The sequence below is a fragment of the Euleptes europaea genome, chromosome 4 (genome assembly GCF_029931775.1).
Source record: "Euleptes europaea isolate rEulEur1 chromosome 4, rEulEur1.hap1, whole genome shotgun sequence".
Taxonomy (NCBI): domain Eukaryota; kingdom Metazoa; phylum Chordata; class Lepidosauria; order Squamata; family Sphaerodactylidae; genus Euleptes; species Euleptes europaea.
In genome coordinates, this window is record NC_079315.1 from 23,950,173 (window position 1) to 24,022,261 (window position 72,089).

The following is a 72,089-nucleotide window of genomic DNA, read 5'->3' on the forward strand; positions in this document are numbered from 1 at the left end:
GGGGGGGGGAAGAGTTAAGTTTCTTTTTAAAATGTGGCTGTGGTGACGCAGGTGGTACTGGCAGGAGAATGGAGATGGGGCTTTTAACCTGCTAAGGTTTTGACCTGCTTGCATACATGTGTGTGCGTGTCAAGTGCCGTCAAGTCACAGCCGACTTATGACGACCCCTTATGGGGTTTTCAAGACAAGAGACTAAGGCGGTTTGCCAGTGCCTTCCTCTGTATAGCAACCCTGGAGTTCCTTGGTGGTCTCCCATCTAAATACTAACCAGGGCTGACCCTGCTTAGCTTCTGAGATCTGACGCCTTTAAAAGCCCTTTTATAGTTTTATAACAGTTTTCCTCTGAGAGCGCATCCTGGGGGTGGGGGTTGTTGTTTTAGACTGTTGGTCTCTGATTTGGGAGACTCAGGTGCGAATCCCCACTCTGCCATAGAAGCTGTCTGGATGACTCTCAGCCTAACCTACCTCACTGGGTGGTAGTTGTGAGGATACAGTGGAGGAAGGGAGGGGCTGTGGCTCAGCGGTAGAGCATCTGCTTGATATGTAGAAGGTCCCAGGTTCAGTCCCTGGCATCTCCAGTTAAAGGAATCAGGCAAGTAGGTGATGTGAAAGACCTCTACCTGAGACCCTGGAGAGCTGCTGCTGGTCTGAGTAGACAATACTGACTTTGATGGACCAAATCTGATTCAGTATAAGGCAGCTTCATGTGCTCATTGTGTTCAATGTTGTAAGCTGTGATCTGGGAGACTCAGGTGCGAATCCCCACCTGCCATGGAAACTGTCTGGGCAACTTTGGGCCGGTCACACGCTTTCAGCCTAATCTACCCTACCTAGGTGGTGGTTGTGAAGATTAATGGAGATGGGGAGAACCATGTTGTAAACCACTTTGAGTTCCCATTGAGGGGAAAAATGGGGCATAAATATCTAAATAAAAATAAATGGATGGAATCGTTAGGGGTGCCCACCTCCAGGTGGTGGCTGGCGATCTCCTGCTATTACAACTGATCTCCAGGCGACAGAGATAAGTTCCCCTGGAGAAAATGGCTGCTTTTGCAATTGGACTCCATGGCATTCAAGTACCTCCCCTTTCCAAACCCCGTCCTTCTCAGGTTCCACTGCCAAAATCTCCGGGTATTTCCCAACCCAGAGCTGGCAACCCTAGGAATCAAGCTTCTTCTGTATGTGTACGAATATTGTTTCAGACCAGGAAATTCCTTTTGGTTGCTCCGCTGGTATCCATATAAATCAAGGGCAGAGGATGGAGACTTCTTTCTGAAGGCACTGCTCAAACTTTACTATAGTAATCTCTATCATTATTATCTCCTCTTGCTCTAGTTCTGCTGGTGTTTGGACAATGACCAGAAAGATCTTCACCAACAGCAGGGAACGATGGAGGCAACAGAACGTCAACAGTGCCTTTGCTAAGCTGCGGAAGCTTATCCCCACCCATCCTCCAGACAAGAAACTCAGCAAGAACGAGACCCTCCGCTTAGCCATGAGGTACATCAACTTCCTTGTCAAGGTGCTGGGAGACCAAGGCCTGCAGGAGACAGGGGTGAGTCCTCGGGGACGGATACTAGGACTGTTTCAGCAAAGTCCGAGTTTGGAAAGCATGGAAGAACTGACGTTCATTGAAGACTCTGAGGTCCCTTCTCCTAGCACAACCAGCAACGTCCCCGAGTGTTGGTCAGAAGAATCCTCACCATGAAGAACCTTCGGTCAGGAGTGCAGGCCTGCTGGTAACCTGACAGTTCCCCTTTACATAAGTTGTGGATCATTTTGCCTATGTATAGTATTTATATGTATTCCCCCCCTTCTTTTATCAAGTGTATTTTTGTGTAAGGTTTCCTGGGGGTGATGATTGGTTTTCAGTAATTAAAACAGGAATCTTCCATCTCTGGGGGGGGGGGGGAAATCAGGATTTCATCCACTCCACTAGGCAGAAAGGCTTTGATTTCAAGCCCAAGGATACACTTTACACAGGCCACAGAAAGCTGTGAGTGGATTGTTTGTCCTTTCTATGATGACACGTTGAAGAAAGCTATGGGGGCTAATGGTTTGTTGGGTGAGCAAATGCTTAACTGCTAGGTTAGGGCTGCCAACCTCCAGGTAATAGCGGGAGATCTCCTGCTATTAAAACTGATCTCCAGCCAATAGATATCAGTTCCCCTGGACAAAAAGGCCACTCTGGCAATTGGACTCTATGGCACTGAAGTCCCTCCCCTCCCCAAACCCCACCCTCCTCAGACTCCACCCCAAAAATATCCTGCCGGTGGCGAAGAAGGACCTGACAACCCTATGCTAGGTTAAAGTGATACAAACACTGGGCTGCAGAGATGGATTCTTCGACAGGGTGGCTACGTGTTTATCCCCTCCACCATACACCTTCTGTAATATGAGAACCAAATTATCTTTTCCCTGTCCCCTGCTTTAGAGGGAAGAATCACGCTAACTGGATCATCATTCACATGGCTGTATGAGTGCTTTCACATTTCACGATGCCTATGTTGGAGACATGGCTCGGAGGGCTCAGACTAGCCTGATCTCATCAGATCTTGGAAGCTAAGCAGGGTTGACCCTGGTTAGTATTTAGATGGAAGACTATCAAGGAAATACAGGGTTGTTACACAACGGCAGGCAATGGCAAACCACCTGTGAATATCTCTTGCTTTGAAAACCCTGCCATAAAAACCCTAAGGAGTCACCATAAGTCAACTGCGACTTGATGGCACTTTCCATCATCGTGGTGAAAGAAGGAGTTTGTATCCACTCCTTCGCTGCCCAGTAATTCATAAACTGGCCTTAATTCATAAAGTTGAAAAATAATTGATAGCTGTTTTTCAGAAACTGGAAAAATAAAAATTCATTTTCAATTTAAATTAAGATTTAGCAGGTTGTACTTGCTTCAGGCAACAGATTCCACAGAGGGCATGATTTTCAGTTTTGGTCTCTCTGTGTTATTAAAACACAAGCTGCCCCCTGGAGCAGAGGGAATTTTTTCTTAGTTGTCATTTAGATGTGAAAGCTTCAATGGTTATTTCTGCTAACGGCATATTACCCCCCCATATGCCCTTTGTCAGCCATGTCAGTTTTCGTAAGTAATAGAGTATTTCCATCTCATTCCCAGTTTGTATGCTTTTCTTCTGATGGCAGCTTATGTCAGAAGAAAATCCTTGATAGAATGCAGATAGAAAATATTTCATGCAGTTGCAAAGTGAAAATGCATACATCAGAGTGGATGGACCGTGCCTGTTATCCCAGGTTTAATGTTATAAAAAAAGTAGATTACATATATTAATTTTTAGCAGGGAAGGCAGCATGGTATAGCTGATCCCATCAGATCTTGGAAACTAAGCAGGGTCAGTACTTGGATGGGAGACCACCAAGGAAAGCTCTGCAGAGGAGGAAGAAGAGTTGGTTTTTGTATCCCATTTTCTCTACCATAAGGAGTCTCATAGAGGTTTACAATCGCCTTCCCTCCCCCCCCCCCACCACAACAGGCACCTTGTGAGGTAGGTGCGGCTGAGAGAATTCTAAGAGAACTGTGACTAGCCCAAGGTCACCCAGCAGGCTTCATGTGGAGGAGTGGGGAAGCAAACCTGGTTCTCCAGAGTCTGCCGCTCATGTGGAGGAGCGAGGAATCAAACCTGGTTCTCCAGATTAGAGTCTGCTGCTCTTAACCAGTACACCATGCTGGCAATGGCAAACCACTCTGCTTTTCACTTGCATTGAAAGGCCCTTGTTGGGATCACCATATGTTGGCTGTGACTTGACAGCACTTATGTATGTATATGAATTATTCAGTGATATCAGTATTCGGTTTTGATTATTTGTCAGAAGAAGCAAATATTGAAATTCGTTTATTATGTTTGGCAAAAAGACTCTTGGGTTTGGCTGTGTACAGGCATACCTGCAAAATAGAGTGGGTCCAGAGTTTCCTGCTGTGGGTGAATTCTATTTCCCCCTGCCTTTGCTCCTCAAAGGAGCGGTGGCTCAGTGGTGGAGAAAGTCCTGGGTTCAATCCCAAGCATCTCCAGTAAAAAGAATCAGTTGATATGAAACATCTCTTGAGACACTGGAGAATTGCTGCCAGTCTAAATAGACAATGTTGACCTCGACAGACCATTGGTCTGAATCATTACAAAGCTGCTTCAGGTATTCAAACATTCAGCTTTGAGATCAAACAATGATTGCTTCTTCTTCTTCTTTAACCTTCAACTTATACTGAAGTGGTAGGATTCACACCGTTATAGTTGCTTTTTTTGTGTGTGTGCTCCTTCTATGGAATTTGGATTTCTCCTGTTGACCACACAATAGAATCCCAGTAGATCTAGGTTGTCTGAAAGAACCCTCAAGACTTACAAAAGTTTGGAAAAACTTCAAGGTCTAATTTGCTGAAAACAGGATTTTCTCAGAGTCCATAGATCTTGGACCTTTTAGAAAACTTAGCACCTTGGAGAGCCAACTGTTCCATAACTGTATTATAATCAGTAACTGGATTATAATAGAAAGCAGGTGTTTGAATCGATGCTGAATATATAAAAACAGTGCATTTTCAAGCTTTGGGCATGAGGGCTGGAAACATTATGCATTTAAACAACAAATGATACTGGAGATTCTTATATTTTCAACTAAGAATTAAAACACTGAGGAATTATGAAGTGGTTCTGAATGCTAAAGCTGACTCCTGATAAATTTATTGCTGGTACAAGCTGACATGATAAAATAATCAAAATCAGATACCAGTTTCAGTATCTATGTGGTGGAGTAGCCACAGCTATTCTAAATACACCAAACAAAGACTTATTATTTCCTTGACTAGAAGATTGCTCTGAGGCAAAAGAAATAGGTTTTTAATGTTAGGGTCATGAAAAGTTATCCTTGTTAGTAATATTTCTGAATTGTCCTGCCTAGTTTTATAGATAAGGCTTTGTTCTTTAAAACAAATAGTATCTAGCTACTATTACTGTACAACTTGAGTTTTTAATAGACATCTACCAAAGATTTATTTTATCAGCACTTTTTATGTTTTGTGATTCCCCTCTGTATAGATATTGTCAAATATGGTCAATCCCTTTTCCTGTATACTATGCTATTTAATGGCTAATATATTAAAGAAATAAATTATTTACAAAATCTGTTACTTCATTTTTTGTGATCAAAATGAAACGTTTGGAATTCGAAAATGTTACACAAGGAACTAATTGTTTGATTCTCCTTATATGTGCTTATGAAGTTTGTGGGATTGGTTTCTGTGTGAGGAATGAATACTTGACGCTGAATCTTGAGAGATATATAGGTTAAGCAGATGGGAAATAAGCATGCACACAGCCATTTCAAATCATAAGGGAGAATCAATCCAACTACTTAGAAGCTACTTCTACCAGCCAGAAACTTCATATCAACCTTCCCTAATTGGCTCCATGAGTTTCCTACCTACCACGATCGGGCAAATTCAAGAGAGCTCTATTAGGCATGTGAGCTGCAAACAAAAATTCCAGTGAAGTTGGAATAACCATCAAAATCCATTAATGTGTACCCTATTGTCCACTGTTTATTCAAGCTACACAAAAATGTAGACCAGCCCATTTTGCATAATCAAAAGGAAATATTATTTGGATATTCAGCACTTAAATTGTGGTCTTCCATACTCAACTGTATTTCCCTAACAATTCAGTTTGATTCATGGTCCATAGCTAAGGAAACACTGTATTTCAGCAAATATCTCTGTGACAAGGTAAAATTATATTAATGGGGACCTAATGCAGCCTATAATGTCATTCTCCCTTCCTTCCATTTCTGTCCTCACAACAGCCCTGTGAGGTAAGTTGGGCTGAAACAGTGCGACAGGCCCAGGGCCATCCAGTGAGCTTCCATAGCAGGCCAACACCTCAACCACCTCATGTGTACAGAAATTTATAGGAAAATGCACATATTTCTAATATGCTTGAAGTCAGATGTGAACTTATACACACATCTCACAAGGCACCTGAACTTGTAGTGTCTAGAAATAATGCATTTGAAATTGCACTGGTGATATGTATGGGAGTAGATATAATAAAGCAACATATGCCTTGCATGCAGAGGTTCCTAGGATCAGTTTCTGGGGTATTCAGCTCATAACTCTCAGATAGCAGGATTGGAGCAGACAGTGCTTGGCTAGGTGGACCAATAGTGCAACTTGGTATCTTGGTATCTTTCATCTGTTCTGTCTGTCAAAAAGTCATCAAGTGATGAACGTGCATGTATGAATGTGGTTCATAGTTTATCCCCATAAATGGAAGTTCTCCATTTGAGTAGGAAGGGATATTGAGTTGGAAATGATTGCACAAACCATCTGTAGGATCTTCTGAAATGGAAATCCAGCAGCAGCTCTTTCTGAGACTAGTGCTAGTAAATTATGAATCAAGGCCATGCATGCCATTCAGTCCTCACAGTGCTGGATAAAGCTATACCATTTACCTTGCTCTTTCACTGTTCTTTTTTTTTTTTTTAAGCCATAAGGGAATTGTCTGAGATGACCAAGTGAAGACAGAAGCAAACAATTCAGATCTGACACAGTCTTTCATGCTTTGGCCATAAAAGGAAAAGTGAGATAATGGATAGCTTAACTGCTGACCTGTCAGGTCAGAGGTCGTTGAAAAGTCACATAGTTCAAACCAAAAGGGAGGAGATAAAGTGACTCTAAATTCATCCTTTCTGTAGCCATGATCGTACTTTTAAAGGAGCAGGTGTTACAAGAGAAACTAAAGGGGGGGGGGGAGATTATTAAAAAATTTTAAAAGATGTATTATTTGACTGAACTGACACTAGAAGCTAAAATGACTAAACTGAGGCTATTGTATTTTGGTCACATTATGAGAAGGCAAGAGTCACTAGAAAAGACAGTCATGCTAGGAAAAGTTGAGGGCAGCAGGAAAAGAGGAAGACCCAACAAGAGATGGATGGACTCTATAAAGGAAGCCACAGCCCTCAATTTGCAAGACCTGAGCAAGGCTGTCAGGACATTTCGGAGGACATTGATTCATAGGGTCGCTATGAGTCGGAAGCGACTTGACGGCACTTAACACACACACACACACACTATTTGATGTCTGTAACACATTGAAGATGCACATGTATTTCTGATCAAATAGCTACATGCGAAGCCAGATCCTGTATTTTTCATAGCTGTATAGAAAGCTTTGGGCAATGGATAGTTAAATGCTGATGGGCTGCATTCTTCTTGATAAGTCCAACAGTGCAGTCAACAACAACAAAGCCTTTATTGGCATAAGATAAAATGTACAAAAGCAAATACATAGAATCCATACAATACAAGGATCTCCATAGTTTTTACAGTAAAATCAATTTAAGTGCATTAAGTAATTTAACAGTTCTAGGCCAGCCTTTTTTTTGGTACACAAGCGCTCACGTTCTTGAATTGCAAACTGTAGGAATCTTGCCAAATGCTCCACAACACACAACTGATGGGCTGCATTCTTCTTGATAAGTCCAACAGTGCAGTCCTAAATAGAGTTACCCTGTTCTAAATCCACTGACTTCAAAGGACTGAGCTGAAATTCTGTTAGGACAGCACTATCAGTTGTACAACTTGTTTACAACGGTGGTGTAACTGAGTGATAAATCAATAGGTGTGTATGGATGCCTAAATCATTTTGTTTATGTAGATACTTATACCCCACTTTTCTTCCCAACAGGGATCTAAAGAAGTTTACAATAGTGTTCTCCACGCTTCCATTTTATCTACACAACAACAGCCTTTTGATGTATGTTTACAGTGAGAGTGGCTGCCTAGCTTCCATAGCAGAATGGGGATTCGAACCTGGGTCTCCCAGATCCTAGCCCAATTCTAGCCACTACACCACACAGGCTTTTCCATTACATCTTCTGTTATGCCCTTGCTAAATCAGTTTGTTTTTGGTTGCCAAGGAAAGGGCAAGACCGTCATAGTGTTTATAATAATTGCAGTGGGTTTTACTATTTATAATGGTTTTATGATGTGCAACTGCCAATCATACAGAAACACTGTCTGCCTTTGCAGCTGGTCTAATTTCTGATCCTGTCTGAGGAAATACTTTGTGCCAATTCATACAGTATATAAATTACAAAGGGGCTGCTAAGGAACACTTCTGAGCCCAATAAGTCCAAAGGGGTTGCCATTTTAGGTCATTTATGCACGGGAGGTATTGGTTTGGATTTGCCGATCTCTGGATGCACATTTTCCCCATCCAAATTCTCAAAACTCCACAATAAGACCCCATGCAGAGTTCTGAGAATGTGGATGGGGAAAATGTGCATCCAGAGAGCGGCAAATTCAAAGTAAAACCTCCCAAGCATAAATGACCTTAGCCTGTTGCAACGATAATAAACCAGAGTCTAGTGCTACTCAAAGACTAACAAGATTTTATTCTAGGCCAAGCTTTTGTGGACTATGGTCCACTTATTCAGATACACGTAGTAGGTCCTTACCAGGCAGACTTTTTTTGTACATGAGGTTTTGAAAAAAATTAACTTAGCAGGGTCAATAGACCATGAACTGAAGGAAATAGTGAATGAAGCTGTGTAAAATTAAAATGTAATCAAGAAAAGTGCAGACAGTAGCGGTCACTGGCCATTTCTCTTCTAGTACTAAGCTAGTTAACACCTTTAATGACTGAAGAGTTCCCAGATTTTACTAATGGGAGTACCAACTCTATGTGGGAACTGTAACACTGGAAGGCTATTCTTCACCATGTGAACTGGCACTATCACAAACAATTTCCACACTTGCAAAATCAGCTGTGGTGCATTTCTGCCTCCAAGTCGGATCTTAACCCCACAGCCTATATTTTACCTCTCTCATTAGTAGTGTTGCCAACAACCTGGCGAAAAAAAGTCATGTCTCTTTGTGTGTGTGTTAAGTGCCGTCAAGTCGCTTCCAACTCATGGCGACCCTATGAATCAGTGTCCTCCAAAATGCCCTATCTTTGACAGCCTTGCTCAGGTCTTGCAAATTGAGGGCTGTGGCTTCCTTTATTGAGTCCATCCATCTCTTGTTGGGTCTTCCTCTTTTCCTGCTGCCCTCAACTTTTCCTAGCATGACTGTCTTTTCTAGTGACTCTTGCCTTCTCATAATGTGACCAAAATATGATAGCCTGTCTCTTTAATAGAGGCTAAATATGTGGAAATTAGCACCTGAAGCTTTTAATGATGTGGAGATAAGTAACATTACCCAGTAAATAAAATCCCATTGTAGGCCTGAGGTAAGGGTTAATGAAAATAATGAGAGCAGCTTTCTGAAGTAGATAAAAGGAGCTGTAGATTCATGGACTTCTGATGCGGTTGTAGGAGACAAGAGATAAAAAGTGTATCCGTTCTCCCTGTGCCTTCCTCTGAGCACCGATTGTTCTGTTAGCCTGCTGATGAAGTAGTTGCTTCGGCCAAGGCCTGAGTAAGAGGTGTTACTTCATTAGCACAGTAAATTGCCCACCCTAAGGGGAGGAATCGCCTCCACTTTCTGATCATGGGTAGCATGGAAAGATATGATGTGGGCTTAACATGATCTTGTGTGTCTAAGGTGGGGAAAGAATGATGTAAAGAGGAGGAGAACATGATGTTTGTAATGACTGACATCTTGGCAAGCATATGATCTTAGGTTGGACTAAAAGTCGCTGCTTCTGCTTTGGACTGGAGCCTGCTATTCAGCTGAATAATACATTTTTCAACTCTCTCCCGTTTGGTGTGTTTTTAATTGGGCTAAAGGACACCAAGGAATGAAACCTGTTGGTTGTAAAACTGTCGCCAGTCAACAGTTTATGGTGCAGTGACTCGGATGGATTCCTTGGCCCTGCGGATCTCGACCCCGGCTGGGGAGCATGGATGGCGCGCCCTGAGCATTTTGCTCAGTCTAGGCTGCCTTGTCGGCTTGAGGTCCGTCACTACAAAAGTCTCAGTCCTTTTAACAGGGAGAAAGCCTGTATTAAAAAGTCAGGACACTATACTGACAGGTTGCATAAACAGGACCCCTTGGCCTTATAACTATCTGAGAGGGAGGCGTGTGCATATCTGGTGGGGACAATTGGTCACACAAGTTAACCAAATGCCACAGAGTCTCCTGTGCCGTCCCTTCAGACTAGAAAAGAATTTCCATCACTGACCAAGAATTCAACAACTCAAGAGAACATGCGTGACCAGAGTTTCTCCAGTCAAAACATCTCACCAGCCTGACGTGCATCTTTTGGTGGCATCCATATGACGCCACCGCCCTGACCTAGCCGGTCAATTGCTAGAAAGGTGGGCAAGGAATTTCCAGGAAGAGCTTCGCTTTTATTCATCTTCCACTCTAGAGGATAATCAGAGAGGCGGAGATTACTTAGCAAAAACCTCTGGTAGTCCTGCAAACCAGCTTTGCAGTAGGTCTAAAGCTGGTAAACCTCGGCGACAAATTAAGCAAAAGCTTGGTGTGCCCAGCTCCCGCCTGACGCTTGCTTATAACAATTTCAGTCCACTGTTTCCTCTCTGAATGTGTCTTAAGAGAAGTCAGCTAGTCCCTTCAAACCAGCAGCTACTGGTACTTTCCCTCAGAGACATCTCAAGGCATTTATGCGCCTGAGGTAGGAAATCCAGATAGCGCCTGAGAGAAACCATTTTATTTTACCGAGGGAAAAAGTAATCACAAACCAAACAGCTGACATTTTGTTGCCCACTCATAATACCGGCCCCCCAAATCTGCTGCCTGAGGCGTCCTCCCCTTCCCCTCAATTTTTTTTTTGTATTTGAAATTTACAAAAGAAAAGAAGAGAGGAAAAGCTTACATATTTGGAAACAATAATTTGAAAACAAGGAAGAATTCCTGAAGGGTTTGAAAAGACAAAGCCCCCTCCCCCCCCAACTTTAACTGCCAATGGGATTCTGGCGTTCCTTATCGCTCTCCTGCAGAGACTCTAAAAACTCTTATCTCGATACAGCAGATTACTTGGCTGATCTCCTCTCCATGCTGAGTAGAAATCAAACGGCCGTTTTACCACTGTCAGCAATTTGCACATTCTCTATCCCGATAAATCAATTAATGGGATGCAGACTGATTCATTCAGTTCCCCCCCTTTCACTCAGTCTGCTTTCCTTTATTTTAGCTTCCCTCCCTCCTCCCGTCCATGTTTTAATACCATCTAAGAGTCCTTAGTTAGATGAGGACTTGTCCTCTGTGCAGGTGCAAAGCCTTCAGCTCCGCAGCCTAACAGCAATAAACCCTTTCTGCCCTCCTCAGGGCTTCCCTTTGTCGAAATACTTTTTCTTTTTGTTATTTCCCCCCACCCTCCCCTTGCCCTTTTCAAATGTACAGCACCATGCGGCTAATCTGATTATGCTAATTTGTACTTCATGATCCCCAAACACTGTATTGGGATCCGCAGAGGGTGCCCCGGCACTGGAGCTGGCAGAATGATGGGGGACAATGCCTTTGCGAATCCGTTAACAATAAAACATCTCCTGTCTCGGAAAACAAAGCTCACTCTGAGAAGCCCACGATGCTCTTGAGAATGTAGAGTGTTCCAAACAGGCTGGTGTTAAATGGGCAAGAAAGGTGGAATTGTGAATTCACAACGCAGGGGCCAGCCCAAACCCTATTTCCTATTGCAAGTTGTTTTGTTCTGCCTTTAAATAATAACAAGCTTTGCAGCATAGTTGGTCCAGTTGTTACTGATGGGTCATACAGGATGTTCAGCTTCCCTTTCCTTAAGTGTATTTAGCCTCTTCCAGCCCATTCCCTATTACTATGTATGGGTGTGAAAGCTGGACATTGAAGAAAGCTGATAGGAAGAAAGTAGATTCCTTTGAAATGTGGTGTTGGAGGAGAGTGTTACGGATACCATGGACAGCCAAAAAAAACCAATCAGTGGGTTATAGATCAAATCAAGCCTGAATTGACCCTAGAAGCTAATATGACTAAACTGAGGCTGTCGTATTTTGGTCACATTATGAGAAGACAGGAGTCACTGGAAAAGACAGTCATGCAGGAAAAGAGGAAGACCCAACAAGAGATGGATTGACTCTATAAAGGAAGCCACAGCCCTCAATTTGCAAGACCTGAGCAAGGCTGTCAAAGATAGGGCATTTTGGAGGACACTGATTCATAGGGTCGCCATGAGTTGGAAGCGACTTGATGGCACACACACACACACAGACCATTGGTGAAGTAATTTTAGTGATACAACCAAATTGGATTAGATCCAGTGATGCACAAGAGGAGATGTAAATAGACCTAGCGCAGTTCTGATGGCGCCAATTTTCTGCATCACCTAGTGATTTCCTTCTTATAGTGACCAGAAATTGCTTGCATGTGTTGTAAAAGCAGAAGACCAGCTTGGGCTATGCTATGTTTAACTTATTGCAGGAGACCAGCACACCTTCTCTCTCTCTTACACACACTTCTTGTGCAACGATCCTACTGCATGTGGAAAACTTCCAGAGGATTCAAGCTATTGTCTCATTAAAATATGATTATAGGTCTGCAGACAATGGTTTGGCTGGCTATTTCATATTTACAGATGAACTTCACCCTCCTTTGCCTCTGCATTTCCTGGCCATGTGCTCTCTGCTCTTTCTTTCTGTTTTTCTTCCCTCCCTGTTTCTCCCTCTGGTCTTCTCCTCTTCCAAGCATTTCTCTGAACTCTAGGGTCTCCATTCCATCTATTGTGCTGCCCCTCCATTTCTACCACAAATTCTGAGAAACCTCCATTTCCCTAGTGGAATTCACTATATAAGGATGTAGTGATGGCCACAAGCATAGATGGCTTTAAAAAGGGGCTGGACAAATTCATGGAGGTTAGGTCCATCACCATCAGTGGCAACTGGGCATGGTGACTAGAGGGAACCTCCACATTCAGAGGCAGTAGATCTCTGAATACCAGTGCTAGGAGGCAACACCAGGGGAAGGCCTTGGCCTCTGTGCCCTGTTGTTGGCCCTCCAGAGTAATTAGATGGCCACCATGTGAGACAGGATGCAGGACCTGGGGGGGTGGGGGTCACTGGTCTGATCCAGCAGATATCTTCTTCAAATGAGTTTGGAAATACCTGCAGGGGCAGCATGCAAGGTCCTATCTTGGAGCAAATGACCTAGCTGTGATGCAAAGTATCTAGGAGATGCTTGATACAAAGATCTTTAAGGCTGGAATAGCTCTGCATGTTACTCAGTGGGACAGGACCCACTAGCAGTTCAGTGTGAATAAAAGGATGTGGAATTAGACTGAAAGGACAATAAATCAGAAGGGGTATAGGGATTTTTTATTAATATGCAATTAGATTATGGATTTTACTTTCCTGGAACATGTTTGAAGTCAAGGGGGAAAGTGAATGATGACCACCAAGCAAGTCAAATGATACCTCTTGTTGTGCTAAACTAATGGCTTAAAATGGCACAGATGAGCCATCAAATGACTTCATTAGGCACAATTTTTCAGGGCAAACATAAGATTATAAATAGGTATTATTATATATGCCCAGTTGATGTATGTTCACATACTACAAGACCGGTTACTTAATTAAATGAGTGATTTGTGGAAAAGGTAGGATATTTTTTCATATGAAATAGTAGCACCGGGATTTATGGCACTGGGATCTACTGGAAGAAAATCTCTGACAGCCATCAGATGAATGGATGGCCTCTAGAACCTTCCAGTCTTTCAAGATGCCGTGATGTGACAACTATGAACTAAACAAAAAAGTCTTTACCTGCTGGCAGAAGACAGACAAATCTCCTTGCAGAGAGAATTTCGAAGATTTGGTGCCATGGGGCCCTTTCTCAGGGTTGCACCTCTCTAGCCTCAGATGGCAGGGGCACCTTAGGCAGGGCCTTTGAAGATGACTGAAGTAGTTGGGTAGATGTGATGATGCTGCAGCACTAATAAGCTTGCTCATCTGAAGGGATAAATAAATACATTGTCTATACTTTACCCAACTGAAAGATGACAAACTGCAACCCTAATATCCTTCCTGGAAAGTACTTCTAGGTTATAAACTTCCTAAGGTCTTCCTAAACCAGGGATGACCAATTTCTGTCATCTTTCAGGCCACTGCATTCTCTCCAATGGTCCAGTGCCCAACCTGCACACACTGATTCCCTAAGTGATCAACAGTGCAATCCTAAGCATGGTTGCAGCCTTCTAAACCCACTGACTTCTATGGTTGTCAAAGGGTATAAATGTATTTAGGATTGCACGGCAAGCTTTGTAAGTGTAGAAGAAGAGAAGAAGAAGAGTTGGTTTTTATATGCCAACTTTTTCTGCCACTTAAGGAAGAATCAAACCGGCTTACAATCCCCTTCCATCCCCCTTCCCAGAACAGACACCCTGGGAGGTAGGTGGGGCTGAGAGAGTGTGACTAGCCCAAGGTCACCCAGTTGGCTTCATGTGGAGGAGTGGGGAAACAAATTCAGGTCACCAGATTAGCCTCCGCTGCTCATGTGGAGAAGGGGGGAATCAAACCCGGTTCTCCAGATCAGAGTCCACTGCTCCAAACCACTGCTCTTAACCACTACACCATGCTGGCTATCTAGCAGTATGGCTACAGACGTACAATCCGCATACGAACATTCACAATTATGTATTGTATATTCACTACAAAATCCAGGAATCATCATATTAAAATGCAGAACATCCCTTCCTCCCATTTTTCTTCTATCTGAATTTATGATCTATGGGGGGAATGTCTGGCTGCAATACTTCTCAGTAGCAACTATTCCCTACTGAGTGCCATCTATTGCTGTTTTAGTTTGGTTATTTATGATTGATTTTATGGTTTTAATTGCATACTTATTATTATTGTAAGGATGGTTTTAAGTGTTGATACCCACCCTGAGCCTAGCTTCGGCTGGGGAGAGCAGGATAGAAATCCAAAATAATAAATAAATAAATAAATAAATAAATAACTGGAAAATATCATTCTGAAAATGTGGACAAACTTTTAACCAGAACTAGTTCACATTGAGAGCTAGGCAGAATGGCTTTGGTGTTCAGATTTGGCAGTTCAGTGACTGCCGACTGCACTATCCTAACACCACTCCCCTTCCTATTGTTGCTAATTTGTGCCCTGCTGAGCTGGATTTATATTTCCAAGGAATGATGCTGATGCCACTCAGTGGGTAAAACACAGTACTACAAAGAACAGAGCCACTGTGTCTGCTTGCTTCCACAATCAGTGTCTGAAATCAAAGTATTCCACATCCAATCAAATAATGTTGTTTATCTTTTGATAATTGCAGGATAGCCATGCACCAGGATTTATATAATGGAAGGGGGAAAGAAACAACGCTCTTTCTCATAAAACTATTTCATAAAGGGAAAAGAGACCTGATCGTTGACACTCTGATCCTTAAAACTTTACCAGAGCACAGACCATATTCAAAGTATTAAAAATGTTTCTTTGAGCAATTATATTTTATTTCAATCATTTAAGATGTATTTTTATTTAGAAGTAGAAGTAGTTGGATACCATCAACATTCTCAGACATTAGCTGTTACATTTTTTTGCTGATATTACACATTGGTATTTTATTATTTGCATTCTATGATTTATTTATTTGTGTCAATATTTATGCCCCCCCCTTGTCTCCCCAGTGGGTACCTAAAGTGGATGACCACATCATTCTCTGTTCCTTCAGCTGTATGCAACCATACACTTTTCACAGAAATGTCTGACACATTATGGTAGGCCAATGATCTCCAGATTATCATCTGTTGTCTATGAAGTTTTGCTGAACAGATTTCTGAAACAGAAAATTAACTATGACCTGCAATTTGTAGGAATAAGGCAAAATCCACCAAGATTCCAGGTATCAACTGGTCATTTCCATGATGTATTTTGCTTTAATGACAGCTGTATATACAAGACAGTTGCAGAAGAGGGAGCAACTTCAAGGGTTGTGGGTGTGACTCACAGCCCAGTCAGTGGTTTTATAACGTAATATCAGTGAAGTGATAAAAACAGGGTTACCATCCCATTCATAATTATTTATTGATTGTTCATATTGTGGGAGTTTGGTTCATACATTTATTATGTCCAGATTTTCTGAAGCCAGAATTATGTCTCCCAACAATCTTCAAAAATATGAGCGTTAGGAAAAATTGGCTTCAAGAAACACTAGCAAGTTGCAGAGTCAGGCATAGGTGTCACCGTCAAAAGGCAAACCGTAGTCATGCAATAGGAATCTTACAGCCTAATCCTAAGAATGTTTCTTTTAAGTTTTATTGATCTTATGGATCTTACTCTCAAGTAAGTGTGCGTGGGATTGCAGCTATCCTTAAGCATGAGTAAAAATGGGCATGCAGATTTCATCATCCAGAACCTCGGCTTCAGATGAAATGGTGGATATGCAAGATTGGGAGATTTGTATCTCACTTTTTAATTCAAGAATATGGAAAACAGCTTACAAAATTTAAAAGGTAAAAGGTAAAGGTCCCCTGTGCAAGCACCAGGTCATTCCTGACCCATGGGGTGACGTCACATCCCGACGTTTCCAAGGCAGACTTTGTTTGCGGGGTGGTTTGCCAGTGCCTTCCCCAGTCATCTTCCCTTTACCCCCAGCAAGCTGGGTACTCATTTCACCGACCTCGGAAGGATGGAAGGCTGAGTCGACCTTGAGCCGGCTACCTGAAACCAACTTCCGTTGGGATCGAACTCAGGTCGTGAGCAGAGCTTTTGACTGCAGTACTGCAGCTTAACACTCTGCGCCACGGGGCTCCTAAATTTACAACTTCCTTATTGTTTAGAAATGATAGGGTAATGGTAGTCATTCTGTGGTTTATGGAGATCCACATTAACAATAACCATCAAACAAAAGAGCCATGTCCTACAGTATGCCCTCTGCACAATGCCACCGAACACCCAGAGACTATAAGATACAGTAATATGGACCTTTTAAATTTCCAGAGTTCCTCTGAGTGTGTAGGGTTGTTTTTCCCTTTCCTTTCCCCCTTTTCTGGAGACCAAGTCCTGCAAGGAAAGGCTGAGGAACTTGGGAATGTTCAATCTGGAGAAGAGGAAGTTGAGGGGGGACATGATTGCTCTCTTTTAAGTATTTGAAGGGCTCTCACTTAGAGGAGGGCAGGGAGCTGTTCCTGTTGGCAGCAGAGGATAGGACTCGCAATAATGGGAATAAATTACGGGAGGAAAGGTACCAGCTGGTCCTTAAGAAGAATTTTATTTTATTTTTTACAGTGAGAGTAGTTCAGCAGTGGAATCAGCTCCCTAGGGAGGTGGTGAGCTCCCCCTCACTGGCAGACGTCTAGCAGAGGCTGGACAAACACTTGTCAGGGATGGTTCTTGTAGGCTATCCGGGCTGCGTGACCGTGGCCTTGGTATTTTCTTTCCTGACGTTTCGCCAGCAGCTGTGGCAGGCATCTTCAGAGGAGTAACCCTGAAGGACAGTGTCTCTCAGCTCAATTCAGTTCAAACCCAACCTCTATCTGATTCAGCTCAAACCCAACCCCCTTCTGACTATATATTACTCTTCCTACACACTTGACACTGAGAGACACTGTCCTTCAGTGTTACTCCTCTGAAGATGCCGCCCACAGCTGCTGGCGAAACGTCAGGAAAGAAAATACCAAGTCACACAGCCTGGATAGCCTACAAGAACCAATGAACTCTGACCGTGAAAGCCTTCGACAATACTTGTCAGGGATGCTCTAAACCACTGGTTCCCAACTGGGGGTCCGTGGAGCCCCAGGGGTCCGCGAGAACTAAATTAAGGTCCGCGAAACAAAGTTATAAACCATTTACCATTTGGAGCCATGGTGAAGAAAAATTAATGGACTTTCTAAACCATCTTAATAATATCCATCCAAACATTCAGTTTACCATGAAAAAGGAAATTGAGGGTAAACTCCCATTTCTTGATACCCTTGTCATCCGTAAATCAAACCTTCAGTTAGGTCACAAGGTCTACCGGAAACCAACTCACACAGATCTCTACTTACACAAAAACTCCAACCACCACCCCCGACAGAAAAGAGGAATAATCAAAACACTAATGGACCGTGCAAGACGGATCTGTGAACCACAGTTTCTCAAGGAAGAAACTAACCATCTAAATCACGCACTGCTAGCAAACGGCTACTCCAAGAATGAAATCAGAAGGGCCATTGAACCAAACAAAAATCAGAAAACTCAAGAAAAACAGTCTCCCATAGGAAAGGTATTCTTGCCATTTATTAAAGGAGTCACTGATAGGATGGAGAAACTTTTGAAAAAACATAACCTACAAACAGTGTTTAAACCCACCAAGAAAATACAACAAATGCTACGATCAGCAAAAGACAAAAGAGACCCCCTCACCTCTGCAGGAGTATATCGTATACCTTGCAGCTGTGGAGAAGTTTACATCGGGACCACAAAACGCAGCATACAAACAAGGATAAAAGAACATGAAAGATACTGCAGACTTGGCCAACCTGAGAAATCAGCAGTGGCTGAACATGGACTGACACAAACAGGACACAGGGTCTTATTCCAAGACACTGAAAGACTGGACAATTCTACCAACTATTTTGTCAGATTGCACAGAGAAGCCATTGAAATTCATAAACATCAGCACAACTTTAACAGAAAAGAGGAGAGTTTAAGAATGAATAAGGCTTGGCTTCCTGCCCTGAAAAACCTCCAGACAAAGACAACATTCAACAATAGCCATACAGATTAGTTTTGGATTACACACATTAACAGATCACTTCAGGATACAATGGTTCCATATTAACATACCATACCCTCATTAGCACATTATCTTGATACTTACAGGACAATACTTTTGCAGGACAATACTCAGCTCAAACCCAACCCCTCTCTGACTATATATTACTCTTCCTACACCCTTGACACTGAGAGACACTGTCCTTCAGTGTTACTACTCTGAAGATGCCTGCCACAGTTGCTGGCGAAACGTCAGGAAAGAAAATTCCAAGACCACGGTTACACAGCCCGGATAACCTACAAGAACCAAAGTTATAAACCCATCATAAATTAATATTTTCAATTAAAAGTTCTCTATTATAAAATATATATATTCAAATATTATTCTAAGTTTATTGTTTAACTAACAGTTATGATTAAAGTTTATTTTCAAATTCTATAAATTTTTATTTTGAACCTTGGGGTCCCTGCACCGAACAAAAAAGCCCCAGTGGTCCCTGGTCAAAAAAAGGTTGGGAACCACTGCCCTAAACGGATCCTGCATTAAGCAGGGGGTTGGACTAGATGGCCTTCAGGGCCCCTTTCAACTCTTATGATTCCCCACCAGAGCAGAACCTTATCCAGCCGAGCTGATTGCTGAGGAATGTCCAATATTACTATTTTTAAAAAGATGCTGCGGTTTCCCTCCCCCCCCCCCAACACTCCCTCCTGAGCCCCCCCACCCAACCGCTCCTGAACCCACCGTAGCGCCAAACCCATTCCTCTTTAATACGGCAGGTTGCAGAGGACAAAACTGTTCACGGATTAATCCGTTCGCGCGCTGCTGGAGGCAAGCGGCGCCAAGGGAGGGGGCGGGGCACCCACTTGCAGCCCCGCCCACATCCCCGCCTACATCCCCGCCCACTCCACCTTGCGCGAACCTCCTCCTCCTCCTCCTCCCACGTTGGCTCTCCTGTTTGGCTTCCCCCCCCCCAGCTGTTCGGCGTCTGCGCATGCGCGCGGCGTGACCGGCCCTTCCGAGATGGAGCCGCTCCTGGGCGAGTGGCCGCTGCGCTTCTCCCGGCTGCCCATGTTTCCCTTCTTCGACATGGCGCACTACGCGGCCTCGGTGATGTCTCTGAAGGAGCAGCGGGGTGAGTGTCTTGCCGGAGGGGTGTTGACTTTCTGCCAGGGTTTGACGCTGGGCTTGTGCAGAGTGACTTCTCTCAGGGGGCGGGGGGGGGACCTCCTGCCTCTGGGGCAGGGCTCCCGTTTCTGCTCCTCCTATCCCAGAAAAGCATTTTAGGTATCAGGGCTGCACTTGGGGGGGGGGGCAGGGAGGGACAATAGCAACTCTGACCGTGCGCAGAGTGCGATTCTGACAATACTGAATAACCCGAATCTGTCCTTTGTACTTCGTATAAAAAAAGTGTGCAGCCATAACTTTTGTGAGTGTGCCAGGCTTTTATCTGTTGTCAGTAACAGGAATAACTTTTGAGTATGAATAACCATTGAGTATGGGAAAATATTATAGAGGGTGCTTCTGATCATGTGCAGAGTGGATTTTTGCTCAGTAATGGGTAGTCCGCCCTGACCTGGATGGCCCAAGCTAGCCTGATCTCTCAGATCTCAGAAGCTAAGCAGGGTCAGCCCTGGTTAGTATTTGGATGGGAGACCGCCAAGGAAGACCAGTGTAGCTGTGCAGAGGAAGGCACTTCACACACACACACACACACACACACACACACACACACACACACCCTCTGACCTGGATGGCCCAGGCTAGCCTGATCTCGTCAGATCTCAGAAGCTAAGCAGGGTCAGCCCTGGTTAGTATTTAGATGGGAGACCACCAAGGAAGACCAGGGTTGCTGTGCAGAGGAAGTCACTGGCAAACCACCTCTGTTAGTCTCTTGCCATGAAAACCCCCCCAAAAGGGGTTGCCATAAGTCGGCTGCGACTTGACGGCACTTTACACACACACACAATGGGTAGTCCTCCTTTTGTATAATAAAATTTCAGAATAGTCCCTATGGATCTTAAGACTGTGGATCTGGTGATTGCCAAATGAGCCCGCCAGGTTAAAGTTTCATTGAACGTTATCCCTAGATATTTGAAGGTGCTGGATTGCTCTACAGGGGTTCCGTCTATGGACCAATTAAACTTGTGAGACCATCACTTTGGTTTTGGCATAGTTGATACTTAAGGCCTCTTCTTTACAGTACTCACCTAGTCATCATTCTTCACACATTGATAGGTTAGAGGAGGGGAGGGGGCTTTTAATACCAATTATTAAGCACTCACGTGTTTGAATTCCAGAGTTACACTGTCCCTGGAAATTTAGGGGGCATCCTTGATCACTTTGGGGGTGCGCTTGCTCATTAAGAATCTTACAACGTGCCCCCTGACAACATCCTAAATCTATAATCCCTGTGGTTTTATGCTAGACTTCTCTGCAGTCTCCCATAAATAGTCCATTTTTTGATGTTGGGAGTTGCTCCAGCAGGGTTGGAATTTTCTCCTCTTCATTACTGCTTTGCCGCCTCTGCTCACCTCTTGCTTGGTGTCACTGGCACGTACGAGTCAGGCCGCAGGAAACATTTCTCCATGCCGTGCAAACTTTACTTAAAGTAGATTCCTTTGAGATGTGGTGTTGGAGGAGAGTGTTACGGATACTCTGGACTGCCAAAGTGGGTTATAGATCAAATCAAGCCTGAACTGACCCTAGAAGCTAAAATGACTAAACTGAGGCTGTTGTATTTTGGTCACATTATGAGAAGACAAGAGTCCCTCACCATTTTTGCATGGTAATTAGCAGCGCGTTCCAGGCTGAATTGCCCTGCAGATTTTTCTGAATTTTGCACGCTGAACCGTCATTCCAGAAGTGACTGCGAAGCCTGTGCATACCTGCTTCGCATTACTAAAGAGACCATTTAACGCGACCTTTGGTGTTTGCCACGAAGAATCCCCCTCAAGGAACAATGCAAAACAACAGAGGCGCGTTAGCTATGCATATGCTAATGGATATGCAAACAGGAGCAAAGGAGCAGGTGAGTGGGGGGAGTGGAACTTCTCCTTTTGCGTCGGGACCGTGAATAGGCATTTTAAAGTCACATTTTAAAAAAGAGCTTTGAGTGAGCATCAAAATTGACCATGCAAAAATGGTCCCTGGAAAAGACAGCCATGCTAGGAAAAGCTGAGAAGCTCAGGAAAAGAGGAAGACCCAACAAGAGATGGATTGACTCTATAAAGGAAGCCACAGCTCTCAATTTGCAAGATCTGAGCAAGGCTGTCAAAGATAGGACATTTTGGAGGACACTGATTAATAGGGTCGCCATGAGTCGGAAACGACTTGACGGCACTTAACACACACACAGAGAGGGTGCTCATTTGCCACTTTGGCTTCCTTCTGCAGAGTTACATATGGTGACTTTTCTCTAATGTCAAAAGTGAACTTTTCTAGGGACCATTTTTCTTAGAATGTATTGAATAACAGGAGCAATTTATCTCATATAAGAAAGTTCACACATTTGAATACCTGAAACATGTGCTGTGTATGAGAGTAGGAAAGAGTGTTGCTCAGCGTTAGTGTCAGCTGTCAGCACTTAGGCAATGACAGGGGATGCTTATCTTACTACTCCTTTCCTTTTAAAAGCACCATTGCCTCTCTTCAAACTGCGTGTCATGCTTATATTTCTGGCTGATCTCCTCTTATGCCACCCGCGCACACCTGCCAGTAAAAATCTGAACCTTTAGTGACCCTCTGTTGGCTGCCATAATGGACTGGAGCCCAAGCACGGTATCAGACGAGGCAGAGATTATTGAGGGAACTAGAAGTTCTGCCACACCCTGCTGGCACCAAAAAAGCCTGAAGACATAGATTGGAAACTGTGGCAGGGGTCTGTGGTGGAGGGGATGGAAATATGAACGCCTGGGAAAAAAATGAGAAAAAAGTCAGTTTGGACTTTCCCCCTGTTTTTCTGATGGAAAAACGAGAAATTTTGGGGATGCATTTGAAAACTATGAAATCTTTTGTTGTATAAAAGCAAAGTATAGTAGGGTAAGAAGAATTGTATTAAGTATTAGTATTGCTTTGATAGATAGTCTGGAAGGTATTAAGCATTAAGTATTAGTATTGCTTAGACAGATAGCCCAGAAAGCAGCGGAAATATTGATAAAAGATTTAAGTAGATTATTGATCAAACAAATGACCCGAGCGATTAATTCAAAATGAACTCCCTGAAAGATAGTTTACATTGTATGTATGTGAATGGTTGATGTTTGTTTGCATGTTTTTGGAAATTTCAAATAACTTATTTTTTAAAAAGAAATATGTTGTTTAAAATGAGTGCAATTGCTTTTTAAGGCAAGGCTATAGTCACGTGAAATGTGTGGTAAGATTTTTATGTAAGTTGATCAGCATTATCTATTGATATTTCTCTGTATACATACAACATATTTTTCAAGCGCATATTTATTGTTTAAATATGATTAATCCTGTCTACAATTGATATGATGCGGTATTGAAAAAGTCAGTATTTTCAATGTTATAAACTTTAATCCAGAATTCAAATATGCTGTTAACCCTATTATGATTGTGTGTTTTTGTGCAGATAATGCATTACTACAAAACTTGTTTTTCTACTCTTTTCCTACCTGTTATGTGGCAAAACGTAATATACATGTACAAGGTGCTGGCATTGGCCTTTAAAGCCTATATGGCTCAGGGTCTGCATAACTGAGGGCTGCCTTCTCCCATATGAACCAGAGGTCCTGCTTTATTTCCCCCACCCCCTTATTCCATTCTTTATGCTTGTGGACCAACAGGTCATAAGCAAAACAAATTCAATACATTCCATAATACATAAATAACCAAATATACAAAAATATAATAGCTAAACAGTACAGTTAAAAAGAGGTATAATTAAAAACAGAAATACATGTTGGCAAGTTGGACATGGAGTGTAAAAAAGAAATTAAGCAAGAATCATACTCTTCATTAACTTTGACAATATCCAAAGGTACACCAAATAATAATTAACAGAGCTATTTTAGCCTTAAATGCCTGGATAGCAACTGGTAAATAATTGCCTCCTGTGGTTCGAAAAAAATCTCAGGAAGGCTGCTGAGTGTACAGATGCTAGCTTCATGGCAGCAGTCATATGGGGCCTGTCCAGGACATATTATAGGAAAAAGGGATGCCCAGGTAGCGTAATTTATTAACCTGCTCAGTTGTGGCCATCCATATTCCATGAAGATGGGACCCCTTTACAAAATACTACAACCTTAGTCTTTTGGTAATTTATTTCTAAGGACTCTTGGGAGCAATAAGATGCAAACGCGCTTAGTAGATGTCTTAAACCCACGCGAGACCGTGAAAGCAGCACAGCATCTGCATAGAACAAATTTGAAACAGGTGTCTGGGACAAGTGAGGAGGGTGCCTTTGCCATATGAAGCTAGATGAATGGCAACCTGGGAAAGGGCCTTCCTGGTTGTGGCACCAATATCATTCAATTACCACCTCCCCGGGCAGATTTGTCTGTTCCCTTCTTTTTTTGCTGTTCTCAAATTATTTTTTGCTGTTCTCAAATTTGAGCGAAGAGGTGCCCCTTGTCTAAAAAGATATCTTTCCTATGGTTAATTGGGAGCAAGATGGCAAGCATGACATTTTTTTACCATGTTGCTTCTTGAAGGGAGCTCTTTCCAGAGAGCTTCTGGGGCAATTCAAGGTACCTTAAAGGGCCTGAGACCCAGATACTTCAGGGAATATCATCCCTCACACAGGCTTCCTAATGTGCTTGTGTTACCTTTTGGGCTCTGAGCTGAGTGCCACAGCTAGTTTTTTTCTGCAGTGGCACAAAACTGTAATCATAGGGAAGCTTACAACAGTATTTACGGTGGAAGTTCTGGAGCCGACCTGCTGATGGTGTGTGTGTGTGCGTGTGGGAGGTTGGAGACTAAGGACCCCCCTGAAGCAGGCAAGCCAGATAATTTGTTATCCTAGGATAACTGGGTTGTGTCAGATTCATTTATTAATAAAGCAAATGCCATTAAAAATATTCATATCAGTTACAGAATTAAAATTGGAGAATATACAGTAACTAAAATGATAGGATATACGATTCATAGACTAAAAGTAATAGAAATAAGAGGGATGTTCAGAACATATTCCTGTTGCTTTAAGAATCTAAAAAGACCGTGTTTGAGACGCAGCATCCACTTTCAAAGTCAAGCATCCAGTTTCCAGAAGTGCCCTGCCATTTAGAAGAAGAGGAGTTGGTTTTTATATGCTAACTTTCTCTACTACTTAAGGAAGACTTAAACTAGCATACAATCACCTTCCCCTCCCCACAACAGACACCCTATGAGGTAGGTGGGGCTGAGAGAGCTGTGACTAGCCCAAGGTCACCCAGCTGGCTTCATGTGTAGGAGTGAGGAAACAAATCCATTTCCCCAGATTAGCCTCTGCCGCTCATGTGGAAGAGTGGGGAATCAAACCTGGTTCTCTAGATCAGACACCACCGCTTCCAGGAACCTCCTAAGCAGGGCATGAAAGCAACAGTCTTCATTGCTGCTTGTCCCCCAGTATCTGTCATCTTGGAGGTTTCTTTAGCTACTGTGGCCGATAGCCATTGAACATTTTAGGAAGATGATGTCTATCTAATTCGTTTCATAAAGTCATCTAAACCAGTGTCTAACACCACATCCTAGGGCAGTGATGGCAAACCTTTTAGAGACCGAGTGCCCAAACTGCAACCCAAAACCCACTTATATATCGCAAAGTGCCAACACGGCAATTTAACCTGAATACTGAGGTTTTAGTTTAGAAAAAACAACACATACATTAACATCTTTTGCCTTAAAGGCAAAACACAATAACGGAGCTTTCAATGATACAAACAACTTTTTATTGAAAGGTAAAAGTTTGCATTTGGCATGCTTTTGAACAATTAATGTTTGTTCAAAGCCCCTAAGCTGGGCGGCGGAGAGTCCAGGGAAGGGGGGGAACTTTGAACTGCTCCGTGCTGTGTGGAGCAGTTCAAAGCCCCAGCTGGGCGGCGGGCAGTCCAGGTAAGGCAGTCGCGACGGCTGATCAACTTACTCGTGCGTGCCCACAGAGAGTACTCAGTGTGCCAAGTCCGGCACGCGTGCCGTAGGTTCGCCAACACGGTCCTAGGGGGATGAATTCTGTAATAACTGTTTTGTGAGGGCAAAGTACTTCCTTTTGTCTGTTCTAACTCTACCACTAGGTGGTTTTTGAGTTCTATCAGTAGGACTAATTTACTTCAGTTGTAATCCACCTTTCTCCATGAGGTGCAAGGCAGATTGTATAATTTAAAGAACGTTTTTAATAAAGACAGTACAGTACTCACAGTTCTTAAAACTGGATTGTAACACATACAGACAATTAAGAAAAGTCAAGGTTACAAAGCTGAAGAACAATGCAGTAAAAGAGTAATGTGTAGAAGAAACAATGCAATCAAGCCAAATTACAAAATTAGAAAGCAGTGCAAAAAATACAGTAAGAAATGCAATTGCCTAAACATTTCAAATGGTACAACTAGAACTTGCTTCCCTTTATAAAAATGCCCTCCTGAACAATTCTGTCATTCTGCAGAATGTGTGAAACAGAAGTATGGAAACTTACCTGACCTCCTCAGGCAGGCCTTTCCACCAGGTGGGAGCCACAACAGAGAATGCTTGGGATCTGGGCAGCTGTCAATCTTACCCATTTGCAGGGTGGTACCTTCAGAAGGGTTTGCTGAGATGCACTGCTTTTGTTGGAGGGAGAAAAAAGATGCCAGTCCTCGTATATAAGGTTGGTCTGATTTCTACCAATTCCCCCCTCCTTCTGCAGATCCCCGCTATACAGCTCCTGAGGGTCCACTCTCTCTTTCTTTGGCTGAGTGAGGTGGGCTGGTGCATGAGAATCAGGACTTGCGAGCGACCCCTGCAAAGGTGACGGTACTCACTACTGGTGAGTCCCATCACAAGAAAGCCCTGATCAGGTGAATGAAGCTGCCATAGCGAGATGAGACAAAGAGAATTCTCTCTCTTGACTTTCTCTAGGTCATGCCATTCATCTCCCCACTGCACCCCCTGTCATTTTTATTTATTTTATTTATTATTTCCATTTGTTACCCCGCTTTTCCCAGCCAAAGCCAGGCTCAGAGCGGCTCTAGATATCCTAGTCTTTTCACGTAGAGAAGGTGCACTAACCCCTTAATCATTTCGGTTGCATGTTTTCTATCCTCTTCTTTGGTCCCGCAATATCTGTTGTTTCAGGGTGAGGGCATCGCAAAAAGCATCCCATCTGTATGCATCCATCTTTCCCCCACTATATCCTGCTTCTGTGCTAATGTGGAGGAGCAGGAAATGATATGCAGTATCCGGTATTTTGTCACTTACTGTGATATTAAAAACATCTTTCCCAATATCTCTCTTTTTAAATCATGGAAATTAGATTTCTGAAATGTTTTGCCTGCCTTCAGGCTTTCTCATCATATGTACTTGGGGCATGCGGATTGGGCAGCACTCATGCGCTTCACACTTCTCATTAGCTAAACCTGATAGTTCATCCTGATCATTATCTCCCTTGTTAACCTTGTCAAGTACACAATTAAGCTTAATTAACTGCAACTTCAACGCTCACAAGGAACGTTGATAGGATACATGTGAACCGAACAGCAATCTTCTAGTCCTAAACAGTCATACTTGTAGTGTCACGTAATACCGATTTTACAGCATAACTTTTTAAAAAATACTTAAATATTGCTGATCTGTACACAACTGTCAGTCTGGCCTTTGCAAAAGTATTTCCGCAGAAACAAATTTTAGAGGGGTAGCTGTGTTGTTCCGTTGCAGTCAAAATAACCAGCAGAATAAGTTGGATCCAAAGAAGGTTTTCTGCCAGCACAAAGTACTTCTGCCAGTAGAAGAGAAGGGGTGATATTTGTTGATTCCTGGCTCCTGGTGCAGTCTCCAAAGCAGAGGTGTCGAACATAAGGCCCGAGGGCCGGATCCGGCCCCTAGAGAGCTCTTATCCGGCCCGCAAGCCAGCCGAGGCAGCCACCCCTCCCCACACTCAATCTGGGTTGGCAAGACAAGACCCGGCCCAACCAAGCGACCTTTATGTCCTATCTGGCCCTCGTAACAATTACGTTTGACACCCCTGCTCCAAAGCTTCCTAAAATTGCTACTCTTGGGAGAGTGGGCACAGGGGCACCAGAAACAGCAAAGGGAAGTGTTGGGGGAAATGTGGGTTCTAGTGTGGGGAGTCATTGGCAAAATCACCCTCTCTCTTCTGCTACAGAAGTACTTTATGCCATGTAGAAATAGCCTGTGAAGCCTCTCCCCCCCCCCGTGTTTACTTTCACGTTCCTCTTCGATGTGAATGAAAGGCAGTGAAGAAGAAATCAAGTCACTAATGGCTCCTTTTAACATTGAACTCAAAGCACAGTATTCAGGTTCATTGCTGCTTTCTTTTCCCTTCAGTTTTATTGCATCCGTTTTCTTGCTTGCATATTCTTGGAAGGAAAGGATACACTTTTTACTAGTCAAAATAGTATTGAGTTGGTAATAGTTTGGAGAATCTTTCTTGGAAAGAGCAACAGTTGAGCTTGTCGTGTGAATGTAAACCTACACGCATGATAGATTAATATGATGGTGACTGGAAATTAAATACATTGCTATAGCACTATGGTCAGTGGTTTAGATGCACATTGCCAAGTTAATTTGAACAGGACAAATTGTGTGTTTTCCAAAATTGACCAAATAGTGAATGTGTTTCTGAGGGTGGCCAGTTTTGAATTATGTAGGGTGCTACTGTAATTCTGAGGGTGCTATGTATTTCTCTCCCCCCCCCCCCGAAAAATTATTTTCTGTCTTAGCATAAATCTTTAATAATGGCCATGGAAACTTAAAATCACTTACTCCTAAAATTTCAAACACTGTTTAGTCATAGTATAGTGGCTGCTTCCGTGAATGGTAACTTTTATTTCTACGGTGAAAGATGTGCTTAATGTTAAATATCTCCCGCAGAGGATGAAAGAATTTATAAGTGGGTGGAGAAATTTTCAAGCTACTTTCCTCGTGGAGAACTTCGATATCCCCTGAAGAGCCACTTGAAGTTCTGTGCAAGATGACATTTTTCCTCAGTTGGCCCAGTAGGAGAAACTTGGGGGCCGTTAAAGGGCCATGCATTGACCATTTCTCCTTTTCTGAGGAGGTTAAAGTTTGACAGAAAGAACTTGTTAATCTTGACCTTGTCCGAATTCTGTATCGTTTCAGGAGCAGTGGAAATATCACGCCACAGCCCAATTGCGTGCTGGTTTAGTGCTATGCTTCACTGCTTTGGTGGGTCCATTTTGTCTTCCTTGTTGCTCTCGGAGCCTCCAGTTGCATTTCTCGCCAATACTACAAATGTCCTCCTTGCCTCATCAGTCTGGTAAGCAGCTTTAAATGTAAGTTTGTTGTCTCTACTTACAATAGTGATAAAGCATGGATTTGTAGTTTAAGCCCTTTTTTTTTTTTGCAAGACTTGAAGAGCGACTTTTAGGGCTGTCATTCAATTAAGCTGTCAATCGAATGGATTTTAAAATACGCATACAGATTAAAAAAATGACTGCTGTCTTAAATGAAGCATTGGCTTGGATCTTGCTTAGATTTCAACCTTAGTGCTACTTCCCTGACTCCTCACGCCTTCTGTGGTCCCAAATGCCCCCCCCCAAATGCTGCTGCTTGGGGACTAGGGGGTTCCCAGGAAGTGTCTGGGGGGTGGGGAGTCCATGAAAATCACCCACACCCTTATCAATGGAAATGATTGGCAGGATCCAGCCGATTATGTACAAAAGGAAGGCATTCCTCCTCCAAAATGCTATATTATTGTTATTGTTGTTATTGTTAATAAAAATCAGATTTCTAGCCCGCCCTCAATCCCAGACAAGTCAGGCTCAGGGCAGGTAACAAGAAGATACAAGACTTATAGAGTCTTGTAAGTATTTGAAGTAAAAGATAATGTACAGTTTTTTAAAAAATCTGCCTAGTCAGGACTTTCTTATGATAGCAAAAGGTCTTTAATTTAACTAAAAGTTTAAGTTAACTTTAGCGAATTTAGAAGCATTTTGATTGTTTAGGGAAGGCATTGCCCTAACCTGGATGGCCCAGGCTAGCCTGATCTCATCAGATCTTGGAAGCTAAGCAGGGTTGGTTCTGGCTATTACTTGGATGGGAGAAGAATGCAGAGCCAGACAATGACAAACCACCTCTGAATGTCTCTTGCCTTGAAAATCCTGTGGGGTTCCCATAAATCAGCTGTGACTTAATGGCACTTTACACACACACAGGGAAGACGTTCAACACAGTATACACAGATTAGGATTTTAAAGAAAGCAAAGCAGGAGTTGCTGCTTTGTCCAGGGATGTGCTTATTTCTCACCAGGATCCAGCTTGCGAGAAGGCAGTTCAGCGGGTCTTGTGCAGAATGCTGATTGACTGGCACAGTCCCGTCTCCCCCTCCTCAATCACACCGTTTTATGTTTTTAAAATCGATTGTGCTCTTTTCAATCTCTATTTTTGAATGTAAAATTGAATGCAAGGACATGAAGCTCTCAAACTTTTTTTTTTTTTAAATGGTCCCCCTGTCTGAAGTATTGGGTGTGTGGCATGGGGAGCGCAAGGCTATATGTGCTCAAATGGCTGTCACATGAACACATGAAACTGCCTTATATAGAATCAGTCCCTTGGTCCATCAAAGTCGAATCGAAATGTTTAATACAGTCCCAGACCAGCAATAAAAAACTTTTACATAATAAAAATAGTAGCTATATACATCAATACATCAATAAATATATAATCAGACATTCGTAGGGGAACTATTAAAAACATAAGCGTAACTAGAACACAGTTAAAACTCATTCGTTGGGTTCGACCCATGCTCGTCTAGCCTTCATAATTCGCCATCCAAATTTGGCCATTTTAAAAGTTAGCTCGGTGTCTTTAACTGAGAGCAAGTTAGAAAGGCGAGTCGCTCTAGTGCTCCCTGAGTGGTCAGCTATTATAAGGGAAATGTCTTCTCTTATTTTATTATAAATTTTGCAGTCATAAATGACATGTTCAAGGGTATGCTCCCATCAGAACAAGGGCATATGCGTTCACCATAGGGGATCTTCTTGTATCTACCTTCCATTATAGCTGAAGGGAGAGCATTGCAGCGTAACAAGGTAAAGACCCTCCTATAATCAGGATTTTCCAGATGAACAAGATATGGCATCGGGATCACATTAGTAAGGGTATTTCGATTGTAACAGACATTTTTAAGTCTATTCAGATCATGCTGTCTTTCTACGTCTCGTATTCTTTGCCTTATCAAGACCCTGGCCTGCAAATACTCCATAGATAAAAGTAGTTCTTGAGAGAGACCATAGAAGCCTAATTTTTTCTTCAAACTCCTCAACCAGGGAGAGGTAAAAGTGTCGTACAGGATCAGATTAACGAGTCCTTTAGGACAGTGCTATTTTGGGCCAATAAGAAATTGCGGCTATCCATATCCTCGCTTCAATCGTAACCTCCCCAGTCTCTATTCGGACTGCAGGATTAGAGACACTGGAGGGGACTTGTAAAACAGCTCTCAAAAATTTAGATTGAATCTTCTCCATCTTGGAGTAATTTGCCATGGTCATAAGTGGCGCCCTATATAGCATTTGAGAAAGAAGTTTAGCCTTAAATAGCTTAACAGCTGCCATAACTGAGCGTCCCCTTTCGTCCAGAAAAACTTTTGTATAGCACTTTTTTGGGTATTTGAGGCAGCATAAGTTATGTGAGACGTTTTTGAACCTGATGCCTGAAAGACCACCCCCAGGTATTTATAGCAGTGCACTTGCTCTATTTTGACCCCGTTCAACCACCAAGAGTGGAGTTTTGGCTTTTTTGCAACAACAAAAAAAAGTCAGTATTGTCTACTCAGACCGGCAGTGGCTCTCCAGGGTCTCAGGCAGAGGTCTTTCACCTCACCTACTTGCCTAGTCCCTTTAACTGGAGATGCCAGGGATTGAACCTGGGACCTTCTGCATGCCAAACAGATGCTCTGCCACTGAGCCACAGCCCCTGTCAAGTACCTTTGTCTCTAAAGCAAAGAAGGGTGGAGGCCAGGCCTGCTCTGCCAGGAGGGACAGTTGTGGCAACTGCATTGAGACACCTTTCACAAGAAGGCTGCAACCCCGTGTAACCTTGGGAGAAATCCACAATGGAAATTCAGTTCAACTTATTTCCCAAATAAGAAAAAAATAGGATCAGCTTGCCCTCATCACTTCTTGAGGTGTAAGTGGAAGCCAGAAATCTAATTACTTTAAGGAGTTATTCTTTCTTTGTTGCTTTAAAAGGCACTGATACAGAAATAATAAAGAATAAAAATGAAAAAGTTGTGTAGACAAACTAGCAGTTGCTATGAGCTACAGTGGCATGTCCTGTGAATTTTTAACATGCCACCAACAGAATGCTTTGTTTTCAAATTGTGTTTGTAGGTCACCCAAAGGAGTATTTGCTGTCTTTTCACATGAGTAAAAGTACGCATTGTTCCTCTAGGACTTCTTACTAATTAGTGGAGCTTATTAGCAAAAACAGTATTGAGCCAGTCTTAGATTTCTGAATTTCAACCCTTTGTTAGTAACTGTTGTACTAAAAGAGTTTGCTACTAACTGACTTACTTCAGAAAAAAAAACACCTTTATCCTGCTAAATAAACAGGTTGGGAAGAGTCTGTTCTTCCTTAATGACTCTTGTGCCTTAACTACAGCAGTTCCATAAGCCATTTATACTTTGCCTCATGTTCTCCGCCAGACTGCTTCTGGAATTCGTTGGAGTTATTCAAGATTTTTCCGACCTTCAAAAGTCTCTTTGTGGCCACTGTGCACTTGTCCCGCATTTTCAGGAACCTGTTTTAGCACAAATTTACCGTTTGCCTCGATCCCAAAGCGAAAGAAATCGAGGCAATTTCTGTGCATAGTCTTTACATCGGTTTTTCTCCCCACACCCATTCTCACGCCCCTTCCTCATCCAACTCCTCTCCTAGAAGCCGTTTTGGTGAGTTTCAGCAGCATGTTTTAAGCTCTCCCAAGGGAGCTGGTTATTTCTCTCCCCTCCCCTCGCCTCATACGTGTTCTCTCTGGTCAGTTTCAGCAGCGAGAGTTCTTTTTAGTTTGTGAGCGCAAGACCCCTGCTTTGAGATAGCCAGAAACAAACTGGTGTGTGTGTGTGTGAGTTCTTTCTCTGCTTTGGCCGCTAGGTTCAAATTAAATGAAAGAATCCCGCTTTGGGGCTGCGTACCCAAGGCTCCCTGCCCCCCCCTTTTTCCTAGTGGGATTTTAGCGAGAAAATGCTAAAATAGTAAATATTCATGAAGAGTAGCTGAGGAAAAGACTCAGCGCTCTCTGGCGCACCCCCGCATTCAGGCAATTCAGGGGTAAATTGCCTGCGTGGGAAGGGTGAGGGAGCTCCGAGTCTTTCCCTCGGCTACTCTTCATTTATATTTACTATTTTAGTGTTTTATTGCTAAAATCACACTGGGGAAAAAAAGCAGGGGGGTGGACATCAGCAATTCTGTGCGTGCTTACTTGGGACTTCTTCTGAGTAAATGTGCCTGGGAGTTAACGTTCCCTCGTCCTCTTAGTCAGTTTCACAGTGGGAGTTTTCAGACACTGGGGTCACTCAGTTCAGCTGCTAAAACAAAAGAATCCCGCTTCGGGGTTGGCAGGGGTTGGTGACCCAGAGCTCCATGCCCCCCCTGCCTTTTTTGTTTGTTTTCCAGCTCTTAATTTATATTTACCATTTTAGCTTTTTATCACTAACATTTAACTGGAAAACCAAAAAAAGGCAGGGGGAGAGGGCTTTCAGACATTGGGGAGCAACGTGACCTGGATATCCTGCCATCTGCAAGCCAAGTTCTGCAGGTTTTAGTGGGACTTCCTTTTGAGTAAACGTGCCCGAGATGAAATGTTGCGCCCCCCACCCCAAGTCAATTTCACAGTGGGAGTCTTCAGACATTGGGGCCGCTCGGTTCAATTAAAATGAAAGAATCCTGCTGCGGGGCTGGTGGGGGCTGGTGACGTATTTCAAAACAATACATTACAGCCAATTCCAAAGCAGTGCTTTCAAGGGGAGGGACTCGGAAGCTCCACATTTTTGCTGGGGATGCATAATTGATCACAAGGTACTCCTGGAATTTCTTCAGGGCAAAAAGCCCACATGCATAGAGTTTTGAGAATTCGGATCAGAAAACTGCATTTGCAGAGTGGCAAACCCAATGCAAACTCCCCAAATATAAATGGCCATAGTCTAATGCAATGCTATGAAATATAAACATTTTCATAGTGGCGCTTCTTAGATGTTTTTGGCTTAGGTCACTTACCAAAGTAGCTGAACTCACAGCCTGAAAAACAGAACATGTACTTCAGGTAATTCTTTCCAAGTTTCCTTGCATATCCCAAAATAATTGGAGGTGGAAAGCACCATCAAGTTGTAGCAACTTATGATGACCCCATTGGGTTTTCAAGGCAAGAGATGAACAGAGGGGGTTTGCTGTTGTCTGCCTCAATATAGCAACCTTGGATTTCCTTGGTGGTCTCCCATCCAAGTACTGACCAGGGCTGGCCCTGCTTAGCTTCTTGAGATCTGAAGAGATCGGGCTAGCTTGGGCCATCCAGGTCAGTGTTCCAAAACAATTATACCTTTTGCTTACAAGATGCATAGCACACAGTTTCTTGCAGGGGAAAGAAGCTGCAGAGGAAAGTCACATTGTGTATACAGAGGTAATACTTGGAGAATTAAATGGTTTCTTCTGGATGCAAGTAATTAAAATAAGCGTAAATGTTAGTTTTCCTGTTTAACAGCATCATTTAAATTCAAAGGAAGTTTCTAATCCATTGGGGTTTTTCCTTCCCTGTGTATTCTGCCTTTCTTGATTGGACAGGCTTGAATGCTATTTATGCATTGCTGCACTTATATGTGAAGACAGTTCTGTGCTGGAAAAGTAAATTTTTTGTTTTCATGCTGAGAATACTGTACAACTGCTTACATACGGTTTGGCTGCCTGCTTGATTGATAGATGCCAGGAGCAGAAAAAGCTGGTGCTGCTGCTTCACAGATGAATGTGTATTTTCACACAGAGGGGATCCCTACACAGGAAGACAGTTATTTACCGCTGTATCCAGCCCCATGTGATTTATGATAAACAATTAAGTGAGCATATGTCAGGGGTCTGTAACAGGTAGCTTGTGAGCTACTGGAAGCTTGCTGGCGGCTTTAGAGTAGCTTGTGAATCCTCTAGATTAGAAGAGCCAAGAAAAGGTCGGGGGGAAATGTGCTGTAGGTTTCTTTTTTAAAAAGCCCTTTTCATAGGGGTTTCCTCTGTGCTGCTTAGCTTGATTTCTGGTGTTCTTCTTAATCCATGTTCAGTTTCTTGGACTTGGTAACGTTTGTGTATGTGTGTGGGGGTTACATCAGGATATTTTTCATAGAATCATAGAGTTGGAAGGGGCCACCAGGATCATCTAGTCCAACCCCCTGCACAATGCAGGAGATGCACAACTACCTCCCCCCCAACACACCCCAGTGACCCCTACTCCATGCCCAGAAGATGGCCACGATGCCCTCCCTCTCATGAACTGCCTAAGGTCATAGAATCAGCATTGCTGACTCTGCTTAAAAACCTCCAGGGAAGGAGCGCTTAATAACTCAAAAGTAGCTGTCATTAAAGAAAAGGTTGGTGATCGTGGCATATGTGCTAGATATGCACACCAAAGGAACAAAATCCCATTGCTGTGGGGGGAAAGAGTGGCTTCCTGATCTTTTGATGACTTAAAAAATTAATTACAACAAATACTATTACAAGGTTTATTTTTGCAGCCGAAACTTAAAATATATTCAAGAGAGTCCTATTAAACTGTGAGAATCTACCCCTCTACTGAAATGGTGTTCATGGAACTAAGTTGGGTAGGTGGAAGGAGCCATTTGGGGATAGATGTAGCCCTAGGATCTGCAAAGCAGTGAGGTGGAACAAATTAACCAAAAGTTTCTGGAGGCCAAGTTGTCCAGTGCAAAATGAGCAGCAGGGAGGGGAGGGGTATGGAAAGGGAAATGATCCAGTGTTAAGAAATTTACAGTATGGTCTTGTGCACAGTTACTCCGAGCTTAGTCCCATTGTCCTGTTTGTGTTGTAATCAGGACTGGGTACACCTGCTGACTCTTCTTGCAGAGAAAATAATGCATGAGCAAAGACAGTGTGTATAGATTGTGACCCCCCTGGGATCTTTTCATAATAAAATCTGCCCACAAAGTAATGCTGTGTTGCTCATAAAAACACGTATGGTGGGAATTTTTATGCCCCATAGAGCAATCTCAGCATAAGATCAGACGGCAGCACAGACGAAAGAACTTGGCTTCCTTCTGCATTTAAACCTGTGCCCCAATTTTATACGATTTGACACACCCACACACCCAAACACTCATTGAATAAGCCAGAGTTTCCCAAACTTTTTGAGTCATGGAGCACTTTTCAGGAGAGAAATTTGTCATGGAGCACTAATTTTCACCTAGCACCTATATACTAAACCAAATGATAATAGTATTTTTCTTTCCAATCTTTTCATGGAGCACTAGGAGATGTTTTGCGGAGCACCAAGTGCTCCCTGGAGTGCAGTTTGGGAACCTCTAAAATAAACAAAAGCCACGAAGGGTTCTGAAATAGTTATCCGCTAGTGACATCTACTGGTATCTATTGGAAATCTCATTAAAAATTCTGAACGTGTACTGAGCAATCGTTCAGTAGGTGGTTGTAGTTGCTAGGCCAGCAATTTAATTTTAGAGAGTCTGTGGGAGAGGTGGGCAAATGGTAGACGAGGCTTTTTCTTATAGTAGAGAGCCAAACGATGCCACTTGCTACAGTCTCCACCATTTGTTTCTTATATCTGTCTTGCCTCTCTGGGTAGGCAACTGAACCAGCTGCTATTCTTCAAGGGCCTGGGTTTTGCTTAGGACTTGCATTTGCTGAGTCTTCATTTTAGAAATTAGCCTGGATGGAGCCAGTGTGCTGTAGTGGTTAGAGTGTCAGACCTGGCTCTGGGAGACACCGTTTTAGACCCCTATTCTGCCATGGAAACTTGGGCCAGTCACACAGCCTAACTTATCTCAAAAGGAGGAGGGGGGAATCATGAACACTTGAAGCTGCCTTATACCGAATCAGACCCTTGGCTCATCAAAGTCAGTATTGTTTACTCAGGCGGGCAATGGCTCTCCAGGGCCTCAGGCTGAGGTCTTTCACATCACCTACTTGCCTAGTCCCTTTAACTGGAGATGCCAGGGATTGAACCTGGGACCTTCTGCATGCCAAGCAGATGCTCTACCACTGAGCCACAGCCCTTCCCCAATCATCATATTGTAAGCCACATTGTGTCACCCTTGAGGAGAAAAGTAGGACATAAGTATCTAAATAAGTGCATTTTCAGTGTTCCATTAACCTTGGGGAAGAAAACACCAATTTCCAATTGCAAAATGATTTCATAAGGGTAAGGTGTGATGTTGATACCAGAGTCTTATAGTGTGTTAAAGAATTCAGGTGCCAGATTGAAGCCTTGGATTTGTAAAATGAAGTACTTATGTATTTGTAAAGCCAAGTGAGTTTTAAATGTATGTATACTAAAGAAATGGGTGGGGGAGTAAGATATGTTTAGAGAGACTGTGGTTTACAGCTTCCACAAATTAACCAGCACTTACTTCTTAACTTCAAAATCCAAAGGAGTGCCACACTTTGTTTCCCCTTGGTCAGCTCTTTTCCCCATAGCAAATGTATTTCATTATCATGTATTTCAGTATCTAAGGTTAAAACTCTTTTCAATTTTTTTTTCTTTTTAGGTATCTAATATTTTATTGTCCACATGATGTTTTCTCTCGCTACTTGTCTTGTCTGCCTATTAGACTGTTGGTTTCAGGGATGAAGGAGGTGACTAGAACATGGAAAATAACAGGTGGAGTCACTCGGGCACACAGCCATTACCAAAACGCGTGGATAATCATGATAGTAGTCGGATGGGCCAGAGGTAATGTTTGAGAACCCTCCTTTGTTTTTTAATTAGTTAATGTTCTGAACACTGCAGGTACTGCTTAAATGGTGAAGCTCTTGGCAATGGCCTTTTTGAGGACCGGGAAACTTAAATCCAACATGTCTTCTTTTTCTCTTGGTTCCTGCTTCAACCTATAGAGACTGATACACCTATGTTTACTCAGAAGTAAATCCCACAGATTTTAGAAGAAGGGTAAGCGTTCTTATGGCTTCAGCACAATGCATATTTACTTGGAAGCTGGACATTGAAGAAAGCTGATAGGAAGAAAGTAGATTCCTTTGAAATGTGGTGTTGGAGGAAAGTGTTACGGATACCGTGGACTGCCAAAAAAACAAATCAGTGGGTTATAGATCAGGTCAAGCCGGAACTGACCCTAGAAGCTAAAATGACTAAACTGAGGCTGTCGTATTTTGGTCACATTATGAGAAGACAGGAGTCACTGGAAAAGACAGTCATGCTAGGAAAAGTTGAAGGCAGCAGGAAAAGAGGAAGACTCAACAAGAGATGAATTGGCTCAAGGAAGCCACAGCCCTCAGTTTGCAAGATCTGAGCAAGGCTGTCCAAGACAGGACATTTTGGAGGACATTGATTCATAGGGTCGCCAGGAGTTGGAAGCGACTTGACGGCACTTAGCACACGCATGTGCATAGAATTGCAGCATTTAAGTCACATGGAACTTTGGGTGGAAGGATTCTGGCTTAGCTGGTTGTTCCAATGGTTAATACTGCACTTGAACTAAACATGCTGGTAGCTAAAGAAAATAACTTTCCTAGCTCGTAAAACATTTTAGTTCTGTATCCTTTCTGGAAGTTCCATCTTGACCAGGTGTAACACTGGCCAGGCCCCTTTCAGGTTATTGTGAATCAAGGCACTGTGGGCAAGTGGTTAGAATGTCACACTAGGATCTGGCAATCCTACATTCAGATCCTTACTCTGCCATGAAGCTTTCTGGGTAACCATAGGCCAGTCATAGTCAAACCTACTTCACGGGCTATCGCGAGGATAAAAATGGAAGAGGTCAAGAGAAGCGTAGGCCAACCTGAGCTTCTTGGAGAAATGGTGGGATAAAACGTACTAAGTAAAAAAAAACTTTATTCATTTAGCATCTCTGCTGAAGCGGAGCAAGTTCTACATACTATTCAGTTTTAAAATCCAATACTTAAAATATAACAGTTAAAGAAGTCTGATTTAGTTCAAAGTATCTAATTCACACTCTAGAATAATGTATTTGTAAAGCCATACATACCAACCGTCTCTTCTGAGACCCTCTGTCTGAAGTTCTAGCCCTCTGCCTGCCTGTATTTATACTGTTTCAGTCACCTTTAATGAGGTTGACTTTGACTTTGAGAATCGTGTAATTCTCATTTTACACGAGAATCTTGTAATTCTCGTTTTTACTGCACATGCTCAGTGGCCTCCCATTGTATTACCAAATAAGGACTTCCTCTTTCAATAGGCTATTTGGCTAAACTATAAACAATCAATTTTGAGCTTTGTGATCACTCTATATAACCAATTTTGGTATCATTCTCATTGCCAGGAAAATACGTTGAGATTGAACCCATTCATTAATTTATAGAATCTTGTTTTCATGTTTAAATCATAAAATACAATTATTGTTTACATTACATGATTTCAGCATAGTCAGCATTCTATACTCTTGACATGATTAACATTTCTGCATTGGAAAAGCGAGAATTAAGCACTCAGTTCTGTAAATCAAGAATTAGTTTCTCACTAGCCATTAAAAAGCTGGGAAAGGTCATAGAAAATGCCAGAATGTACTGCTGGTTACTTACTGAAACCTTTAATAGCGTAATAGAAGCAAAGAATATCCATGCTCTCTTTCCTTTTAAAAGGAAACTATAAGCCTCTGCTATATATTTGCAGTTTATATATGTAATTGGGTTTTATATTGAATAATTCAGCATATGTACAACACCAATATCATAGTTCCTGTGCTCTAATATGTCAAAGCCTGTAACAGTTGGCAACCCTCTCCCTCCCCCAACCCACATGTGAACTAGTCCTGTGGCTGCAGACTTTGCCTCTCTGTGATTGTTACCTTACTTTGAAATTGGCAAAGGCTTGGAGGCACAGTCCCTATTGGGGCTGGATTTGGTCTAGCAACCTCTGCTGACACTTCCTATACAGGCCTTTTGCACACTGCTGACTCTGCGTACCTAATAAGATGATTTCATGGTTGCAACTTCTGGATTGCCTCTCGGTCCAGGAAGACGTAAGGGTGACTCTTTTGAAGCTTGCTGGTTTCTTGCTAAATGAGACAGTTATGAATCCTAAGTTTCCGAGTGTCAAGGGATGTTCGCTGCCTCTATTCTTTCCCACTGTTCAGCTTTGACAGAACTGAAGATGATTCTGGCAGAATTATTTTTTTCCATAAAATATTAGGGCTTGCCCTCTGATAATAGGATGCTTTCTAAGGAGTTTCAAATTGAAGATCCAATTTCAGCAACTGTAAAGTAGGTCATTGTGTTCATGTCTGTAGCTTGAGGGGTGTATCCTGTTCCTACTGAAAGTAGCGTGACAACTTTGCAGTTGGCCTAACTGGAAGCAGGGTTGAGTTACGGAAGACCTTTTTGAACCAATTTACACATGTTATATTTTTTTCCATTGAATTATCAGGAGCTGGCGGTGGCCTAATATCTAACTTTGAGCAGTTGGTGAGAGGTGTGTGGAAGCCGGAGACTAATGAACTGCTGAAGATGTCCTAGTAAGTGGTGAAAAGCATATTACAACTGACACAGTTCTGGGAATGGTATTTTTCCTGTGCATTCAAAGCCCTGTGAGTAGCTTTTCAGATACAGGACTCTTTAAAAGACATGCTGCAAAACAGCCGCTTTCTAACTTTCTTTCTTGATGATTTCCACACTGACTTGTCGGCCAGAGAACTTCCCAAGCATCCGCTTTGGATCCCTCGTGTACCACAGCAGATTCTGGGACATGTTCTAGGGTACAGTCAAACAAAGCACTGCCTCCCTTCCCCCACACACACACACTGCGCTCAGATCAGATTTATTAATACGGCAAAACCATTAAAATAGTCATACCGATTACAAGATAGAGTTAAAAGATACAGTATCTAAAACTATGGAATATATAATTCTTAAATACATTAAACAAATTAATATTAGTTAAAAACCTCAGATTAATATAACATTTTCCATTTTAGGTTAGATTGCCAAGCCCCTGCTTTGTCTGATGGATCTTGTAACTTGCAGCACAGAATTTAGCTACTTGTTTCATTGTCTGGGCTGACCCTTCCCATAAGAGATTCCTCAACCTCCCTTCCTCAGAGCTGTTCTTTGTTAGATTAAGGAGAGGGGAAATTAGCTTGAATCTTACTTCCTCATAGAAAGAGCATCTGAAGAAAACGGGCACAATAGACTTGACTTCACCCGACTTACAGGGACACCCCCTCTCTGATCTTGATAACCTCTTGAATCTGGCTTCTAGAATCGCCGAAGGAAAAAGCCTCTGCCTAACTAATTGCTTTGCTTGGTCACCGTTGAGCTCTAACAGGAAGTGGGCAGAGAATCCCAGGCTTTTGACTCTCCTCTGTCTGTTGCCACCATCTGGATTTAAAATCATCACCAACGAGTAATGGCAGAAGGCCTTCAGTTGCCCCCAGCACTTTCAGCCAGAGATAAATGGAGGAAAGACCAATCCTAGCCTCCATCTTTAACATCCTGGTCTCCAAATGCACCTACGCACTGTGCTGATGGTTTCTATATAGGCATTTTGCCACCTGTGGACAGCAGAATGCCCCCTTTTTTGGGGGTGTGTGTGTCACCACATGACTTTGTGCTCATTCCAAACACACAATTTGCAAGGTCTGTTTCCTCTTTAAGGTGGAGCAAAGAGCAGAACATGCTTGGCAGGGGGCTGAAGTTGTCACTGCCTTGGTGCTTTCAACCCAACAAATAACATTATTTATTTTTATTATTTGATTTTTATCCTGCCCTTTTCCGACGGAAGTGAGGCTCAGGGTGGCTCACAGCTGGGATAACCATCTGAACAATTCCACATTAAAATAACATCATAATACAGTTAGAACAGTTCCTCAGTGGAATAGGCTTCCTCGGGAGGTGGTAAGCTCTCCTTCCCTGGAGGTTTTTAAGCAGAGGCTAGATGGGCATCTGTCAGCAATGCTGATTCTATGACCTTAGGGAGATCATGAGAGGGAGGGCATCTTGGCCATCTTCTGGGCATGGAGTAGGGGTCACTGGGTGTGTGTGTGTGGGAAGTAGTTTGGAATGTCCTGCATTGTGCAGGGGGTTGGACTAGATGATCCTGGTGGTCCCTTCCCACTCTTATGATTCTATACAATAAAACTTATACTTAAAACGTATTGTTTACGATGCTAAAATTTTTACAGTCTAAAACCAAGTAAGTCCAGATGGCGCCTTTATATTCATACTGGTAAAAGAGCGACCAGTTGAGAAGGCGGAATAAGGCAGAAGTTGGGATGGGGTAGGGAGGCCAGCTAAGATGGAACCAACACTGCCCTCAACCGTAGGCCTGGCAGAACATCTCAGTCTTGCAGTCCCTCCGGAATTAAGTGCCTGGTCTCATTTGACAGAGAGTTCCACCAGGCCGGAGCCAGAGGTGAAAAAGCTCTGGCTCCGGTTGAGGATAGCCAGATACTTCCGGGCCAGGGACCACTAATAAGTTGTTACTCGATGTGCGTAATGCTCTTTGAGGAGTGTATTGGGAGAGGGTGGGGATGGAAGGGATGAGGCTGTGAGGAAGAAGTCACCACCCTCCTCCACCCTGCTTGCTTCCACAGGGGAGAATACCCCTGCTGTCACCGTCTCAATCACTAATGTGTCCACGGAACACACACAACACTCCCCTGTGCTAGCACATTGCAGGGGGAAGTGTTATTAAGGGTAACCATGCAGTCTTCTAAAGATGTTTCTACTGATTTTTTCGTTCAGAAATAAACTTTCAGGGAACCCCATGAGTCCTTGTAACAGAGTTGGAAAAACATTGCTGATCTCTTTTAAAAAAGACCTTTTTTGTGTTGCTAAGCAGACAGCCACTTTGAATGGGAAGGAAATTAAGTTTCTCTCCTGTAAATGTGGTCTGCGCGGTCTTTAAAAAGTTGAGGTTGAACAGTTTGTTCCGTGACGATGGGCACGATAAGGATACATGATCAGCTGATGGAGAGGCTGTGTAAGCCTGCCTGTTTGAGTAGCTGAAGGTAGCTATAACTTACATACCATTGGAATGACTATGCCAAGCTACATATTCATTAGTCTGCTGACCTCCTCTGCAATATTCTTATCCTGATCGTGAAAACCTGTAATTTAAAAGTCTGTATTTAAAACGTTCGTAGGTGCCTCTTGAGAGACCTGCTCAAACTAAAACCAGCTAAAATAATAAAATCAAACCATTAAAAACCCAGGACATAAACTGTCTATGTTAAGGATCCTCATAACACTCTTTGGTTAGAAGTAGATTGTAAAAGCAATTAAAAGACCTTTAGTAAAAAAAAATTGCCTGGCAAGTGTATATATAATGATATATATAATGATGACACCCAGCTCTATTTCTGCTTTACAGCTGATTCAAGTGGGATTGTTCCTGGAGATGGTATTGGGATGAATGAGGGCTATTAGACTAAACCTGAGTCCAGGCAAGTCTAGGATATTGTTGGGCATGAACACATGAAGCTGCCTTAATACTGAATCAGACCCTTGGTCCATCGAAGTCAGTATTGTCTACTCAGACCAGCAGCGGCTGTCCAGGGTCTCAGGTACAGGTCTTTCACATCACCTACTTGCCCAGTCCCTTTAACTGGAGATGCCGGGGATCGAACCTGGGACCTTCTGCATGCCAAGCAGAGGCTCTTCCACTGAGCCACGGCCCCTCCCAATGGTGAAGCTGCTCAAGGATCAAGGAGTTGGCCTATCCCGAAGGGGGCTGCACTCCCCCAAAAGAGCAGGATCATAACTTCGGTGTGCTGCTGGACCCCAAAAGACCACCAATACAATAAGTGGCAGCAAGAAGATACTTCAGGCAGGTTAAAACCGATAAAGAGTAGGATTACACAGCTAAAAGTTCTTTAGGGTGTTGTGACGGACAGCTAACTCCAGAGGCATTATATCCGTCTGAAAACACTGATTGACAGGAGGTTCAAAAAGAATTTTGCAGTTGACCTGAAAGAGTTCAGTTGAGAGTGTCAGTTAGGAAGGAAGGTGGGGGGAGTAGAGAGGAGAGTGAAGGATTGGAGCGGATCCTGAAATAAGGGACGAGAACCGGTAGTCCTTCCCTGGGGGAAATAGCTCCTAGGAAAGGGGGATAAGCCCTTTCAAGTGTTAAAGCCAGAAAATTGGAACTTGTGTCTATATCCCTGCCTCCACAGACATTAGCAGTTGTTCTTTGTCAAATAAGCACGTGCATGTTTATCTCAGGAGTGACAGCCAAGTGATGTCTCTCAACACTTACAAACACCTATGGGAAGAAAAAAACAGCTACAATTTTAGCCACAAGCCATCTATTATATATAGTTATACAAAGTTTCCCTCATTCCTGTTGCCTTTTCACCTGCCAAGTTTAAAACGGAAACTTGACCATTTCCCTGTAGGAATGGAATAAAACCGTTTACGCGTTGTGAATTCATACCAGCCTCACGTGCCCTGTCTTCAGACATGTACCAATGAAGGGATTTTCAATTCCTCAGCATCCTAGGCTGGGTCAGAATATATCTATGTACATTTTAATCTATAGGCATCTGGGGGACAGACAGAAAAAAGAAAAAAAAGGAGCTACTTTGTACTTTGGTCACATTATGAAAAGACAAGAGTCACTGGAAAAGACAATCGTGCTAGGAAAAGTTGAAGGCAGCAGGAAAAGAGGAAGAGCCAACAAGAGATGGATTGACTCTATAAAGGAAGCCACAGCCCTCAATTTGCAAGACCTGAGCAAGGCTGTTAAAGATAGGATGTTTTGGAAGTCATTGATTCATAGGGTCGCCATGAGTTGGAAGCGACTTGACGGCACTTAACACATACAAAAAGGAGCTGCTCGACAAAGTAAAAAAGGGCAGGGTAAGGGCCACATATGTCAACTAGCATTGTGGGTTTTGCCCCAAAGCACATAGGATCCAGGTGACCTAGATTTGATGTGAAAATGACATCATTTAATCACACTGAAGCAGTGGAATCCCTGAATGGTTTGTCTAGGAAGTGGTTGTTGGACTGGATGATGCCCCTAGGTTGAAAATCAATCTAGGTCAGCGATGGCGAACCTTTTAGAGACCAAGTGCCCGAACTGCAACCTAAACCCACTTATTTATCGCAAAGTGCCAACACGGCAATTTAACCTGAATACTGATGTTTTAGTTTAGAAAAAACAACTCATACATTAACATTTGCAACTCTCTAGATGTGCTGGGGCGATGGCGCGTGCCCACAGAGAGGGCTCTGCAAGCCCCCTCTGGCACACGTGCCATAGGTTCACCACCACTGATCTAGGTCAAGATGGAAATGTTGATGGTAGGTAATCTGTCTATTCTGGATAGAGGCATAAATCCCCTGAACGATCAGATTTCAGCTTGGAGGTGTTCGTTGATCTACAACTCTTGCTTGATTCTCAGATTGCAGTAGTCATGAGGAGTTTCTCTCTGCTCCCATGGTGACTACTAGGTGCACCTTTTCTTAGGAAACAGGGACCTTGTCATCATGACTGATGCCTAGGTAGCCTCCCCTTAGGATTAGTGTAATGAGCCCTGTGTGGACCTGTTTATGAACGTTTTTCAGAAATTACCGTAGGTTCAGAATGCAGACACCATTTCAATGTCTGATTATAGAGGGCAGTATGCAACATACCCTAAAGGAGCTTTGCTGCAGTGGCTACTAGTTTGCATCAAAAGTGGTGGTGTAGATTTTAAAGCTGCAAATGATCTGGGGCAAAACTATCTTGCATTTTGCTTGTGTAAGGTGGATTTCAGTACTCCCCATAATGATCTTTGATCGAGTCACACCTCACATCCAAGCTGGACAGTAATGACTGCATGAAATGGCCTTTTGATTTTTCGTTTTGGAAATAGCTATATTGCTCCTAAATGGAAAATCAGTTTTGAGTCTTACAGTAACTCATATACAAATAGAATTGCATTAAGTAAAACTTTCTTCCTCAGCTGTCACATGGCACAGTCCAGTATAGGGTTGCCATCTGTAGCTGACACCCTGGTGGGAGATTGGGGGGGACAAGATCCTTGGTGTGGCACCAATGTATGCCATCACATCCAGCACAAAAGCAGAAGAGACATCATCATGTTGGAGTAAACTCTAAGATTTTGTCAAAACTCTGGTTAAATCATAGAGTTTTGGGTGAACCTTAGTGCAGCTCTCCCCTGCAGTGATATCACTTCCAGTTTTGTGATGGAAGAGATATCATTTGATTTAATCAAAAGATATCATCTTTTGATTAAATCAAAAGAGTTCCCATCTATACATTAGGAAGAATTTTCCAACAGCTAGAGCAGTTCCTCAGTGAAACAGGCTTCCTCGGTAGGTGGTAAGCTCTTCTTCCCTGGAGGTTTTTAAGCAGAGGCTAGATGGCCATCTGTCAGCAATGCTGATTCTACGACCTTAGGCAGATCATGAGAGGGAGGGCATCTTGGCTATCTTCTGGGCATGGAGTAGGGGTCACTGGGGGTGTGGGGGGGAGGTAGTTGTGAATTTCCTGCATTGTGCAGGGGGTTGGACTAGATGATCCTGGTGGTCCCTTCAAATGCTATGATTCTATGTTTCTATGACGTGTGACCCCAAAGAGTCCATCCCCCTTTGGCTAGTTGATCAGTGAGAGAAAGTGGGAGGGGGGTGTTCAGGCCAGGAGGTCTTCTGAAATAGTGGGAGGCTGGGTCCCCACTATTGCAGCCCTAAATCTGAATTTGTTCTCAAGTGCAACGGATTTCTGTTTCTCTTTATAAAGACTGATAGTACTGCGGAGGGAAAGCAGAGTGGTTCCCTTGGGGGCACAACTGAGATAGGAACAAATCCTGCAGTCATTCCCATCCTGATACAGAAAGGCCTTGTGCTACCCTGACTGGAGTCTCCCCAAGTGTCCTCGCAGTGTACTGGCCCTGCTGCATTGCTTACATCATCACTCACACCCTGTCATAGTGATGGACACTTTGCTGGTTTCCAATAAAAGTCAATCTCCAAACAGTAACTAAAATTAATTGCAAATAAAAGTTCGTGGAGAGGTTTTTTTTGGTTGGGATGCGAGTGACTGCTATGAACTAAGCTGCATTAGTATGCCACGGGAGAGGGCCATACCTTCGGTGCACACAGGGAGTGCTGCTTGAGTTACAGCTTTCAGCTCAAGCTTGCCGGAGCTAAATTGGGAATGTTAAATCACTCCCAATTTTAACTTCTGCGATAGGAAGTAAGAAGCGAAACTGGCAGGCAGGCTGCGGACTGGCGCTGTAAAGGGGAAGCGGGCTCATGGTGGGCATTTTTCAAGTCCCCTTGCCCTTCCTGCATGACTTCATGATGGGTTTTTTTGCGGAAACGATTATTTCGAAAACAAGGTTGTGACTTCTAGTGTGATAAAACCAGCAGGGGCACAAAAGCACTTAGGCACCCTGCCTCCATGCCACTGTCCTAGTAATAAAGAGTGACAGGAGAGAAACACAGAAATGCAAGCCGGGGCTGTTGCCAAAAGTCAGCTTTGTGTATACCTCTCTTTTCTCTCTCTGCCTCCCCAGCTCCTGCCTAGCAGTTTATTGAGGTATGAGCTGTCCTTCTGGAACGTGACCTAAATCCTTCAGCAATGATGGGAAAAAATATAATTTCTGCCTGTTTAAGCACCACATATACTGCACTCCCCCTAAAAAGATATGCTGGCAAGGAGAAACAGTGCTTTAAATGTTGGAAAAGGCAGCAAATGAAGTGAAAAGTGGAAAGCTGGAAACTCAGTGATGGAAGGAGGAATGTTTTGTGTAGAGCTCACCTTGCGGCAAATATTGTTGAGCCAAGAACCGAGTAGGGTTGTAAAAGGGACGCGAGATACGTGAATAGTATGATCAAGTGTGGCACTGTTGAAATATTTAGAGTTGGTTAAAAGTGAAACTGGAGAAGAAAAACATTTAAGCTTTTGGATGGATTTTGAAGATCACATTTTCCTTTTGCCCCTGCCTAAAATTTGTACAGTAAGTGACTACTAGAGTATTCCTGGTTACTAGATCTAGATGGCGATCTGAACAAGCAGGGAGTCTTTTATAATTTTTTTTTTCTCTTGACATCTCTGCCATTACTCTCCACACTGCTAAAGAGGCAAGCCATGACTTGGCCTCTTAAGCATTTTCAGTTGAAATGGAGGACATGCATTATTACCTTGCACATTGGGCAAGTGCTGTCATCTTTTTTGTCGTCAAGTCACAGCTAACATATGGTGACACTGTAGGGTTTTCAAGGTAAGAGATGTTCAGAGGTGGTTTGCCATTGTCTGCCTTTGTGTTGTGACCCTGGACTTCCTTGGTGGTCTCCCATCCAAATACTAGCCAGGTCTGACCCTGCTTAGCTTCCAGGATCTGATGATCTGATGAGATTGGGCTAGCCTGGGCTAGCCAGGTCAGGGCAAGTGCTGTCATAATCAAGTGCACTAATACTTCCCATCATCTCATATTCTAAATCAGAGAGGGAGCTGTGGCTCAGTGGTGGAGCATCTGCTTGGCATGCAGAAGGTCCAGGTTCAATCCCTGGCATCTCTAGTTAAAAGGACCAAATAATAGGTGATGTGAGAGACCCTTTACCTGAGACCTTGAAGAGCTGCTGCCAGTCTGAGTAGACAATATTGACTTTAATGGACCAGTGGTCTGATTCAGTATAAGACAGCTTCATATGTACATAGGTTGGTATAGCTGTAGCTGGGGACTGAGCTAGCATGCTGCTCATACTACGATTTAGGAATGTCATCTTGGTCATAAATTCACTTGGGTCATCTATGCATGGGAGTTTTACCTAAGGTTCGCTGCTCGCTGGACTCACACTTTCCTGTTGGGAGTCTATGCACCAGCAGTCTCCAAGCTCAAATCAGGAAGTATTTGAATCCCGGGCCCTTGAAATGCTGCTTTGTAATTGGCTGTAGTGAGAGAAACCTTCCCTCCCCCCAACCCAGTTTCTGCATAAAAAAGCATTTGAAGAACATAAAACAAACAAAAAAAGCAATCTGAAAAGAAGGGCGGGGGAAAAATCCAACCCTCGGTTTTAAAAAGCCTTTCTCCTGCTCAGAAGTGCTCCCAGGAAGCAAGAAGTATTTAAATCCCTGCCTTTGGACATGCTGCTTTGTAATTGGCTGTGAGCGAAACTAAGTTTGCATGTACCACACTTTTCCTTATACTTGGAGATTTCACCCGGGCTGAGCTCAGGGGAGAGGGAAGAATTGTGTTAACAGAGGAACGGGAAGGTTTGTGAGGGCTGTCAGCGAGGTCATCTCTAACGGAGGGGAAACTCATGCATAACTTCAAGGAGCAACTGAGACAGATGGAGGGGGTGAACATGAGTGAAAGTACCCATGCATAAATGACCTTGGTAACCTTATGCAAACCACTATTGCCTCAGCTTCACACACACCCTTCCATCTGCAGCCTGGGCACAATACTGTCAAACTTGTCTTTAAAAGTTCTTGCAAGGATTATTGAAGTGATGTACACGCAGTGTTTTGCATGCTTCAAAGTACTTTAAAAACTATTATTTGTGACTAGCTCAGTGAAAAACCAGGGGAGAAGATAAACTAGAAGTATCCACGTGGTAAGGATTGTGTTTCTCTAATATATCAGTAAGCTATCACTTCTCAAAATGTTTCCATTAGGGCTGTCAGCTGACAAAGGATTTTTTTAGTGGATTCACTGCTCCTTTTTCAACTACTCAGTCAATCCATTGATCAGTTAAATTTAAATCAATGCGCATATTAACCAAACCTTAATTTCAATGATCTTTTGGAAAACTGAAGAAAGTACAAGGTAACCTAGACTCTACCACTCACGGCTTGCAGAAAAAACCATCAATGCATACTCCGCCCCTCTCCCCAAATACTGTAACACACCTGAATTAAAGTAGCCTTAGAAATTGCACAATGATGCCCTATTAATCACAGCCATGCAGTGGGTTGGTAGCGACCAGTTGTAATCAGTAAATTGCCTGAAGTTGATCAACAGTTTGCAGCTTTTGCACACACTCTTTGGCATGTGTGTGTGGGAGACAGTGGTTTTTAACAGATAATTAGCCACATTCAGAGCTTTATTACTGTGTATGTGTGGTGGCGGAGTAGAACAATGTGTCTTACATTTTTGTTTTTGTGTCTTTTTCTTTCCTAGCCCTGTGAAAGTGAGCTTGGCAGGGGCAATACTCTTCACAATGCAGCACACCCATTACCTTCCAATGGAAGTTCACGACCTCATGTTGTTCTACACCGTCTTCCTAGTGGTTACAAAGGTAAGGATTTTAAACATTTGTTGGTGGTATAATTCATAGCATTTATTTAGAAGAACCATTTACTTTGGCTGCCTTTGGCTGATTGTAACAGCCGCTGACCACATACAATGAATGCTACTGCTATCTTGTCCAGTGACAATTTTTTTCAGAAATGAGTGTTTATATACCAAATCTATAATAGCTTTTAAATTACATTAAGTCCATATGGCATGACAGCCATCCTTCCCTACAGAGGGATGAATAAGATGGCTTTGATCTGGAATCAACTTTCCAATCTCAGAAGTAGCGACAGCTTAAACATCACTTTGACATGACTTGTCAATCTGAATGTTGGTACTTTTACCTGATTGATTATTATTGCATGCTACATCTGTGCTACAGAAAGAGACAGAAGGGAGCCTTTTAGGAATGCGGATGAAAGACTTTCATAAATGAGTTAATGTTCTTAATTTGGGGTCAGTTCTTTCAAGGGCTACCTCACTTGACAAGTTAACAGCCTCCTTCACTCCCCCCACCTGTTGCAGTTTCCCCATGATTTCCATACTGATAGCGTCACCAGTGCCCATACAATGGGTACTTTTAACCTACTTAGGTTTGCAATGGCAAGACCAGTGGGAGACGTGCATAGTCTCACAATATTTAGGGATGTCCCAGCCTTTGACTGTGCCTTGTGTGATTCTGTGATTCCAAGCCCTCGTGGGTGTTGTGCATTAGCATTTATTTCTTTAAAATATTTTATGTCCCACCTAACTGACCCACAGGTTTTTTTTTAAGTGGTTGCCTTTTATAAGGAACAAGCCATGGTATCTTGCATGTGGTGAGGAGCAAACCGTCCTGTAGTGTCTCATGGCAGCTTCACCACATTGTATAACTGGGCACGGGGGTCCACTTGACTGGCAGTCCGAATGTGAGGGTTTGATCATGTGAAGTGGCCTATAGTTTTGCCTAGAACAAGATTTGCCACAGTATTATCCTGCTTGTTTCTGTTTTTAGTTGTGGAATGACGTCCTGACTATGTCTTCTTCTATTTTTTTCTTTGGCAGGTAGCCATGATGCTGACCGAATTTAGGACTTCCCCGTTTGCGGTGCTTGAGAACGCAGTGGGCTCCTTCCTCTTTGGTTTTGAGCCATCTTATGTGAAAGTGAAGGGCAAGTCCAAAGTATCTTATAACGGTGGCCCCTCAGTCAATGAAGGTGCTTCTGGTGGCGAGATGGGGGATACTGTTAAGAAGAGGCACGCGAAGAAAACCGAATAAAAAAATGTTGAGAATAGCACTTTTGGGTGGCCAAAAATACCTTGTTTGTCCACGACCATACGTGCGTTTAATGTCTCTCCTTTCCAATGACGTGAAATGACAATTGTGTATAAGGAAATTCATGTAGCAAGAGCTCCAATTATCCTCAGAGTCCAGTCTGTTGTAAAGTTCCCCACATATGCCCCATTTTGTGGGACTCCCCATGTCAACAGTGCTTGTGGACTTTGTGTCTGCTACTGCTGTGTGGCTCCACGGTGCCTCTGAAACGTTCTTTTTTTTCGGTATGTAAAATAGAGTTCATATTTGGATACTAGACATCATGTTGGATTATTTTTCCTAATGTGAATGATAAGAGACTATATTTGATCTTACTTGTATGAGAAAATTTTATTGTGGTTACGTTTTCTACTTAAGAAAACTAAACCCCTTGCTTTTAAAAATTTAGTAAAATTATTTTTTTCAGGTAGCAGTAAAATGGGACTGCTACACTTGCCTATTTTTGGTTGATGATAACTTATTATAGGTACTATCCAGTCTGTGTTAAGTACTTTCAGATCCAATGCAGGAGAGAGAAATGTGTGGTGAACCTTTCCTGCTGAAATGAGGTAGGACTGGACAGTGCTTGATCTTGGCTGGATTCTACCCTAGGGGTTTAATAGCAGAGGGTTTCCTTCTCAATATGTAATATGTAAACTATTGTTTTAATCTAATTGAACAATGTGAAGCATTTTTGTGAAAAAGTAATATATTCAGCGACTGGATATATTTTACGGCACATGCTCAGTGGTTCTGTCAAACTTCAGAAACCAGCTTAACCTGCAGTCACTTCTTCTGAAACCTCTGATTTTCTTAACTCTTGTTGTTCTGGTACTGAATGCACAAGCTGAACAATTTCCGTGCTTGAGTCACAAGAAATCTTGTTATTTTTCACAGATCTTCTATAAGTGTTTAAACTTTTTCCTCCATTTACTCCTTCAGATCACTTTGACGCCAGATGCTGGCTTGGGTCCAATGGAGCATTTCCATGGATGGAACTACTTGCGCCTGTGGAGAATGACTTTCTTGCCTCTCCCCTCCCACTGCAGCCCAAAATACTCCTCAAAATTCAGTTCCAGGATATCCTCCCCCACCCTCCCCACCACCCCAGGGGGTATTTTGAGCTGCAGCAGTAAGGGGGAGGTAGGGAAGTCATGCTCTATGGGCGAAAATTTCCATGTGTAGAAATGCTGTGTTGGATCCAAGCTGATGGTAAACATGAGATTCTCTCTTGATGGATGGCTTTTAAGAGGGCAATGAAACTTGTAGTGAAGGTTCATGTGAATGATAATCATATGGAATGATGAAAGTTCACATGGCATGAGCAGTCATACTGTTTATTCTGACAGGGACTTCATCTGGGGGGAACATGGGCCTTTCTCCAAATACAGCACAATTTATTTGTAGCGAAATTGAAAGTGCATCCCAGAGAGGTTTCTCCAAATCCTTTGGAGCATCGGCTCTCTGATGCCAGCTAGAGGTAGGCTAGGCCTGCACAGCTTGTGACCCACCAAGCCAAATGCAACTCATTAGCCATGTAGAGCAGATCCTTGGGGGCTTAACAAATCTATCCCCCCCCGCCAACTGCATGGGACTACAAAAACAAGAAGGTTACCAGCCACAATATACAGCCAATGCTCTGCCATTGGCTTGTTGAGTCACAGATCATGTAGGGCTGGTGTAGAATGAATACATTTTATTTATTTCTTTTTCTAACAGTTTGTCCGCATTGAGGAGAACTGTTTTTATCAAAACTTTCTTGGCATTTTGTGTGGAACACTAATTGTAAATATGGTGTATGGAAAGAAGTTTTTTTTTATTGAGTGCTGAAGAACAGAGTCCATTTTTTAAAAAACACACACACTAAAACCTTGTTTTGCTCCCTGCGAAACAGAATCTTTTTTACAAGGAAAACGGGAGGTGTGTAGTGTTCAGAATGCTAAGTGTCCACATTTTGCCGTACAACATTTTGGAGCTCAGTTTACCATCTAGGTGGTCAATTCTGGAATGTTGTACATGACGGGAATTTCCCAAGAGCGTTCTGCTCAGAAATATCCAACTAGTATTATGCTGAATTTAGTTACCAGGCAGCTGAAAAACACACACCAGCAAACGTACTTTCTAACACTTACGAGGTTTCCCCCCACCCCCATGCTGGAAAATTCAGCGATGTCTTTGTGCTGACCAAGTGTCTTGATGCTTTTTGGTACTCGATTTTTGTACTGAGTTTGGTGCTGTCCTCAACCACTTCTATGGTCATTGCACTGTTGTCGTTTTAGCACAAATTGATGTGAAAATGTATTTAAAATTATTGTAAAAAGACATTTATAGTTGGGCAGAAAATTGTCTGCTTTGTATTTGGATTCTCTCTGCATTTATAAACCTGCTATTTAAAAAAACAAACCTGAAATTGTGTTTCCTTTTAGTGGTATGATGGGCAAATATATGGATGTGAGAAAATAACTAGTTAATGAACAATACAAATATATTTTCGGGTACCATGGGGACTTCTGTACATCTTCTAAATTGCAGACAAATATTCTGAATATAAATTTTGTTTGTATATTTCCCCCCTACTCGTTTAGGCTCTGAGATTCATGGTGGATGGCTGGCAGTACAATGCTGTGCAGAGTCTGTTGATTTCTGTACGCTCAGACTGGGTAAATCTGCATGGGATTGCTCTGTGAATACTTATTCCCATTGGCATGATTTGTGGCAGTTAGTTCAGCAATAAGGATGACACTGGAGGAACATTACAGCTACATCCCAACCCACAACTTAAGCCCATTTTAACTCCGTGGTGGATTATGGACTGTTAAAAAGGTAAAGGTCCCCTGTGCAAGCACCAGGTCATTCCTGACCCATGGGGTGACGTCACATCCCAACATTTACTAGGCAGACTTTGTTTACGGGATGGTTTGCCAGTGCCTTCCCCAGCCATCTTCCCTTTACCCCAGCAAGCTGGGTACTAATTTCACCGACCTTGGAAGGATGGAAGGCTGAGTCAACCTTGAGCCGGCTACCTGCAACCAACTTCCGTCGGGATTGAACAGGTCATGAGCTGAGCTTTTGACTGCGGTACTGCAGCTTACCACTCTGTGCCACGGGGCTCCTTTATGGACTGTTAGGATAGTGCAAAACTTGTGTTTATTATCAGTGTGAATTTCCTTAAGCTAGTAGAAAATATTTTAGTCGTCTGCTTTTAAGGCCAAAGAAATCCAAATTAAGTCAAACAGTTTTTAAAAAAAAGTATTCCCAAGGACTCCAACATGATAAAAAGATGAAATAGTATTAACGGTTAGTGTTCATAGTGCAGGATGCAGTTTTACAGGGCTCTCTGAGTCAGCAGTAATGCCAGGGAGTTAGATCCAAAGCATTGCTTGCTGAGTAAAAGTTTTAGAAGGGGAATTCTCCCCCTTTCCTGCTACAACCCATTGTGTTGGGAGGGGGGGCAGTGAACCTTCAGGAACAGCATGGGTGGTGAAATGAGGGACTGTGGTGGGAGGGAGAACCAGCAAAACTCACCTTGCCAATGGCACTACTATGACACTGTCAGAATGGCATCTTTTTTGGACCACTAACAATCTCTGACTCATTCACTTCCCCTTCAGTTCAAAAGCACAAATGAAAAGCAGTTCTTACCTTAACTAATACGTTAACAGAAGTGCCAAAACTCTTGGGATGGGGTGGACACAAACACAGTTCATACTCCATTTTTCATAATACAGTGCGCAGCTCAAAGGTTCTGCCCTGGTGTTCAGAACTTTTCATAAGATTGGCTCTTCCAGTCAGAATGATCACTTCTCACTCCAAAACACACAACCTCTCATACCAGCTGTGACTCAGTTGCTTTCAAAGAGTCAGTGTGGTGTAGTGGGTAGAGTGTCTGAGTGGGATCTGGGAGACCTAGGTTGAGGCTGAGGAGAAAGGTATTTTAAGAAAGAGGTTTAAACCCCCTTCCTGCCATGGAAGCTATCTGGGCGATCTTGGGCCAGTCACTTTCAGCTTAACTTACCTCAGAGGCTTATTGTAAGGTTAATATGGCAGAGGGGAAAACGATGGTGTAAGCTGCTTTGGATCCCCTCTGGGGGTGGAAAGCGGGGAATTGGGAGGGCAAGATGCATCTGAGGTTATAACCTGGGTCATTTATGCATGGGAGTTTTACCTGAGGTTCATTGCCGGCTGGACCTACACTTTCCAGCTGGGAATCTCTGCACCGGCAGCCTCCAAGCTCAGATCAAGCCCTTGCCCCTTTAAATGCTGCTTTGTAATTGGCTTACTTGTAGTGCTTACTGTGAGAGAAGATTCCCCCCCCCACATAAAAAAAGCTTTTTAAGAACCAAAAAACAGAGCAATCTGAAAGGGGGAGGGGGAGAAATTCAAGCCTCGGTTTCAAAACGCCTTTCTTTTGCTCAGAAAGAGCTCTGGGGAAGCAGGAAGCATTTGAATCCCCACCTGTTTACACACTGCTTTGTGACTGGCTGTGAGAGAAAGCAGCTTCCTGTGGCCCGCACTTTGCCTTCTGCATGGAGATTTCAGCCAGGCTGAGCTCAGGGGAGAGGGAAGAGTCGGGTTAACAGAGGAATGGGAAGACCTGGACATTGCGAGGGCTGGCAGTGAGGTCATTTCTAATGGGTGGAAAACTCATGCATAACTCCAAGGAATAATCGAGTCGGACAGGGGAGAACGTGAGTCCAAGTACCCATGTGTAAATGACCCTGCTGTAAAGATTCGGTACACGTGAAGCTGCTTTATACTGAATCAGACCCTTGGTCATTCAAAGTCAGTATTGTCTACTCAAACCGGCAGTGGCTGTCCAGGGTCTCAGGCAGAGGTCTTTCACATCACCTACATGCCTAATCCCTTTGACTGGAGATGCCGGGGATTGAACCCGGGACCTTCTGCAAGCCAAGCAGATGCTCTACCACTGCACCCCAGCTCCTCCTTTTTTTAATGTGAAAATGTTCTCTCAGCTTCCGCTTTATCATTCTTCACGCCTTCTCCTACTTTAGAAGGCTCTTGTATCTTCACATTGTGTATTTCTCTTTTTATTTGAGGATTTACTTTAAGAAGTCTGGGGTCTGTTAGACACCTGTTATAATGAACAGGAGGAAAATGAAACACGGCACTTCCAAGCAAGCCTTATGAAGATGGCAAGGAAATTTGCTTTCTGATCCTTTCGGGTTTCTTAGAAATCAATGCTCACACACGTAAATAAACTAAATGTGTGTTTTTGGTCTCTGCAGTATAGGCATGTGTAATACATATACATCGATAAAGAAAAATATATTGACGGAAGCAGTTCTGCAGCCCCTGTACGCTTTTCGTTTTGGCTGCTCATTTCCTTGCCGAGAGTGAATTTCCTAGACTAAAGTCTGGCAGCTTCAGCAGTTTTGCACCTTGCCCTCCCAAGCCTTTCCTGTCTGGAAGCAATTGAATTTTTTTCCCCCCAGTGAATCGCAGCTGGTATGAGAGATCATGTTCTTGGAGTGAGAAGTGGTCGCTTTGATTGGTAGAGCCAATCTCACGGAGGGCTTTGAACATCGGGGCAGAACCTTTCGGCGGAACGCTGTGTTCTGGGGTGAGCCGGGAGCCGAAGAAGTCTGAGGGGTTACCGTTCCTGCCAGCACTGTCACGCTGAGCAGCTGGCTTGCTGTGTTTTGTACTCGAGCTGTTTCAGGCAGTGTAGCTTCACTCCCTGGTAGTGCGATAGCGTTTAAAGTGTGCTCAGTTCTCTTCAGCGATGAAGTGGCAGCTTGGGAAGGGGAGCGAGAGTGGTTTGACCTGCTAGTCTCCGTATTCGGACCACCAGTAAAGCACCCCAGCCGTCCAAAGGCATTTCCGCACATTCTGTCGGTCCCGAGGTCTCTTTCGCACTTCGGAACATTAGTTCTCTAGCGCTTCACTGCTGAATCTTAGCCCTGCAGAAAACAGAAAAGAGCCTCTCTTCCCCCAAACTGAGCAGACGGATCAATGAGCCTTGTGTTTAATTTCCCCTCGTGGCTGGCCCTGCCGTCAGGGTAAGGCGCCCCACCCCAGGTGCCCGATTGTGGGGTACTATTAAAGGGCGATGTATTGTCTATTGTTTAACTGACAATCATTTATGACATATATTTCAGCACCGTGGGGTACCGTTGGGAGCTTCCGTTGAGGACATCAAAATGTCTTGTGCTTTTTTAAGCATCAGAGAAATTATTTCAGCGTTGACTGCATAAAATACATTACTTCAGCAGCTCTGTGGGAACAAGACAGTTACCACTGACAGTGGTGTGCTAAGGACCTGGGGCTGAGGCACCCCTTAAGTATGGGCTTCATCAATATTCTTCAATATCATTTTACACCATTATATGAATTAATTATTTACATACACACTTGCCTAAACATCAGTTCATATACCTGTGGATGTATTATGTGGGGAGAACTAGCTCTTGGTGTGTTGAGTATTATCCAATAATTCTCTAAGGACAGATGCCTTTCTATTATTAGTGATGGATGTGCTGAGGATGGGGAAACACATTCGGCTTTGAGCAGGTACTTAAAAAAATATACCTGGATTTTTTCCCCCCAGCGGGAACCATGGCAGCTTAGAACATTGTTCTCTGTTCTGTTTCATCCTCACAACCCCCACTTTTGGGATAGGTTAGGCTGAGAGCAAGACCGGCCCAAGATCATTCAGTGAGCTTGGAAGGAAGAGGGTTTTTTTTTAACCCGGGTTTCTCAAATCCTAGCCTGGCGCTCTAACCACTGCACATGCTGCCTCTTGAAGTGTGCTACAAAAAAAAAAAACACCTTGAAAAAAATTATTTGATCAGTGATTAAAGAGTAACTGTGAGAGAGGTGTATAATCATGCAGAACTAGAAGAGGCGCCTTCATGTTTCTGCGCAAACCTTGCTTCAGCCTGTTGCATGAAACAAAGACCCCAAGATTAGGGTTGCCAACAGCATGAGGAAAAAAATGTCTTGTCCCTTTAAGAGGCTTAATGATAAGTTATTTAGCATTAAATCATATGTAATCATATGATTTAATTAATGATAAGTTATTTAGCCATTAAAAGCTTCATGTGCCCACTTGTATGCATTAGCCCCCTACTAAAGGGACAGGACATTTTTCCCGTGGCCTGCCAGTAATCTTATGCAAGAGGCTGCAGGAAATGGCAGAATGAGGAATGGATTTATGGGGTCTGACTAGTACATTTCAAACTGTATTATGTTGAACGCACGAAGCGGCCTTATACTGAATCAAACCCTTGGTCCATCAAGGTCAGTATTGTCTACTCAGACCGGCAGCGGCTCTCCAGGGTCTCAGGCAGGGGTCTTTCACATCACCTACTTGCCTAATCCCTTTAACTGGAGATGCCGGGGATTTAACCTGGGACCTTCTGCATGCCAAGCAGATGCTCTACCACTGAGCTACCAGTTGTCCCCTGCACCCCATTTCCACTGAATGGTGGTTAAGGTTACCAACTGACCAGGGAAGACATAAGGAAGATATGTCACATCCCTTTAATAGAGATTTAATGTGAGGAAATGGGCAGTTGGGGCTTTGCACGGAATCCAGCTAAGTAATGTCAGTGATGATTGCTGCAGCTTAAATCACAGGACAGCTAGCACAACCACTTTAAAAATTGGCAACTCTAATGGCTGGCTAAGAAAAGGACCCCCAACTGCAGGTTACAGCTGAAGATGAGTGACCCCCATAGGGCCAACCCCAGAATGTTGGGAGGTTCCAAGCCAAGCGCCCTCTTGTGATGAAGATAACAGGTTTTGAATGGGTGCTCCCTGCAGACATATAGGTGATGTCTCCTGTGCTTTTCTGAAGTGCTTCTTGTCCCAATTAGATGGAGGAAAATGAGGATTGCCTGTTTGGTTTGCAGAAAAGATGCTGGGGTGGGGGACAGAGACGGAAATTGGAGCCAGGGAATACGCTGGGATGTACCGCATTTCCTCCTTTGAAAGAATTGGAAGATATATGTTACATGCTGACCGAAGGAGGCCCAAAACTACTTATTCATTGTAGAAGAAGAGTTGGTTTTTATATGCCGACTTTCTCTACCACTTAAGGGAGAATCAAACCAGCTTACAATCACCTTCCCCTCCCCTCCCCACAACAGACACCCTGTGAGGTAGGTGGGGCTGAGAGAGTGTGACTTGCCCAAGGTCACCCAGCTGGCTTCATGTGTAGGAGTGGGGAAACAAATCCAGTTCACCAGATTAGCCTCCTCCGCTCATGTGGAGGTGTGGGGAATCAAACCCGGTTATCCAGGTCAGAGTCCACCGAACCAAACCACCACTCTTAACCCCTATACCACACTGGCTCTCTTGTACTTGGGTGTGAAACAGGATTGCTCTGTTACAGCCAGCTGAAGGAATATCAGCACTTTCTCTGCAGGAAAAGTGACTCAGGGAACTGAGCCATTAAACATTCAAGGATCCATTTTCTTTAGGTAGAGTTTCTGCTTGGCTCTTCAGAGAGGCAAAATGCTAATGAAGGCGAGTTGCAGATTTCTTCAAAACTGCTGGACTCCCGAGCAGGGCTGGGGCAGGCTAAGTGGGACCACAGCTGGCTCAGCAAGGTCAAGGATGGAACCAGAGCAGAAGCTGGTCATAAGAACATAAGAAAGGCCCTGCTGGATCAGACCAAGGCCCATCAAGTCAAGCAGTCTGTTCACACAGTGGCCAACCAGGTGCCTCTAGGAAGCCCCCAAACAAGACGAGTGCAGCAGCACCATCCTGCCTGTGTTCCACCGCATCCAAAATAATAGGCATGCTCCTCTGATACCAGAGAGAATAGGTATGCAGCATGACTAATATCCATTCTAACTAACAGCCATGAATACCCCTCTCCTCCATGAATATGTCCACTCCCCTCTTAAAGCCCTCCAAGCTGGCAGCCATCACCACATCCTGGGGCAGGGAGTTCCACAATTTAACTATGCGTTGTGTGAAAAAATACTTCCTTTTATCTGTTTTGAATCTCTCACCCTCCAGCTTTAGCAGATGACCCCGTGTTCTAGTATTATGGGAGAGGGAGAAAAACTTCTCCCTGTCCTCTCTCTCCAAACCATGCATAATTTTATAGACCTCTATCATAATTTTATAGACCTCAGCCACCTTCTTTCCAAGCTAAACAGCCCTAAGCGTCTTAACCGCTCCCCACAGGACAGTTGCTCTAGTCCCCTAATCATTTTGGTTGCTCTTTTCTGCACCTTTTCAAGCTCTGTAATATCCTTTTTTAGGTGTGGTGACCTGAACTGTACACAGTATTCCAAGTGTCGTCTCACCATAGATTTGTACAAGGGCAGTATGATATCAGCAGTTTTATTCTCTATTCCTCGTCTAATTATAGCCAGCATGGAATTTGCCTTTTTTACAGCAGCTGCACACTGGGTTGACATCTTCATTGAGCTATCCACTAGCACCCCAAGATCCCTTTCTTGGTCTGTCGCTGCCAGCACAGATCCCATCAGTGTATATGTGAAGTTGGGATTTTTTGTCCCAATATGCATCACTTTATACTTACTCAAATTGAATCTCATTTGCCATTTTAATGCCCATTCTTCCAGTATGCAGAGATCCTTCTGGAGCTCTTCACAGTCCGATTTTGTTTTAACCACCCTAAATAATTTGGTGTCATCTGCAAACTCGGCTACTTCACTGTTTAACCCCAACTCCAGGTCATTGATGAACAGGTTGAAAAGCACCGGTTCCAACATAGATCCCTGAGGCAACCCACTGCTCACATCCCACCGTTGTGAGAACTGACCATTGATTCCTACTCTCTGCTTCCTATTTTTCAGCCAGCCCTCAATCCATAAGAGGACTTGTCCTCTTATCCCGTGACTATGAAGTTTGTGTAGCAGTCTTTGGTGGGGGACTTTGTCAAAAGCTTTTTGGAAATCCAAATACACAATATCCACAGGCTCATTCCTGTCCACATGCTTACTGACACTTTCTGATCGAAGGGACCTATTACATATCTTTGTTAGAAGTCCAGCAATTTCCCATTTGAGTTCTTGAAGAACTCTAGGATGAATACCGTCTGGTCCCTGTGACTTGTTAGTTTGCAGTTTGTCTAGACGTTCTAGGACTTCCTGCCTTGTTACCACTATTTGCCTCAGTTTTTCATTTTCCCCTCTCCAAAATCTCTGTTCAGGAGAAGGAATCTGCCCTGTATCTTCAACAGTGAAGACAGATGAGAAGAATTCATTTAGTTTTTCAGCAATCACTTTATCCTCCCCTAGAGTTCCTTTACTCCCCTTGTCATCCAATGGTCCAACCGTTTCCCTAGCTGGTTTCCTACTCCTAATATACTTAAAGAATTTCTTATTGTTTGTTTTGATGTGTTTAGCAATATTCCCCTCAAAATCTTTTTTTGCATCTCTAATTATCTGCTTGCATTTCCTTTGTGCAAGTTTGTGTTTGCTTCTGTTCGCCTCATTTGGGCAAACCTTCCAGTCTCTGAAGGAAGACTTTTTTTCTCTAATTGCTTCCTTCACCTTACCCGTTAGCCATGGTGGTGACCTCTTGGACTTATTACTACCTTTCCTGACCTGCGGTATACAAGCTAGCTGAGCCTTTAGTAATGTGGACTTGAGTAACCCCCAAGTCTTTTCAAGAGATTTAACCCTCCTAACTGTTCCTTTCAACTTCCTCTTTACCAGTTTTCTCATTTTAGAGAAGTTCCCTCTTTTACAGTCAAAGGTAATTGTGTGAGATTTCCCAGTCACTTTCCCACTTACATATAAATTAAATTTGATGCCATTGTGGTCACTATTGCCAACTGGCTCAACTACATCCACATCCCGCACTAAATCACTGGCAGCACCACAGAGTATTAAATCCAGGATCGCCTCTCCTCTGGTTGGGTCTATGACCAACTGTTCGAGGGCGCAGTCATTTAGGATGTCTAAATTTTTTATCTCTTTGGCTTGACTGGAGCATACATTTATCCAATCAATATGAGGGAAGTTGAAGTCTCCCATTATTACTACTTCATTACCTTTACATGCTTCCCTAATTTCATTCTCAAGATCACCCTGAGCCATTTGGTCAGGGGGCCGATAGAACATCCCCAGTACTAAATCTCCTTTGGGGCCCGGAATCGTCACCCATAAGGATTCTGTGGATGAGTCTGCCCTTTTTATGGTCTCTAGCTTATTAGACACTATGCCTTCCTTGATATACATAGCAACACCCCCTCCAATACGCCCTTCCCTATCATTTCTATACAGTTTGTAACCAGGGACGACTGTATCCCACTGGTTCTCTCCCCTCCACCAGGTTTCTGTAATGCTCACTATATCTATGTTTTCCCTTAAAACCATGCACTCTAATTCCCCCATTTTTGCTTGGAGGCTTCTAGCATTAGCATAGAAACACCTCCACACTATTTCTCTGTTTCGACTTGCCTGGCCTGTGCCCTTGGGCATCTTTAAGTGGCTATCCATCATTTTTCCCCATTCCCTTTCATGTCCAAGTAATTCCCATGTGGGCAATCTGAAGCAATTTTCCCTTTGTCCATGTGCACTGAGTTTGCCCGAACCGGATGCTTCTCAGCTCCTGTCGGCTTTCCCCCCAGATTCAGTTTAAAAGCTGCTCTGCCACCTTTTTTATATTACGCGCCAGCAGTCTGGTTCCATCCTGGTTCAAGTGGAGCCCATCCCTTTTGTATAGGCCCGGCTTGTCCCAAAATGTTGCCCAGTTCTTCCCTGCACCACCGTCTCATCCATGCATTGAGACTCACCAACTGTGCCTGCCTAGCTGGTCCTGCACGTGGAACAGGTAGCATTTCTGAAAAAGCTACCTTGGAGGTCCTGGCTTTTAGTCTCCTGCCTAGCAACCTAAATTTGGATTCCAAGACCTCCGGACTACATTTCCCCACGTTGTTGGTGCCAACATGCACCACAACCACTGGCTCCTCCCCAGCACTACCTACCAGACTACCTATATGACGGGTAATGTCCGCAACCTTCGCACCAGGCAGGCAAGTCACCATGCGGTCCATGCACCCACCAGAAACCCAGCTATCTACATTCCTAAGGATTGAATCCCCCACTACAAGAAGCCCCCCTCCCCTCTGAGGCATATCCTCAGTACGAGAGGATATCTGTTCATCCACCAAGGAAGAGGTCCCTTCTAAGGTACCACATTCCCCTACCTCAGTGAGATGGCCTCCTTCCCCAAGGGCTCCATCATCTGTGACTGGCAGGTTGCTGTCACCTTGGGACTGGGATGTGACTATTTCATCCCCGGAGTCCTTAGTCACCACTTTCTCTGCCTGCCTCAGCTCCTCCAGTTGAGCTACCTTGGCCTCGAGGAAGTGAACTCGCTTCCTGAGAGCCAGGAGCTCCCTGCACCAAGCGCACACCCATGACTTCTGTCCAGCAGGCAGATAATCATACATGTGACACTCCATGCAGCACACTGGATAGCCCCCTGACCCCTGCTGGCTTTCTACCTTCATAACTGGTATTTAATTAATTAATTTATTATTACATTATTCTTTGGTGTTGTAACCCTACCCTTTACTCTCTTGCACTCTTCCTATACCAAATAAGAACTGAGTGGCGAAGTTCCTTACCCTGCAGCTATCTGCTGCTATTTCACATAGATATTCAAGTTGCTCGGAACTCCAAACGGATGGAGAGAGTTACTCTGCTAAGATAAAAAGATTTTATACTCACCTACAGATCCCCAGTCATGATCCACAGGCTAAGAGCCACAGGGCAAGAGCCTTTGTGCTCTTGCCCTTCGGCTCGCGCCTCTAGCAAGCAGGAACCTTGGAATGTAAATGCACACAGCCCCCACCTCTCAGACACACGCTCCAATCACAACAACCCCACTTAACAAGGGAACAATCAAGCTTTCAGGCAGCAATCAACCTTAATCACCCCCCCCGGCACAACAATCATAACCCTCTCCCAGCAAACCTCAGTTAAATTCTCAGTTTAGTTAAGCTTCTTAGCGTTTAAAAAAAGGCAAAGTTTAAACTCACCCCTGCCTGTAGACCCAGCTCAGCTCAGCTGAATCACAATGCAGCCAGCTGAGCTCAGTAGGCTGCGGCTGACAGAACCTAATGGGTACTCCCTAGAACAGGAGTGTCAAGCTCAATTGTTACAAGGGCCAGATATGACATAAATGTCACTTGGTCGGGCTGGGCCATGCCTCGCCATCCCAAATTGAGAGTGTGCGGGGTGGCTGCCGTGGCTGGCTCACGGGCTGGATAAGAGCCCTCAAGGGGCCAGATCCGGCCCCTGGGCCTTATATTTGACGCCCCTGACCTAGAACCTGCTAGAGTTTCAAGTTTAAGAAGCTTTTTCAGATCCCCAAACTGGTTACCTGACAGATTATGGCTTTACTAGATGGATTAGTCAAATGTTTACAGGTTGGCAACCTCAAGCTGTGTGTCAGTCTTAGGTAACTGTTTGTGGTGGAAAGAGCCATCAAGTCTTAGCCCATTTATGGCAGGCCTGTAGGGTTTTCAAGGCAAATGAAGTTCAAGGGTGGTTTGCCATTGCCTGGCTCTGCATAATGACCCTGGACTTTCTTGGTGCTCTCCCATCCAAATACTAACCAGGGCTGACCCTGCTTAGCTTCATGAAATCTGAAAAGATCGGGTTAGCCTGGGCCTTCCAGCTCAGGGCCTTAAGTAACTAGGGAGGTTTTTGGGGTGGAGCCTGAGGAGGGCGGGGTTTGGGGAGGGGAGGGACTCCAATGCCATAGAGTCCAATTGCCAAAGCGGCCATTTTCTCCAGGTGAACTGATCTCTGACGGCTGGAGATCCGTTGTAATAGCTAGAGATCTCCAGCTAGTACCTGGAGGTTGGCAACCATATAGGTAACTAGCAAGCTGTATAACTCCAGGAACTGAAAGTCAGGGTACCTTTGGTGCTTCTTCTTCGTCTTCTTTTAGTGGAAGCTGTTATAGATGTCGCTGCACCACAGCAGGCTGCTCCAAGGATTCTTCTTTGCAACTGAGGAGTCCAGCTGGTAGGTTGGGATATGTCCTGTAGAATCTCTTTCCTTCTGGGATATCCCCATGGGAATCAAGCTGTGTGGGCTTGGGTCGCTTGAGCTGGGATGACAGGAAGCAGTGAGTTAACATACCTGAAATTAACACCATCTGGCCAAGTGCTGCATTTATATCCACCCACCTCTGGTTTATCTTGTTTGTACATTAGATGCATGTTGAATAGCACCAAGATGTTGGGCTATTGGGCAGAATCCAGAGCAGAGGTGCCACTTAGATCACATCTTCCTGGGTTTCACATATGTGATTCTTTCTGGTTGCATGTTTATATTGAGTGACCACTGTTATACGTTGTAGGTGTGTATGGCAAAGTCACAAATCCCTTTCCTTCAGGGAAACATAGACTGCCTGAAAATGACAACATTGCTACAGTTATTATGAGTTATTAAAACAACAATCCTATGCTATTAAAATGAGAAGTTTAATCTTTAATATACACATTGCTATTGTTATTATGAGGCATAATATCTGCAGCAAGTGTTCTTGTACACACACACACAAAGCATGGGCCCTTTAAATGTTGTCAAGGATCTTGCCTTTTGAGGTCTGACATGGTCTCTCTGGCTTAGGGATGTGTGGGAGCGGTGTGCTTTGTCATTCTTCTCTCCCTTGTTTTATTTTTCCGTAGGAATGGGGGAGAGGAGAACAGGCTGTGCGACTGATTGTTTGTTGTGACATTTATGCACATTCCTTGCCGGAAACAATAAAAAAAAATTCAATTTCTCAATCCTTCCTCCCTATGCTCTACCTCACTGTATATTGTATAAACGATTGGGGTCCAGATTTGGGTAGCGATGTGAATTGCAGGTGAGTGGTCACTCTTTCCTATCCGGCAGTGCCCCTTCTGGGTGGGTGTGACTTAGTCCTTCAAAATGGTTCCAGCTGGGCTGCTACAATTTTGTTTTTGCTATCTGAGGCAAAGCTCCCCCCCCCCCAATTTAAAACCGGACACACATTTCACTCTTACACTGAATCAGATCCATGGGCATTGTACTGTCATTTCCCAGAACAATGGGTAGGTATTCTCCTTGCAGTTGTGGGAGGGGCCATGGCTAGGGTTGCCAGCCTCCAGGTACTAGCGGCTATTACAACTGATCTCCAGCCAACAGAGATCAGTTCACCTGGAGAAAATGGCTGCTTTGGCAATTGGACTCTATGGCATTGAAGCCCCTCCCCTCTCCAAATCCCGCCCTCCTCAGGCTCTGCCCCAAAAACCTCCTGCCGGTGGCAAAGAGGGACCTGGCAACCCTAGCCATGGCTCCATGGCAAGGCATCTACTTCAGATACAGAAGGCCACAGATTGATCCTGGTCTCTCCTGTTAAAAGTAAAAGGTAACGTATGCTGTCAAGTTGCAACTGACTCATGGTGACCAAAGAAGACTGGGGCTGCTATGCAGAAGAAGGCAATTGCTAACCACCTCTGCCCATCTCTTGCTTTAAAACCCCATGTTTTCAAGCAAGAGATGGGCAGAGGTGGTTCGGCAATTGCCTTTCTCTGCATAGCAGCCCCAGTCTTCTTTGGCGGTCCCCCATCCAAGTACTGACCCTGCTTAGCTTCCAAGCTCTGACAAGATCTCATACCATTCTTCTCTTCTTCTTCTTTCCACTGTTCAAAGGAGGACTCTAAAATGTCCAATCAGGGAGTGGAAAATCCAATTTAATTTTTTAAAAAAGCAAGGGGAAGTGGAGATGCTTTGTGAAGCAACATCTCCATTCAGAAAATATTTTGCTGCAGGGAAGCCTGCCTCCTCTTCCGCCTGCTCCAGTTCCCCCCACCAGTGCGCTAAACGCTGCAGTGTTTATACAAGTTTGAGGTTTGCCATGATGGTTAATTGCCTGTGGTTTCCACGCTTGGCGGGGTAGAAGTGGCGCTGGCAATAAGGATGGGTGGAATTGACACCATTCAGCATTTTAGGTTTTTTTTTTTTTAAAAAAAACACACACAACAACAAATCTGGGACCAGCTTCTTATGTAAGCAGCAGCCACACCATGCATAGGCCAAAAATAAAAATGTCAAGGGGGAGCGTTCCTGGACTGCCAGAGCGATTTGGAAGCTTTTCTCCCCCCGTTCCAATGGGACTGGGGACTGGCCAATCCAAAGCCCCTTGGCAGATTTCTCCGTCTCAGGCTGGAGGCCAGGGAGAGGAACCCGAACCTCCCCATGCTGTCTCTAACCCCACACGGCTCCTTTGTGGGGCAGAGTCCAATGGCTGGTTCCTACTAGTCTGTTTCGCTGCCAGAACTTGGCAGCTCCGAAGCTCCGGCTCTGCCATTTTTCAGTTCGCCCGTCTCAGTGGCAGGGGGAAGGGGTAGCTCACAAATGCCTTTACAGCCTATTGTGCGAGAGGCATGTCTTAAAAGACGCCTTTTACATTTCTTCGTTCACCAGGCTGTCTTGGAGCTCTTGTGTTTAGTCTCGTAAGCAAACTATTTAGAGTCCCCCCTCCCTTAGCATGTGTTTATAAGCCCATATGGGCCTGCTGAGGCTCCAGCTGGAGCGACGGCCTTGCCTGCTGCAACGGCTCATGCCTTCACATCACATCTCATTGGGAAGGGTGGTGGTCCCCCCCCCTTTTTCTTTTCTGGAGTATAGTGGAATTGGAGTAAGGGGATTCTCAAGCAAACGCTGCTGGAATTTTTTTTGCTTCCCGTTCCCCCCACACCCAATTTTAATATCAAATTGATTCACTCAGAATGTAAATGTTATAGGCTGCTGTCGGACTGAGGATTAGCAGGGTCAGGGCAGAAAACGGCATCCGTGGTTTTGGGTATGTGAGAAAGCGCCTCTTCGTCGCTGGCCTTTTTACCCCTGTAGTGAGAAGTCACAAAGAATGAGAGGCTCTCTGTTGATCACGGGTTGGATGTTAAGTAGGGTTGCCAGGTCCCTCTTGGCCACCGGCGGGAGGTTTTGGGGGCGGAGCCTGAGGAGGGCAGGGTTTTGGGAGGGGAGGGACTTCAGTGCCATAGAGTCCAATTGCCAACAGCCATTTTCTCCAGGTGAACTGATCTCTGTCAGCTGGAGATCAGTTGTAATAGCAGGAGATCGCCAGCTAGTACCTGGAGGTTCAGTACAGGAATCCAGCCGTAAATGATGCCAAATATATTCTGGCTAAATCTTTACAGTATGTGGTAATGTAACCACCAACACCATATTAATTAATTAATTCCTTTAACTAGTAAGTGAACTTTGCTTCAATACTTACTAGTTAAAGGAATTAATTGCGAACTTACCTGTTGGAATATACTGTAAGAAAAAAATACACTTGTTTGTTGGCAATATATGGTGTTGGTGGTTACATTACCACATACTGTAAAGATTTAGCCAGAATATATTTGGCATCATTTACGGCTGGATTCCTGTACTGAATTTCTCATCTTTTGGTAATTGTACAGAGGTGTCTGATTTTTCCTTCAGTACCTGGAGGTTGGCAACCCTAATGTTAAGGTCCACAGGCAGGAACAGCACAGTGTGTGTGTGTGCGTGTGCACACACAGGCTTATCTGCTGGAAAATCTGCAAAACTTGTGGGAGAGCAGAAGAGTCAAGGATCTAACCTCCTGTTTTTAAAATGACACACAGATAGATTAGAGAATCTGGGGAAATGGTGCAGTTTCTGCTCTTCTGATTGAAGCAACTGTTCACCAGTGGTCTCCAGAGGCAACTTACATTCAACTGTGAAAACAATATAATAATAAACAACAAATTAAGAATATGTCAGAATCCACAGCAGTCACACACTATCTGCACCCTAGGTGGTAGACAATATGATGGATACATAGCATAAAGAGTGCCAGTATCATGCCAAAAGCTTTGGATAGCTGGATCATTTCCCCCTGCGGCCTAAATGAACGTGGATGCCAGGTGAATATGTTTGGGTACAGCATTACATAATTAGGGTGCCATAACAGACAAGACTCTGGCTTTGGTAGCCCCTGCCTAACCTGTGAAGGTGGATGTACTCCAAGTAGGGCATTAACTGATGATGTCTGTCAGGTTCTCCAGCCAACCTGGGCAATTCCCACAAAGCCACTCGCTCAGACTGTCAGGTCAGAAGCAGGTAAACTTTATTGTAGAAGCAACAGGTACAGCTAAGGCAACTTGCAGGTTCAAAGCTGCTAATGACGAGCCCAACTACAGTGTCTAACTTAAAGCATGATTACATCACAGGTGCAGTTTCAAACAGGCCTGGGAAAGGAATAGATAACGGTGCCTGGCAGGAAAGGAGGGAGAAGCAACCTAAACACAGTATGGCTCGGGGGGAATAGGGAGTGGGAACAGCAAAGCAAGAATGCAAACACTGGCCTAACTCATGTCAAGAGCCTGACCGCTTGTACGGGCCAGCCCAAACACGGCTAGTAAAGGAATCAGGAAACCTTCAGTGAAGAATCAAAAGACAACCTCTGACATTGTCAGTACATAGACAAGATCACATAAGACTTGGAGGACTTTCAAGTCACATGAACACACATGAAGCTGCCTTATACTGAATCAGACTCTTGGTCCATCAAAGTCAGTATTGTCTGCTCAGACCAGCAGCGGCTCTCCAGGGTCTCAGGCAGAGGTCTTTCACATCACCTACTTGCCTACCCCCTTTGACTGGCGATGCCAGGGATTGAACTTGGGATCTTCTGCATGCCAAGCAGATGCTCTACCACTGAGCCACAGCCTCTCCCCAGCTGTTTTGGCCTCTGAATTGTGCTTGGAACCAAACTTTAAGGCTGCTGAATTGCTGTCGGACAGACCTAAGCAATCCCATCTTCACTGATGGCACAGACCTGCAATCTGATTGTGGCAGACCTGCAACCTGATGCCTTGTTTACAAACAACAACACACGCACAACACAAGGTGTGTGTGGGTAACGTGCCTTCAAGTCGCAGCTGACTTATGGCGACCCCTTTTGGGGGGTTTTCATGGCAAGAGACTAACAGAGGTGGTTTGCCAGTGCCTTCCTCTGCACAGCAACCCTGGTATTCCTTGGTGGTCTCCCATCCAAATACTAACCAGGGCTGACCCTGCTTAGCTTCTGAGATCTGTCGAGATCAGGCTAGCCTGGGCCATCCAGGTCAGGGCACACAATCTATTTGAAGAAAATTATTTAACTCCTGAAATTAAGCACCTGAAAATAACTATTCGTTGGGTTTAAGCTTTCAAACCCTTTCCCACAATAATCAAGTAAACGTTTTACAATTTGTTATTTGGGGGGCAAATTAGAATACATACTAGCCTGGGCCATCCAGGTCAGGGCACACAAGGTACTTGAAGAAAATTATTTAACTCCTGAAATTAAGCACCTTTGAAGATCCCAGCTTTGGTTTAGGGTCCTAATCAGCTACTAATTCTTTTTCAGGGGCTGATGAAGGGCTGAAGTTGGCATCACTGATTCATTTCTGCTCAAAGACAGACCTAGAAGAAGAGTTGGTTTTTATATGCCTATTTTCTCTACCTTTTAAGGAGTCTCAAACCAGCTTACAATCTCCTTCCCTTCCTCTCCCCACAACAGACACCTTGTGAGGTAGGTGAGGCTGAGAGAGCTCAAAGTAGGGTCTCAGGTCCCTCTTCACCACCGGCGGGAGGTTTTTGGGGCGCAGCCTGAGGAGGGCGCGGTTTGGGGAGGGACTTCAACGTCATAGAGTCCAATTGCTAAAGCAGCCATTTTCTCCAGGTGAACTAATCTCTATCGGCTGGAGATTGGTTGTAATAGCAGGAGATCTCCAGCTAGTACCTGGAGGTTATATCCAAATATAGACACTTCTGTGTAAATAGAAATTTTTACCAGAACTGGCACAGAAAGGCAATCCAAACCAATGGTTAACAAATATGAATGAACTTTGTTAACAAGAAAGGTAAGTATATAGAATCACAGAGTTGGAAGGGACCTCCAGGGTCATCAAGTCCAACCCCCTGCACAATGCAGGAAATTCAAAACTACCTCCTCCCCACACCTAGTGACCAGAAGATGGCCAAGACGCCCTCCCTCTCATCATTGTATATATACAAGTACTTATTACAAAAATGGTCACAACAAGAACACACAAAGGTGTATAACCAAAATCAGTGTGTCCAATAATAATATAATAATTTCTTCCTTTTCCTTTTTTGTTCACAGGGATCACGGGTAAATATGCCCTTAGGTCAGAGAGGAAGAAGACGGCCGTTTCAGTTCTTCATCAGTTCTTCCTCATGAACCTATAAATGTATTTCTTACTGCATTTTTCTTATGCACTTAATGGACCTTCCCAATGTCATTCTTGTAGCTTGGAGACATGTCCCTCTAGTTACATCATGTACCTGGAGGTTGGCAACCCTAGCTCAAAGAGAACTGTGACTAGCCCAAGGTCACCCAGCTGGCTTCCTGTGTAGGAGTGGGACATTTTGGAGGTCGATTCATAGGGTTGCCATGAGTCGGAAGCAACTTGACGGCACTTAACGCATACACACACTTACAATAAGCAATACAGAGCAGTAGACTACAGTCCTCAATTATTTCTCCAAGTAGTTTTGTGAACCATTTTGTATTGTGCAGCCTTATTACCTGCACAGAAAAGC

At 43.7% G+C, this 72,089-nt stretch overlaps 2 protein-coding genes across 2 annotated transcripts; both read left to right on the plus strand.

Moving 5' to 3' along the window:
• The first annotated feature begins 1,339 nt into the window (after positions 1-1,339).
• TAL2 (TAL bHLH transcription factor 2) lies at positions 1,340-1,714 on the plus strand. The gene has a single exon (XM_056848521.1). The coding sequence runs from the start codon at positions 1,355-1,357 to the stop codon at positions 1,706-1,708; it is 354 nt and encodes a 117-aa protein (XP_056704499.1). The 5' UTR covers positions 1,340-1,354; the 3' UTR covers positions 1,709-1,714.
• Positions 1,715-19,672: 17,958 nt separating this feature from the next.
• Positions 19,673-51,477, plus strand: TMEM38B (transmembrane protein 38B). Its single transcript, XM_056848523.1, has 6 exons — positions 19,673-19,796; positions 28,934-29,090; positions 37,546-37,730; positions 40,398-40,485; positions 50,104-50,221; positions 51,265-51,477. Exons 1-6 carry the CDS (start codon positions 19,685-19,687, stop codon positions 51,475-51,477), a joined length of 873 nt encoding a protein of 290 aa, XP_056704501.1. The 5' UTR covers positions 19,673-19,684.
• Positions 51,478-72,089: the final 20,612 nt, after the last annotated feature.

Coding starts and splice junctions, on each gene's coding strand:
- TMEM38B (XM_056848523.1), top strand. CDS start 19,685: ATGGAGCCGCTCCTGGGCGAGTGGCCGCTGCGCTTCTCCCGGCTGCCC. Junction 29,091..37,545: donor CTCCTTGCCTCATCAGTCTG/GTAAGCAGCTTT, acceptor TTTTCTTTTTAG/GTATCTAATATTTTATTGTC. Junction 37,731..40,397: donor AGTAGTCGGATGGGCCAGAG/GTAATGTTTGAG, acceptor TTGAATTATCAG/GAGCTGGCGGTGGCCTAATA.
- TAL2 (XM_056848521.1), top strand. CDS start 1,355: ATGACCAGAAAGATCTTCACCAACAGCAGGGAACGATGGAGGCAACAG.